This window comes from Cornus florida, unplaced genomic scaffold, assembly GCF_030987335.1.
Source record: "Cornus florida cultivar Cherokee Brave unplaced genomic scaffold, ASM3098733v1 CherokeeBrave_3.0.0_Hap2_Chr11, whole genome shotgun sequence".
Classification (NCBI taxonomy): domain Eukaryota; kingdom Viridiplantae; phylum Streptophyta; class Magnoliopsida; order Cornales; family Cornaceae; genus Cornus; species Cornus florida.
This window is the reverse complement of record NW_026775581.1, coordinates 83,171,196-83,240,552: the sequence shown is the minus strand read 5'-3', so window position 1 is coordinate 83,240,552 and position 69,357 is coordinate 83,171,196. Positions and strand designations below refer to the sequence as shown.

The 69,357-nt window shown below is 34.9% G+C and overlaps 4 protein-coding genes across 9 annotated transcripts; 2 read left to right on the top strand and 2 right to left on the bottom strand.

The window, feature by feature from the left end:
- Window positions 1-17,686: 17,686 nt before the first annotated feature.
- On the bottom strand, window positions 17,687-42,600 carry LOC132287074 (calcineurin-binding protein 1). 2 transcript variants are annotated; one of them, XM_059789551.1, is made up of 19 exons: window positions 42,352-42,597; window positions 42,165-42,234; window positions 40,834-40,958; window positions 40,705-40,745; window positions 35,607-35,818; window positions 33,516-35,392; window positions 27,446-27,661; window positions 26,656-27,330; window positions 26,249-26,484; window positions 25,913-26,123; window positions 25,631-25,786; window positions 24,986-25,143; window positions 24,707-24,899; window positions 23,271-23,665; window positions 22,312-22,492; window positions 20,901-21,133; window positions 19,169-19,826; window positions 18,620-18,698; window positions 17,687-18,242 (listed from the first exon to the last, which is right to left on the bottom strand). In XM_059789551.1, exons 1-19 carry the CDS (start codon window positions 42,352-42,354, stop codon window positions 17,923-17,925), a joined length of 6,039 nt encoding a protein of 2,012 aa, XP_059645534.1. In that variant the 5' UTR covers window positions 42,355-42,597; the 3' UTR covers window positions 17,687-17,922. The 2 variants fall into 2 exon arrangements, with proteins under 2 accessions (XP_059645534.1, XP_059645535.1); XM_059789552.1 differs by having other exon boundaries at window positions 18,079-18,242; window positions 19,717-19,826; window positions 42,352-42,600.
- Window positions 42,601-43,296: 696 nt separating this feature from the next.
- LOC132282699 (uncharacterized) lies at window positions 43,297-47,644 on the top strand. 3 transcript variants are annotated; one of them, XM_059784450.1, is made up of 6 exons: window positions 43,297-43,574; window positions 43,963-44,092; window positions 44,254-44,392; window positions 44,470-44,598; window positions 44,675-44,765; window positions 45,949-47,096. In XM_059784450.1, exons 2-6 carry the CDS (start codon window positions 44,004-44,006, stop codon window positions 45,993-45,995), a joined length of 495 nt encoding a protein of 164 aa, XP_059640433.1. In that variant the 5' UTR covers window positions 43,297-43,574; window positions 43,963-44,003; the 3' UTR covers window positions 45,996-47,096. The 3 variants fall into 3 exon arrangements, with proteins under 3 accessions (XP_059640433.1, XP_059640434.1, XP_059640432.1); XM_059784449.1 differs by lacking the exon at window positions 45,949-47,096 and adding an exon at window positions 47,103-47,644 and having other exon boundaries at window positions 43,299-43,574; XM_059784451.1 differs by lacking the exons at window positions 43,963-44,092; window positions 45,949-47,096 and adding an exon at window positions 47,103-47,644 and having other exon boundaries at window positions 43,298-43,574.
- Window positions 47,645-48,490: 846 nt separating this feature from the next.
- LOC132282700 (profilin-1) lies at window positions 48,491-52,481 on the top strand. Its single transcript, XM_059784452.1, has 3 exons — window positions 48,491-48,739; window positions 50,265-50,402; window positions 51,979-52,481. Exons 1-3 carry the CDS (start codon window positions 48,617-48,619, stop codon window positions 52,111-52,113), a joined length of 396 nt encoding a protein of 131 aa, XP_059640435.1. The 5' UTR covers window positions 48,491-48,616; the 3' UTR covers window positions 52,114-52,481.
- Window positions 52,482-56,543: 4,062 nt separating this feature from the next.
- Window positions 56,544-63,342, bottom strand: LOC132282311 (mitochondrial import inner membrane translocase subunit TIM17-2-like). Of its 3 annotated transcripts, none has more exons than XM_059783936.1 (3): window positions 63,223-63,304; window positions 58,173-58,355; window positions 56,544-57,696 (listed from the first exon to the last, which is right to left on the bottom strand). In XM_059783936.1, the coding sequence occupies exon 3, from the start codon at window positions 57,548-57,550 to the stop codon at window positions 56,846-56,848; it is 705 nt and encodes a 234-aa protein (XP_059639919.1). In that variant the 5' UTR covers window positions 57,551-57,696; window positions 58,173-58,355; window positions 63,223-63,304; the 3' UTR covers window positions 56,544-56,845. The 3 variants fall into 3 exon arrangements, with proteins under 3 accessions (XP_059639919.1, XP_059639918.1, XP_059639917.1); XM_059783935.1 differs by having other exon boundaries at window positions 58,173-58,359; window positions 63,223-63,303; XM_059783934.1 differs by lacking the exon at window positions 58,173-58,355 and having other exon boundaries at window positions 63,223-63,342.
- Window positions 63,343-69,357: the final 6,015 nt, after the last annotated feature.

Here is a 69,357-nt window from a genome sequence, read left to right as displayed (position 1 = left end):
GTCACTGGTATATCCATTCAATGAACATGCACCACTAAATTTGTTGAAAACTATTTTTTGGACAAATTGTTATATGTTCCCAGCAAATTAACATTGGATAATTAAGTAATTATGTATAAGCTTTTTTCAGTTTTTTGCTTACATGTGCAGGTGGGACCAATTTCATTGAATGACAAAATATTCATCTCGCTGCGCATACCAATGACATGCTAGCCCACCCAATATCTTCCCGTCCAACATAGTGATAGTATGGAAATTATTTTTACCATTTTCAGATAAAAGAAATATGAAAAATATTCAAAGAACGTGACATGGAGCCATGGACACAAATCACGAACCTAACCATCCAAGCTCAATTGTTTTCTTATGTGAAAAATGAGCTCAAACTCTCAATGAACAAGCTCTTAACAAGCAGAATCCACCAATCCATTCGCCCTAATCTTGTTTAAGCCAATGCTAGTCCAACTTACATGGGTGCTAGAAAAACGAGACTCAAAATAAACAGAGCCTAATACCACATGTAATTCACCAATTTCAAGATCAATAAAGCTCGAGATTTAAGGCATAAATTTGATATGAATAACATATTAGTTGTAACAAGTAGGCGCTTGTCTATTTATCAAAAAGCCTAAACTGTTGGGTAGTATTGCATACCCATCTATTTTTTCATCCGGATCTAATGTGGGACAAATAACCCTTTTTACATTCTCCCCTATTAGAGTGTTTCTCAAGTTCATCATAGTGCTTTATTTGAGGTGGAGTAATCTTCAGTTGAGGTGGAGTTATAAAGAAATCCTTGTTCAAGGTGGAGTTATGGAGAAGCACGTGAAGATTGAATTTTGAGCCAATGTAGAGATTGTTGGGTTTGTGGCTCAAAATTTGTGTGCAGAAAATTAGTTTCCTTTTTCGTTTTAGAAACTGCGAGAAATAGTTTCCTGATTCGTTTTGGAATCCAGAAGACTTGGGGAAAAAGGCTAAAGATTTGGGAAAAAAGTTATACCTACTATTTTAGAGTTGAAAATGGATATGGTAACTTCTTGTAGGTAAGTTGATCCTTGTCCAACAAGGAATTGGATTTGAGGAATACTTGTCCAACAAGGAATTGAGTTTTGAAGACTCTATAAATAGAGATATGTATGAGGGGTTTAGAGAGAGAGAAGAGAGAAAAGATGTAAGGGGTTTAAGTATGAGTGTTGTGAGGAGAGAGGAGCGTATATGTAATTCCCGAGTGTATACACGTAGCCTCAAAATAGATGAGGAGTGAGTGAGTGAGGTTGTGACATGTAGTTGTATATTATCTTCTTTGATTCGTAATAGTGAAATCTCTCTCTCCCATGGACGTAACCCTAGAGTTTGGTGAACCATGTAAAATATTGTGTTGTACGTGGATGTGTGTAATTATTATCTCCATATATGCTTGTTAATGTGATGTGATGATACTTCTACTGTGTGTGATGAAGAAGTGATTTAACTCTCAACAACAGCCGATCGTTGAGTGGGTTGGAGGGAGTTAATTATCCCCAACAACTGGTATCAGAGACAATGATGGGTCAGAGTCTGTGATTGGTCCTGAAGATCAGTGCAAAAAATTGGTATGAAGTTTATCAGAGCAAAGGATGATAGTGAGGTGTTTTGGAGATTCAATCAAAGTTGATGATGACATAAAGGTATGAAGAAGGTGATGGCGTGAAGCCCATAAGGAACAAGTCTTGTGACAAGCCAGAGGATGCTCGTTTTCAAGATGCGGCAAAGGTGATAGAGGTGAAGCCCACGAGGAACAAGTTTTGAGGACAAGTCAAGAGTGAATGCTAATTCTCAAGATGGGGCAAGGAGTGTGAAGAATGAAGGGGTTTGCTCTAAGCCCGATAAATAACAAAAGGGAATATGAAAAGTGAAGAGAAAAGGTTTGTTGCTTTAAGCTAGAAAAACAATTGATGAAGACGAGTTGAAGATTGGTGGGTTGCCATGCGTGAGCAATTGAACACCAATGAGATGGATAGAAAAGATAGAGAAAAAAAGAATGATGAAATTTGAGAAAAGGTGGAGATTGTTAGAGTGTTTCTCAAGTTCATCATAGTGCTTTATTTGAGGTGGAGAAATCTTCAGTTGAAGTGGAGTTATGAAGAAATCCTTGTTCAAGGTAGAGTTATGGAGAAGCACGTGAAGATTGAATTTTGAGCCAAGGTAGAGATTGTTGGGTTTGTGGCTCAAAATTTGTGTGCAGAAAATTAGTTTCCTTTTTCGTTTTAGAAACTACGAGAAATAGTTTCCTGATTGGTTTTGGAATCCAGAAGACTTGGAGAAAAAGGCTAAAGATTTGGGAAAGAAGTTATACATACTATTTTAGAGTTGAAGATGGATATGGTAACTTCTTATAGGTAAGTTGATCCTTATCCAACAAGGAATTGGATTTGACGAATACTTGTCCAATAAGGAATTGAGTTTTGAAAACTCTATAAATAGAGATGGGTATGAGGGGTTTAGAGAGAGAGAGAGAAAAGAGAGAAAAAATGTAAAGGGTTTAAGTGTGAGTGTTGTGAGGAGAGAGGAGCGTATATGTAATTCCCGAATGTATACATGTAGTCTCAAAATAGATGATGAGTGAGTGAGTGAGGTTTTGACATGTGGTTATATATTCTCTTCCTTGATTCGTAATAGTGAAATCTCTCTCTCCCATGGACATAACCCTAGAGTTGGGTGAATCATGTAAAATATTGTGTTGTGCGTGAATGTGTGTGATTGTTATCTTCATATATGCATGTTAATGTGATGTGATGATACTTCCGCTGTGTGTGATAAAGAAGGGATTTAACTCTCAACAACAGCCAACCGTTTAGTGGGTTGGAAGGAGTTAATTATCCCCAACATCCCCCACCTAAACTTGCAAAGCCCTCTAGGCCGGAAGTTAGGCGTGACACCGAATTAAGAATTGGGTCTGCCTCTTATACCAATTGTAACGGATAGACCATCCAAAAACTCAAGTTGTTAGGTAGTACTGCATACCCACCTAATTATATTAATAAATAATGTTCATTGAGGAGGAGGAGGAGGAGGAGAAAAAAAAAAAAAAAAACTTATAATTTTAAACTTGCAACTATAAAATTAATATTTGAGAAAACTATGTTCTTTAATTCAGTTAAGATCATAAAGTATTCTTATATACTAATTAATTATAAATTGCAATATATATATATATATATATATTGGAACTTTTTAAGTTAGAATATATATTGATATAAATATTTTTTGTTATTGAACATTTTTATTTACAAATCTAAAATATGTAATAGAAAGAGTGTTATTTGTTGATAGCACATAAATAAAGCTAATTCTGTAATCAGTGCCCAAAAAGTAATAATATTATAATAATATTTTATTTTATGTTTATTTTGTGGAGCAATGTGGACGTGGTACTCAAATTGTGTAAATGGTTGAGCTTAGAGGTTACCATTTATAGGGCTCATGTCTACTTTCGACATTAATATTTTATATCATTACCTCAAGACTATTTACTATTCCAAAACCTTCAACGGATATAGAATCACTCCAATATTCTAGAATAAAACACACGTGCACATGAGCAAATATATGATAAAAATAATAATTATGTAGTTATTAGAGTTTAGAATTTCATTAGTAAGTAGTTGATATAACAATTTTAACACAAATATAAGAATAAATATGCATGTACAATTTTTAGAAGTAGTTGATAGAGTTTAGAATTTTATTAATAATTGATATAATGTAATTTTTAGAAGTAAATAACTGTTTTTATATATTTATTGAAATAAATTATAATATAAAACTTAAATATAAGAATAATTTTGTAAATATATTTCTTAAGAGTAGTTGATAGAGTTTAGGATTTTATTAGAATTTGCCATGGATTTTTTTTTTTTTTTAATTTTATTTTATTAGTAAGAGAATTATTGTTATATAGTTATTGAAATAAATAATATCATAAAAAATTAGATATAAGAATAATTTTGTGTATAGAATTAGGAGTAACTGATAGAGTTTAGGATTTTATTAGTAGTTGATATGAAATTTTTTTAAATATGTTAATAAGAGAATTATTAGTTTTATATTTATTGATATAAATAATATTTTGGATGATATCTACATATCCGCGGTCATTCACCGATATATATGAACTAGAAATATGTGGTAAAAAGTAGTTAAAGTTGTCTCTTCCCGTCCAACTTACATAGATATTGTCTGTTTTGCACATTTTCTTATTTGTGCTCAAGAGTTTTTTTCAAAACGCGTCTACACAATTAAGAAATGTCCACATATATAAGTGTCATCAAACATTTCCGAGAACGTCACAAAAATAACTTCTCAAATGGATTAGTTGGGACATGTGAAAAACTGTACCTGATGGTAATTTTTTTGTCGATTTCGAACAAAACTCTACCTTCGTGAAGGTTGTAGCTCAGCTTCAGAGTTTGGGAGGTTATTAAAAAAAATGTTTGTAAAATGTAAGTGTATAAAAAGATTCAATTTTTTTTATGTTGCAATGTCTCCATGAAATGGCTCCAATTAATCAATCAGCAGCTTAAAGGATCTATTGATCACATTCTCTGCACTCGTCATTTTGCTAACATGGTGTGGAAGCTTGGTCCCTTGAGACTTGATTTTAGGGGGCAGAGACCTATCGCTTGGCAGAAGAGATGGTATGATTTCAATGAAATTTAGAAGTACTTTAGTGGTTCTTCTGTCAAATCTATTAATATTGTTTCCTTCATGTGCTGGACAATTTGGATATGTAGGAATGATTTTGTTTTTTCACAATAACATATGGGATCCTCATGAAACCAGTCTAGAAAGCCTTCAAGGGTTATCATGAATCCTGTGAGGTAAACAGACAAGAAAGTTCAAGTGGTATTTGTATATTGAAATTCTTTTCTGATATTTTTTCGAAGTAATAATTATTAAGTGATAAGTGAAATATGTTGAGATTCTTTATTACAACTTAATAACACAAGTAACAGGGTAATATCTAAATACAAAATGTAATGAAAAATGAATAATAATTTTCACAATGAGCTTTTTTCCCTTCCTAGGCTTCATGCTTGGAGATCCTTATTTATAGTCTCGGCTAGTTGCGTTGATTAGACCGGGGATCAGGTACCACTTTGCTAGAGTAGCCATTATGACTCTAGTAGTTTGATAGGGTCATTATAGTCTTTTCGCTTGACGAAGAGGTTTGTTGCATTAACTGCCCATCCTTTCGAAAGCGGCAGTAGGTGGGACCTTTAAATGTGATTATATGTTACAAATTTACAATCAACATAAGTAATTTCATGATTTTTCTTGATTAGACTATAGGCTAGGTGGACTCTAACCCTCATCCTTCGGCTCGAGCATGATGAGAGCTTGCGGGCTATGCTCAAGTACCGTGAGTACATTGGGAGGCATGTCATAGTGGGCTGTGGACTCGTAGGATAGATGTCTACAAAATTAATATCACTTAAAATTTTAACTCATTTTAAGTAAAACTAAATTTTTTTAGCTAATATTCCAATTGCATTATCAAACACAAATAATCTCGAGGGTATGGTTTTTAAAGAACCATTTGGGTCACATTATCTAAATTATATCTGTACTCATGTTGTTGCTGAGAGTTTTGTCGTTGGAGAATTTTTGAGATATTGGAATATGACAATGTTGCCGTTGAAGGAGATTCTCAACCTGTCATGAATTTGAAGCCTACTACTCAAGAAGCTCTCATAGACATTAATGCCCTTATGCAGGAATGTAAATTAAGGTTATTCACTTGCCTGGACTCCTCGTATAGGAAATACAGCAGCTCATTATTTTTTTTTTTCCATAAAAAAAAAAATAATAAATAAATAAATAAATCAATACAATTTTTAAAATATTTCAACCTATGCCAAACTCAAACAGTTAATCAAGAGTATGATTTGCGGTGCTATGACCCAAACCGAATATGAGAGGGGATGGTGGGAACCATCACCGTACTATGACCTAAACTATTGTTTATCTCTCTGACTAAAACTAATTATCTTCTAAAAAAGGCTAATGGTTGAAAAAAAAAAAAAGGAAAAGAAAAAAAGAAAAAAATAAATAAAAATAAAGAAAGAAAGGAACCAAAAAAAGAAAAAGAAAAATAGCTAATGGCGGCGATAATTGCAAAAAGAAAAAAGAAAAAAGAAAAAGGAAAAAGGAAAAAAGGAAAGAGAGAGAAAGGAAGGGAAAATTTAATTTAGGTAAGGTTAGTTGTTTATATATATATACACACGCATATGAATTGAGGGAGGTAAGAAACACAATAAAAAAAGGCTTAAACTAATAAATTTGTCTTAAAAAGGTTAGCGTATCTTAAAAAATATTATGTTTTTAATATTATTTGAAAATAAGAAGCACGTATTTAATGTTAGAGTAAGCTTGAGCACTGCCTTAGAGTAAGCTTAAGAGCATCTTATTTGGCACCAGCTGGGGAGTTTTCGGATGGGGGAGTAATTTCACGGCTAAGAAATGCCCTTTCTAATAGCATAAGGAAAGTCACAACAAGAGAGCCTACCCATCATCAAAGAAAGAAAAAGCCCAAGTCCATGCAAGAAGGCTCGAGGCAAAGTTCGACATCTCTCTCTTTTTCCAGCAAGTGAAGAAGGTCGAATAAGCAGCTCTTGCTCCACGACGAAGTCGAACACTCAAGAAATCCGTTGGACAAGCGGATTTTTCGCTATTTCCTTCTGTATTTTAAGAAGGTCCATTATCTTTAACAAGAAGGGCATTTAATGCATGATCTACGACCAACCTTCCGTCCTGAGACCATTACAAGAAAACAGACCTACTTCCTCGATCTTCTCATTAGAATAGAAGGTTTGGCTGGCCCATTCAGAGGGGTTGAGTATATTTTTTTTGGTATAAATTTGATGTGTCATGATGGATTTACACAATTTTGAATTATTTAATTTTAGCTATAATGGTTATTTTATACATTTTGTATAAAAATATCTCTCCCAATAACAATCAATCATGTGTTATACCACGATTCCATATAATTTTTACAAACTTACTTAATATATGGTTGATTCTTTAATGAAATGAGAAAAAGGGATGCGAAAGGAAATATGTTGATTTAACAGTGTAAAATGATTGTGTAAAATACACAACCCTTTTATACATTGGTGATGTGACAATGTATCTTAACAGACAGCTGAAGATGGAAAAAATTTACACATCACAGGTGACCATGTATATTTTACACAAAAGGATATTTTAACATACCGCTAAAGATGCTCTAAGCCTTTAAGCACTGCCCTTAGCACTTCTCAATTATGTTAGTCCGTAAAAAGTGTACGTGTGTGAAAGAAAACATATCCTTTACGAATTTAGAAGTGAAAAGAAGTCCATAAAAAGAAAATATTTCAACTAATTATATCTTACATTTTTTAAATGAATAAATTATATCACTACACGTCAACACTTAATTAATATTATATCATTAATATTTTAAGATTATTAAAGTATTTTTTTCGTCCAAAATTAATGTTCAAAAGAATACTTTCTATGCCATTTTGGCACGAGAGGAGATAAAAGAATCATTATTTTTATTATCATCATCATTATGATCTTAATCCTATATATATAAATAGGGCTAGCCACAAAGAATTATTTTTTATTGTTTTCTATTGCATGGTATCTATTCTCTAGTATTTAACTTATAAAAATTGTTTCTAATATTTAAGTCTTAACAAATACTTATAGTAAAGTCTGTATTTTAAGTTCTCCCAACATGCTGACTACAGATACTTGAAGTAAATTATCTTCTAGTCTTTTTATTTGCGTGAGAGGGGCATACAATTTAAGGTGGAAGTTTATTTTTGAATGAGGTTTCACAAGAAAAAAATACAACGGCCACAGGTATCAATCAATTATATTTTATTATATAAATAAAAATAAATTTACTTCATTGAATATCATTTAATAGTCTAAAATATTATTTAGGGTGAATTACAAAAAAATCCCCCTTTACTATTACCCAGTTGCGAAAAATTTCTGTTATGAATATTTTTGGCAAAAAATTCCCTTCAACTATCCCAAAGGGTGTTTTTAACTAATGTCCGTTTAAGTAAGAGAATTTTTTAGACAAAATTACTCCTTAACAAATTATTCTTCAAATAAATTTTTTTTTTTTTCTCTCTCTTCTCTCTTCTCTCTCCTCTCTTCTCTCCTCTCTCCACGTCAAGCAAGCATTTTCATTCTTCAAGTACAAATCTAACAGCAGATCCAGAAACCCAATTGTGGAATCAAAACAATTTTCAAGTAGTAGGTGGTGAAATCAAAACAATATATGATGAGACAATAAATGCATTTCTCTCAAACTAAATTACTTAAATATCCTTTATAATTAGATTCTTGTGAATTGAATAGAGGGCAACCATGTTCTTTTACATTAAAAACTTTCATATTTTTAGGTCTTTAACTTAAGTACATCAACTATAACAATTTCGTCTCAAAAAGTTTGGAGTATTTCGTGTTCTCAAAGTAAGTAAATTTTTTTTTTTTTATAAAAACTCACATTTGAAAAAGAAATTTTGTTACTTTTTAATTGTGAATTTTAGTCCAACTTATCTTGCAGTAACATAATTCAATTAAGTAAAAGAAAGAAATTGAACTAAGGAAACATGGCAATTTATTAATTATTTTTCCTTAAAATAATTAACTGTTATAATAATTGCTAAAGATCAAGTTTTTGAGCTACTCAATTTTTTCATCTTCTATTCTAAGGCCATGGTGGATCTTAGTTTTTGTACTCAATTTTATTTTATTAATTATACATAGCTTAAATATGATTTTAGAGGCTTTCCATTTTATTTTTTGGGAATTTTTCTTTGCTGCTTTACATATACATTGCTTGACTGAGAGAGAGAGAATAAATAAATTGTCTGAAGAATAATCTGTTAAGAGGGTAATTTCGTCCGAAATTTTTTCTCAAACAATCTTGGAATAGTTAAAAACACCATCTTGGAATAGTTGACGTGAGTTTTTTTGCCAAAAATATTCGCAAGAGAAATTTTTCGCAACTGACTAATAGTTAAGGAAGAAATTTTGCAATTCGCCCTGTTATATAATCAATATTTGAGAAACATTAAAGTATTTTTAGAATAGTAGTTAGTGTTCAAAGGAGTACGTTGCCATTGTGGCATGGATTGAGATAGAATGGTACACCTAAACAGCCAAAAATTGGGACATTAAAATTTAATTTTACCCGTATGTGGAAAGGTCTTTGTAATGAGGACAAAAAGGATTAGTAATATTTTAAGTTAGGGTGAAGTGCAAAAAAAACATACTTATAGTATGTTTGTAGTGCATATTGTACTCTTTCAGCTTAAAAAACACTCTTAAATTATGATATTTGTGCAAATAGATGCTATTTATAAAAATTAAACTAAAATACCTTCAGCAATACATTTTATAATATATATATATATATATATATATATATATAATATTTTGTGAAATGACTAAAATATCCCTCAGTTTATTGTAAATTGACAAATTATATATACACAGACATATATATATATATACACAGACACGGACATCGCTGGGGAGGGAGTGAGAGGTTGATGTCGATTACGGCGGCGCGTAGCTTGCGGTCGGAGATATGTGGGTCAGATTTCTCTCCCTCTAAGAAATCGATCTAACTCTTTCAGAAACCACACTCAACCTTTCCGTTTCTCTCTCTAAAATTTCAGCATTTCGAGTACCTGTTTATCATTTATCCTCGCAATAACATATATGTAATTGTAAAAATTTGTATATATATATGTATATATACATATCGATATATAACGAGAGACTAATTGATTGATTGATGATTCAAATGATTTATCTCATATTACTATTTGCTTTATCGTGAAGTTAACTTCTTGATTGTCAAATGCTCTGATTAGGAAATTCCTGCCTTTCCCTCACGCTCCTTTTGATTTGACTTTGGGTTGGGAAAAAGAGATCAAAAGAGTTTCAAAGAGAAAAGGAATTGAAAGCTAACTGAGCGATAGAAAGCACACTTTATTGGAGCAATTTGTTTATTGATCTCTCTCTATATTTTAATCCATATCTAGTTTGTTAGAAGATATCAAATTTACAAGATAATATTCTATTTTTTTTTTGGAAAATTTCTTTTGCTTTACTATGTTTTTGGTTATGATTTGATTTAAAGAATATCTGAAGGGTGTTTTTTTTTTTATTTATCAATTATAAGAATACTGGGTCTGTACAGTCGACGCACGGAGGTGCTCGGCGCTGATGGATCTGGAGGGCGGTGGTGACAAAGACGATTCGCGGCAGAGAGCGCGAAACGGCGGCCGGCGAGTAAGGGAGGGCTCGGCGGTGAGAGGAACGACAGGCAAAGAAGAAATGAATCGGCCGTGAGCTTGATGGGTCCGGTGAGGATGCGATTTCCGACAACATTGGTCGAAGCGACAGACTGAGACTTGTAAAAAAATGCGAGTCCGGTGGTGGTTGATTTGCAGATCTTAGGACCGGATTTTTGGGTTGATGGTGGTGATGGTTTGGGTTTGGGTTTGATTTTGCGAAACCCAACTTTGTGAACACATACCTCTCCGGCAGCCTCTTTCCGACTGGCCGCAACCTCCACCTCTCCCTCTGTGAAATGGGCATCAACAAGATAGGGGTATTTTTGGAAGAGTGAAAAGGGTAAAATGGGCATTATATTAATTGAAGGTGTTTTTTGCACAAATTAAAAAAAATAAGAGTGTTTTTCACACATCTTTTTAAATAAAAAGTAAAAATACTATAAAATGTATACTTAAAGCGTTTTTTACACTTACCCCTTTAAATTATAACCATCATTTCGACTCTCTTGTAGTGATCTGTTGGTTGTCCCTTGTCATGGAGTTCAAGCTTGTCAGTTACTACTACTTCTTCTTCTTCTTCTTCTTCTTCTTCTTCAATTTTTTTATTTTTATTTTTTATTTATTTTTATTTTTTAAATTTTTTTTTAGTTTTTTATTTTTTTCTAAAATTGGTCACTTACGTAGTAATTTGAAAAAATAATCTAAAAGATCTTCCAATTTCTGTACCACATAGTTGGTGTGTGTTGCTAAAAGTGTAAAAGTGATATGCATCTATGTGCCAAAATAATCTGTGAGGGGCAATTTAGTCCTCACACTTTCCTAATCCAAACTGAAATCAATCATGTTATTATCATGATTATAAACCTATGATAACTTTATTTTATTCCTTTAACAATGTTAAGTCGAATAAAAAAAATATACGTTCCATGTTGTTTCTGTTAATAAAATAAAAATGTTATACCATAAGGACATGTTTATCTCATACTCCTACTTGAAAAAAAAAAAAAAAAAAAATTTGATTGATTCAAAATTATACAATGACTTACAATTTTAGGGGGGAAAAAAAAATTCAACGACTTCATTACATGAATAGGTGTCAAAAAGGGAAAAGAAAAATATATTTATGAACCTTGTAAGAGTTTGAATGGAAGGAAAAGTAAACTGTTGAGAAAATAACATTTTATAGACACCTAATTTTTTCATTTTTTTTTAAATATTTGCAAATTTGCTTTCTACAAATTTTGATGTGAACTTACGATTTTGCCTTTTTTACATATTTTAAAAATAAAATATAATAATGATGATACTCTTTCTAACCCATAATGTCCTTTTTGGAGAGAATAATTTTTTTAAAAATATGCAATTAATGCACTGTCTCTTTTTTAAATTATCATATTATCTTTTTAAATGTGAATGAATTTTTTTAAAGCTTTAAAGGTGTTTATGGAATGATGTAAAATATTTTATTTTAATTTTAATGAGTAGACAATTATTTTGAAACCACTAAAAAGATAAGATGAACAATTAAATTGAGTTATTATTGAATATATCTCTCCCTATAGATGTCCTACTGTCCTACAAAACTATTTATTTATATTTTTATATTGCTTTTATTTTATCCAACATAAATTTATTTAGCCCTTATATTCCATTTCATAAAAATAATCTCTCTCTAGACACTTTCTCTCTCTACTCTTCTCCCTTCCCCCTCCCCTATTCTCTTTACAGGGAAGAAATTCCCACGAGGTTATAATATATCTACATACGCTCTATTTCCATACGCGTGATCTTGGATTGTTCTCGATCTCTCGTTCAATATATATATATATATATATTGGAAACTTTTTAAATAAGATATATACAGATAGGACTGTTCACCTATTTATTGGTGTGCAAAAAATTTATACACGAATTAAATCATTACCATTAGATCTAAAAACATAAACTATCTTTTTAATTGCCAAATAGAATCTGACAATTACTAATTTAAATGTGCATGCATTTTCTTGCACATCAGGGAGTAAGAAAACAATTTATATATATATATATATATATATATATATATTGGTATAAATATTTTTTTGTTATTGAACATTTTTATTTACAAATCCAAAATATGTAAGAGAAAGAGTGTCTTCTACCATTTATAAGGATATAGGATCACTCCAACATCCTTAGAATACAACACACGTGAACGCACGGACCGATCCATGTACAAGTCAGTGGGGGTAACTGTCCCACTCAATTTTTTTACTTTTAGTAACAGACCTTATTATTTTTTTTTATTTTGATATATTTACTTATAAAATTACACAAACACCTCTAATAAAATTACTAAAAAATTACACTATCGTCCCCCTCACATAATTTCTTGGCTCCCTGCGTGCAAGTGAACAAATATATAATAAAAATAATAATTATGTAGTTAATAGAGTTTAGAATTTCATTAGTACGTAATTGATATAAATTTTTTAACACAAATATAAGAATAAATATGCATATACAATATTTAGAAGTAGTTAATAGAGTTTAGGATTTTATTAATAATTGATATACAGTTATTTTTAGAAGTAAAGAACTGTTTTTATATATTTATTGAAATACAGTATAATTATAAAACTTAAAAATAAGAATAATTTTGTAAATAGATTTCTTAGTTGTTGATAGAGTTTAGGAATTTATTAGAATTTGCTACGGATTTTTTATTTTTATTTTATTTTATTAGTAAGAGAATTATTGTTATATAGTTATTGAAATAAATAATATAATAAAAAATTAGATATAAGAAAAATTTTGTATATAGAATTAGGAGTAGTTGATAGAGTTTAAGATTTTATTAGTAGTTGATATGGAATTCTTCAAGACTGTTAGTAAGAGAATTATTATTTTTATATTTATTGAAATAGATAATACTATAAAAATAATATTTTGGATTTTGGATGATATCTACATACATTGTCATTCATCCATATATATGGTGCAACTTTGGCGGCGAACCAATCCAACCACCAGAAATTTGGTTTTTAAAATTTAGAAATTGGGCTCAAATTGGGTTGAGTTTTCTCAAAATTCAGGCATGTTTGGGTTGGGCTCGGGCTCAACCCGAACCCAACCTAAAACTCAAAATAAAAAAATAAAAAACTTCAGAATTTTTTTATTTTATTTTATTTTATTTTAGTCTCCCTTCTCTCTCCTTTTTTTTTTATTTTATTTTTATTTTTTTTAGGCGAAGGTGGAGTAGGAGTAGTTGATAGAAAAACGCATGCTCTTGAATTTTTTTGTCTCCCTTCTCTCTCCTCTATCTACTTTTCTTTTTGCCCTTTAATTTTGTCTTAGTTCTTTAATAGTCGAAAGTAACATAAAACTTTTGTGATAGTTAAAACTTTTAATAAAAAGGTAAAAATACAGAGACACCCTCCGATGTTCTGAAGTTTGGAGTAAGGATAATCAGATAAAAGTTTTTTTATTTTTGGATGATTACACCCCTTGGTGAAATTTGTCATCTAAACATAGCTTTAAAACATGTGAAAAGTCCATTTTTCCCTTCACTATCTTATTAATTTTAATTATAAAATATCAAAATACTTAAAGGACCAAATTACCCTTTTTCATCTTAGAGTTTTTCAGTGTGATTGTTCTTGGCCGGTGTTCTTTGAAGATTTTATGATTGATGATGACGGGTTGGGTGATGAAAGGCTATCATAGATTCATAGAGATACAATTCATAAATCCTGTGTGTATACCAAACCAAAGCGGTTGAAGGGCTGTATACCAGTTACCAAATCACAAATATACAAATCCACACACACAGAGATTGTTCGAAACCCAAACCCAGTATTTTCTACCTCTAATTGACCCTTTATTCCATCCCAAATGGAAGTCAAACTATGGGTTTTTCATTCCAATCTTTTCAACAAAATCTTGAGGTCGTCGCCGTCGATTCGGTGTTTGAATTGCATCAAATGTTGGCCCCGAAGCAGTGTAATAGAGAAGGTGTTGTTGGCGGTGAAGGAGATGAAGCCGAAAACAGTGATGAACGTCAAGCAAGCAGCGACACCACCTCCACACCTTCCAACCACCGGCCTACGAGCGGTTCACCATCTTCACCAGCCGACGAGCAGTTCACCATCTCCAACTGGTGAAACACAGTCCTAACTTCCGCGAGCTTCACCGTTGTACCTTGTAAGCTTCATCGACCTTAAACAGAGAGCAGAACTTCATCTCCATTCAAGACCCAGAAGTTTCAACGTCAAACCCAAACGGTGGCGAGCAGCGAACAACCTAAAAGGCTTCATCAATCGGTCAAGATAGCTAACTTGAGTGCAGGTCAGTGAGCATGAAAAAGATACAGTGATCTTAAGTGTCTCCATTGGTACAAATACAAGGCCGGAACTACATTGATTCCGACGAACTCCGAGCAGCTAAGCTCCATTGATTCCGGCCAAGCTTCATTCACACCATATACATTCGGCAAGCTTTGGCAACTATGAACACCAATGAGTTTCCTTTAGGTAGAGACGTACTGTTGAGTTGCAGTCCTATGTGCCTCCGTTCGGTGACAAACAGTTCCGGCACTACAGTCTGCAAACGGCAGTAAGATCTTCCCCTCCGCGGTTCCGGTGAGCTTCCCGTTTCAAACTTGTGTGCTACGGTTCAGTTCGATCTGCTATAGTCTGCGAGCTTCATCTCTGGTGTACTCTATCCATGTAAACAAGTTCATCTGGGCAAGAGAAGGAAGAGAGAGAACGGAGAGAGAAGAGAGAAAGGGGTTGTGAATAAGGAGGAGAGAGACAATGGGGCATTTTATTTAGGGAAAATTACATATAAATGGAGTCAAAGTTTCATATTTACTTAAAGGCTGAATCAAAGTTCCATATTACTACTTTTTCTTCGAAGGTACTACTTTTTTGAACTGAAAGTACTACTTTTTGGCGTCCAGGTACCATGTTTTTTAAACACCCGCGAAGGTACTACTTTTTCTCCGAATGTACTACTTTTTTGAACTGAAGGTACTACTTTTTTGCACTGAAGGTACTACTTTTTTGTTAGGGAAGGGCATTTTAGGCACCACAATTTTCTAAACAGTAAAAAATCATGTGCCACCTCAGCAATCCATTTTAGAGAAATATGAAACTTTGACTCAGTCTCTAAGTAAATATGTAACTTTGATTCCATGTATATGTAATTTTCCCTTTTATTTAATGGTATTTGAGTCAATTACTTTTGTTAATTTTATATCAAAAGGTAACGAAGTCAATTCACTATTGTCGGAGTGCCTTTGTCTATTTTATCAAACTTGAGGGGTGTGATTGTCTAAATATTGAACAACTTTTAAGGACTATTTTAGATTTTTACACTCTCAACATTCGCTTATAAAATGATATTATTAAATGGTAAATTGTTCTATATCTATATCCGAGTCATCATTATAATCTTCACTTTTGATTGGGGACTTAACAGATATTATCAAGGCTTAGTCCCCTAAACCAATAATCCAAAAAAAATTATTCTTTATATATTGTTACTTTCTTAAAAATTTTATTTTCTTATTATTATTAGATCCCAAAAATATCAGAATCCGCAAAAAAAAAAAATTATTTTCTTATATTATCACATTTTAAAAGATTTATTTCCTTATATTATTATATCCCAATTTTTATTTTTCTTTTTATATTTTTTTTCCTTATACTATTACCTCCATTAAATTTGTACGTCCTTCCTAGATTCCAACCAAAATTTTATAGTGAGGCAAAAGAATTAACTCCTAGTTGCTTCAAATGATGTATAATATCCTCTTTGTTTAAGATTATTAACTCTTAAAATAAAATTTAAAAAAAAAAAATTGACCCGTGAAACACATTCAACCCGTTCAAAATATTCGGGCTGACCCAACCCAATCCAATTTTGAGTTGAGATCGGGTTTGGACTGGGCTGGGTTGGGCCAGCCCAACTTGCAGCCCTATAAAAGATCTGCTTAGCGTCATAGCGTGTGCTCTCTCCCTACATACGCTCTCTCCCTCACCATCTTCGGCGCCGGTAAGAACATCCCGCTGGAGCGCACCACCGCCGTTTCTTTTATTCTCCCAGTCGTCGCGCCGCCGTTTCTTTTATTCTCCCAGTCGTCGGGCATCGGCGGACTGGGGAGTCTACGCGTGATCAAGAATGGAATGCGACACACCATTTGATGAGTCGTGCATTGCTTGGTTGGGCGCCTCTTCAATCATTCCCATGGCCGACCCAAAACCTTACACACAATTCTACGTGGAATTACACGTACGGTTCACATATCCTCCGTCCGATTTCATGGACGACGATGATGATTCGGAGGACGATGATGATATTGATCGCTTAGAGTCCGAGGAGCGTTGTATGCAATTTTGGGTTCCGTGTGATGGATTGACGTGTCAAAACAATAATACATGGTCCACAATATCTGATATGCTCCGTGACCTAGGTGTCCCCTTACGTGTTCAGCCTTTTATGATTTCTCGTATCATTCCATCCGCCGAATTATTGGTGAAACAAAATCAAAACCTAATGGTTTTGCCCATGGTAGTGTCTATGGATGTTGTGGGCAGTCCAGAAGACAATGATGATGATGATGATGATGATGATGTTGTTGTGGGCCGTCAAGAAGAAGAAGAAGAAGAAGAAGAAGATGATGATGATGCAATGGTGCCAATGGAGTGGAGGCGAGTGCCGGCTAGCGAGGCATCAGTTGAGGCCTTAGAGAAGTTGAAAGTGGAAAATTCAGATAGTAAGATGATGCAGTGTGTGATATGTATGGAACAGCTTTTGGTTGGTTCGGAGGCAACCCGGATGCCTTGCTTGCATGATTTTCACGGAGATTGCCTCGTTCGTTGGCTCGGAGTTAGTAACTTGTGTCCACTGTGCCGGTTTCGGATGCCCACTTGAGCAGCACTACTTCAGGCAGAGTTTCAGTGGATGCCCACTTGAGCACTACTTCAGGCTTTGTATATTAGAGTTGTTTCAGGCTATTATGTACATTAGTACTAAAAGCGTTATCTGTATTAACCAATTCATTGGATTTTTGGTTTTTTTTTTTTTTGGGTTAAACCAATTCATTGTTCTTGTTTGAGAAATTCATAACATCTGTTCCTTCCTTTCATCTCTTGTGAATGAACTGTGATAATGAATGTCTCTTCTTAGGTCGTTACGCTTACAGAGAAACCAGGACTCGTAAAATTCAAATGACTAATAACCTGCCTAGGATATTATTCTGCAGCTTTACCACCAACCAACAAAAATTGGTTCAAAACTGGATTTGACAATCAAAATCTTGAAATAACTCTAGTCAAGTCCCAACACAATGCTATAAATGCTCTTGTAACATGTAAATATGAAAACTGAAATGATTCCAATTTTCAGCTATATCACCACAAACTATACAAAATGCGGGCTCTATGGTTTCAAAGAAGCTATTCCACCTAACAGATACAAGTACATTTTTTCCTTTTACAATACACAACAATACCCATATGGGGCAATTTTGCAGCAAATCGAGATTTATCGAATTAAAAGAAAATTTTACATGACAATGAAGAAGTCAAGTTTTATTAGGATCTGTCTCATCTTGCACGTCCACATTGCTCCTTTCTGCGGTAGTGTTACTACAATGAAGCAGCAGATGCTGAGTGGCTGATAAAATCCTTTGGCTATCACTGGAAGAAGTAATGCTGCGGCCATGCCTGCTCCTGCCTTCAGGTACAGAAGCAGATGCCGGAGTCCGTGCACGCTCACTTTCAGGCAAGGTAGTAGATGCCATAATGTGTGCATTCTCACTTTTAGGCACACCAGCAGATGCCATATTAGTGGATGGAGCAACGTCTGCTTCACTACATTTACTTGCTCCATCTTTCCCGCCAACTACAAGCATTTATAACAATAATCAGTAGCTGGGAGTGACAAATAACATGCAGAAGGGCAAAGGAAAATATAAAATAAAATGGTTGCTTCCACAACTAAGGACCGATTGTAAATGTACAAAAAATTAGTTGCTTCCATGACCAAGGACTCGGGAATTTTCTATAAAACCGGATTAGACAAAGGGATCTGGCAAAACTCCCATTTCAGATATCAAATAGTTAGCAGGGGAGGAAAAAGAAAAGTTACAATCTGTATGACAAAAAAAAAAAAATTCTGAATAAAACTAAGTCCAAGTCAACACTAATGATATGAAATAGAGGGGGATCTTGGGGGGTCAAATAGAAAAGAAACGAAGTCAGAATTGTGGTAAGAAAGACCTGTATGAGTAGTAGTAGCAGTGGGAGCACTTGTATTTGTGGGCGTGGTTGAACTTCCAGTTCCCTTTTTCATCTTCGACTGCAACACAGAACCAGAAACCATCATGCATTTGCTCCACATCTCAGAAATAAGCATTATTCCTTTTTATCACTATAGCAATTATGTTTTGAGGATGTTCACATATCAGAAAAGCACCCTTGCAAAAGTTGATTCGGCTACTTCCACATTTCAAGCAAATATTTGTTCAATTGCATAGAAACAGCCAAAGCCATCAACCTAATATGTCTGCCTGGCAACCTACCTAGTGAAACTGAATACTAGAGATATACTTCAGTGTCAATAACCCTTGGCTTCAATTGCAAAGAAAAAATAATTCGTTTTGGAGTTTTAGTGGTAAAAAATAAGAGACGGATAGCTTTACTAACACTTTTGGAAGGAAACTCTGTTCCTTAAAGAATGTGACACCACTTATAACACTTCTTTTTACATTTATTTGCACAATGCATCCCAACCCAATACCTCTACAAAGGGTAAGTTAGATCAAATACCTTTGCATTTTCTTCACAATACTTTACAGCGACTGAGATACTTGTGCAACGCCCATGCAATAATGTGTAGGCCCACAGGAGAAGCTTCCGTGGAATACTCAGATCAAGCATCCCATCGGTACCCAGCTGAAAAGGTGCTTCTTTTACTAACTGAGATGGCAACATATAGAGGTTGACACCTGATGGGAGCATTGAAGAAGAGGTGTCCCGATAGAAGTTGTGAGAACATCTGAGCAGTGAGGCGGCGGTCTCCAAATCTTGCTCTGAAGATTTCTTGATTATAGTATTCTTGATCTTAGACAACAAAGGGTTCCATTTTGTTTCAAGATTTTTTAGATGGGTTGGATCCTCCAATGATGAATTCCACAATTCACTTGTTTGCAGATCAACAAAGAGCACCTGGCTGTTTTCTGATTCACTATCTAACAGATTATGGACCTGGGCCTCATTTGAGATTTTGGAATGTAGTGGAGTAATTAAGGCCAAGTTAAATACAAGAGATCTACACAAAGCAACAGAAACATGCTTATAAATTTTAGCACTATTACTATTTGACAATTTTGGATTCTTGAAACGCTTCCGTATCTTCTCATTTATTGCTTCAAGTGTTTCCAGTCTGACATTTCTCTCTAACAACTGGATATATTGGTAAAGATATCTGCAACAAAGGAGTAAAAAATCAAAAAAGTTTGTAGAACCATGCGATTACATGTGAGTGGGCAGTGGGCAGTGGGCACTTAAACAATTAGACTTCAAACATGTAAACAGCCTCAGGAGTGCATTACATTCAGCTCAGTGATCAATTCAGAACCTAGAATGACCAAATGCTAGGAATAATCCAAAAGTTGGGAATGTAATAAAGTAGTATAGGGTAGCCAGAACTAAACCAACACAAGCAACAAAAAAAAAAAAAAAAAAAAAAAGGACCAGTTCAAGATAGCACAAAGGATTAAAAAAAATATGATAGGGTTATGGGCATAAAAGAGCCAAGCTAAGCCAAGTACCAAAGTGCAAGGTACAGCTGGTTGGCAAGGACAAGTTTTGATATTAGCTCAAACTCAGCTTAACTTTTGGTGTCCAAGATCAAAGTCAGCTTCTTATGCAAGACGTTCAACTCGGCTAGACTCTATTTATTGGCAATTACATGTCTGACATTAATTTCCAGTTTTGTTGGCATGGTACAATAGGTTCAGCATCTTTACACTATACAATAGAAAGTAAAAAATGGCAAAGAAAATTGAAAAGTCAAAAGCCCCACAATAGCCAGATAACCCTGTCACATTCTGTATTGTAACAAAATAATTACGGTACTAGTTCAAATGACATGAAATATGGCACAATTTTACATAAACAATGCAACTATCAAGCGACCCATGCTTGATGAGCACTCAAGCCTATCGAGTCAAGTGCACCTGTTAATTGAGATCGGCTTGTTGCAGTGACAAGCTAAGGGTTTACTCTCAAGCTCAGCTCAGCCGAGCTAGCGAACAAGCTCTTGACAAGTTGAGCTCAAGCTGAGCCAAGTAGCTTTGATTCAATTGACATGCTGAGGTGGGATGGGGCAACGCAATTTAAGGGGAGAAGAAGACGCATGTTAACATTAAGAGTAATATTAATGAAGAAAATTTTAGAAGTACCTCAGGAATGATTCATGGTACTGATATATTTGTGATATATTGAATAATTTGCAATTATTTCAGGTTCAAATAGAAATTTGCTCAGCATGACATACCCGTATAAGCTGCTCTCTGATAATTCCGGGCTCTTGATCTCAGGCAAACTGCATATCTCTGACCATAAGTTCATCTGTTCCATGAATAAAGAGAACATTTTTTCTAGAATATGCTCAGGAGGGTTGCTTGCAGGACCATAGCCAACAGTCTCAGTTCGATGGACGGATGAAATTAGGGCTTTAATGTACCTCCCAAGAGCTACTGGAACTAGATCTTCAAGGCACAAGGAGAACTGGATATACAATAGAGATCAAGTATTAATTGTTTTGACGGTGAACACTATCAAGAAACAGGATGTTTAGCTATAGCTGATTTCCATGTAACAGTAGAACGGTAATGACAGCCTCATTTTCTTGGTAAAAGTTTCAAAGACCAAAGTTCCATCCATAGTCACTGGCAGATGTGTTGGGAAAGGGCAAAACAAAAAAGCGCCATGGCCCTAAAAAAAGTCCCGTGACTTTGGATCTTGTAGATCCTTTCTAGTCTATCAACATTATTTATTTTTTTTTATTTTTATGACAGTCTTTGGGCACCTACGGCAGGATCAGTCATCTGCATATCTGCTACCGTGCCCCCCAATTCCCGCCCTCTTCCAATAACAACAACAACAACAAAAAATAATAATAATAATAAAATAAATAACAAAAACTGCAATCATTATAATATTGTAATATACCCCGTGCCTAACTATAGAAAATCCTACAACATAAGCTCCTTGGTTAAAGTTGCAAGGGAAACCATCATTTTTTTATATTCCCTTCTGACCGTGTGATTCTTTCAAAGTTTCTACCCATAATCCTTTTCAAACACCATTTCATCCCACATTTTCCACATTTCTTTTAGAACTTCAAAGTATGGTAAAACTTTTACATTTTTCCTAAGTTTCAAAAAACAATTTTTTATAATTAGACACTAAAATTAAGTCACCAGCAATAATTTTGTTCCACTTCATACTTTCTATAAGTAAATTTGGAGGGAGAGGGGGGACGAGATACATCATATTTTCTCTCTATTTTTTATATGAATTATTAAATTTATTCAAAGTTTTCCTTTTAAAAAATATAAAGTTTTTTTTTATCTTTTTAACTCTCAATGTAGAGAAGTTATAAGTAATTCCAAAAATATAAATCTGCTTCTTTGACAAAAGTTCCACTGAAACACCAATTCTCTGATAGAAATGAATCATGATTGGTAAAGTAATAAATGAACTGTAAAGAAAGCCATCTTTCTTTATTTGGGTGATTATAAAACTACATATTGCTTTTCTTCTGCTCCAAAGAGCAATGAGAACACTGAATCCACCTTTTGAAAGAAAAAGGCCCTAGATGTATTTTGCCTGGCAATATTATTAACAGTACTTGCAATAAAAATTAGAGTACTCAAATTTCAAAAGGATTGACAAGTTTGTACCCTCTTATCCGCCCTAATAGAGATATAAGCTCGGTCAAGGGTACAGATGTCTCCAGTCTCCTCCAACAGTTTCAAGTAGAGCAGAATGTACTTCCGAATACAAGTGATGAATTTACGAGAACTCTCGGCCAAGTTAACTTCGAGAACTTTTCGGTTCCCAGAAAGACCTGGTGTTTTGCGCCTGTAATCCAGATTAGGTAAAATAAGCTGGTTGCCTATTACATTATATTTCAGGAGCTAATTCGAGACAATCGCAAAGAAATATAAAAAGAAATATTACTAAGCACCTTTGTTCACTTGTGTAATTAAGCACCTTTTTTCATTTTTACTTTTGTAGACCATTGAGAATGAGTTTATGCACCAAAGAGAAATAAGAAAATAGTTCTCCTACAGCAGTAAGGTATACTAGAATCACTCTAATCACCGTGGAGTCTTCTAAAACAAAATTATGTCGATCAAGACTTGTTATAGTAATTAAAAGGATTGTCCCTTTTGTGATACAGCCAATAATGACCTCTATAATCTTCCCTAGACAAACTTTAGAATCCCCATTCAACGTTAGTAACACCTTCTCAATTACCTAACTAATCACTTAGTAAATTCCAAAGCTTAATTACTACTTTCTATTAAAAAAACAAGACACTTTCTAAGACATCACTAATTGCATCAGTTTAGATTATTCTAAAGCATTTGAAATGAGTTTATTTGTTGCAAGAAAAAAATTGTTTCTAGATTCCAAGAATGATGTAATCTTCTTTCCCGTGATAGTGAGTACAAATTTTTCCTTTCTAATTACGTCATATAAACAGAATAAATTGCTTCCCTATGCTTGTGGTGGTCAAACACAGTCATAATGGCTTCCTTAACTATTCCATCAAATCAAAATTAATTATATTCATTAACTTTTAATTGCCAAAAATACCTACATAAATAATTTGAGGGGGGAAAAAGCTTTGTACCTTCCTTTTTTGACCATATTTTCAATCTCCCACATGTTAATTGTGAAGGAAGAGCGAGTTGACTTAAAGCAAAAGGAAAGTTCATCCTTTGCTTTCTCCAGATCTTCAGTCTGACCCCTTCTGTACAGCCCTTGAGCAAGCATATATCTGGCCTTATGAAAATGTTTAAGGTCCCCTTCCACACAAATTTCAAGAGCAGAGAGGCAATCACTGTAAAGCATATTCCACGCGTCTTCCAAATGATGAGAACCCACTTGATTTCCATCCTCAGGATTTGCTTGAGTGCTTTTTTCCTCAACATCCATCAAGGAGTCTGAAATTTCAGAACCCATTCTACCTAAAATATTCATGACAGCCTCCTTTGTTGATTGATTAAAGGAATAGGCTGCAACAACCTGAAAAAGTCCAACAATAGTCAGGATGAATGGTATATATGGAGACATCTAGCAAAGTATACAATTGCGCAAGACGGAGAGAAGGTCAATCATAAATGCAAACATGAATTGTGATGAAGAAACAACTATATGTGTGTATGGTTATGTTTATATGTCTATAATTATGTGTAGAAGTGTGCTTGTGCATGTCAATGTCTATGTTTATATATTACATGTACATTCCCATGTAAATACATGTGGGTGCATTTGTACTAGAGTATTACTGTAACAACCCTCACCCTACCCAGACACAATATTGTCCGTTTTTTGCTCCCGCGGACCAGAGACTTCCCAGAGGGTCACCCATCCTGGTACTACTCAAGGTTAAGCACGCTTAACTCCAGAGTTCTGATGGGTATTGTGTCATAGAAGGGTTTAGAACCTACATATACTTCACCTTTCCCAAGCGATGTGGGATCATGACACCCTGTAGCCTGCTAGTGCTCGCCCACATCACATCCGCCCACAGAGATTGTCACAATCACCCCCCCCCCCCCTATGGGGCCCAACGTCCCTGTTGGCCACACTTCCGGCTGGGCTCCGGCTTTAATACCATTTGTAACAACCCTTACCCTACCTAGACACAATATTGTCCGTTTTTGGCTCCCCTGGACCAGAGACTTCCCAATGGGTCATCCATCCTGGTATTACTCCAGGTTAAACACGCTTAACTCCGGAGTTCTTATGGGTTCACGGTCATCACAGCTTTAAAACCCATTGTGTCATAGAAGGGTGTAGAACATACATATAGCACTTCACCTTTCCCAGGCGATGTGGGATCATGACACCCTATAGCCTGTCAGTGCTCGCCCACATCACACCTGCCCACAGAGGTCGTCACAATTACACATCTTGCATCTACTGATTGAAATGAAACATGCAAGAAATATTGAAAAAATAGCCAGAAAAAGAAAAGGAAAAAAAAAAAAAATACATAAAGAAAAAAAAACTAAAAGCTAAAGTTGATAAAATAAACCAAACAAAAAATGGCATAGGAAGAACCTTTAGAGCCTCTTCATTTTGTTTTCCACATGTACAAAGTAATTTCAGGCGTGAAGCATGCATTCTGTAGAAAGGATCCACAGCTGACTGATTCAAATCAATAGCTTTCTCATAATATGAGAATGATATATCATGTGAGTATCCTAGCTTTTCGGAAAGTTTGCCCATATAAAATGCATGAGACCAATCTTCCCTGCAAGTAGAAAGTATTAAATTTGTCGGTTCAGTCTATATTCTGAAATAAAAACATGTTCAACAGTACAGAAAGAGAAAGCATACTTAAGTGCAAGCGCCTTCTTGAAATGTCTCATTGAGTTTTGACAAAACATCACCCATGCTGCATCCCTTGAGGGTACAATGGATCTTTGATCATAAAATGGTACCACATTCTGAAGGCCATCATAGTATACTAAGGCCAACAGCTCATGTATCTCCCCCTGGAACCACACAAATTTTGTCAGCGGTTGGCTAACATCGCCATAAATAACAAAACCAGGGTGAACAAGAGAACAACTTGCATCTCAGCCTCAACGCGTTAATTCAAGGTTTCTAAGGCAACTTCATCGGGAACATGCTAGATATTTATTGATGCTAGTCTGCTAGATCCATGAAAAGATGCACCCGACTTTGGAATTTTGGAGTCAAAATCATCATAATTGTGCCTTTTTTAAGCATTTTATGATGACGGTAAAAATGAATAATGATCTAAATAATCTAGTAATATCAGATGACCTATATTTAACAAATTTAACATCCTAAATTTACACCAAGGCTACATCTTCATTGTGGAATCTGTACGTCATTGCATCCCCATGCTTTTATTTGAAAACCATGTAAAGATAAGGGGGAAAATGTCATATAAATTTGAAAAGAATATCCACAGATTTCTAGAAAAAGAATAAAGGTGTGACTTGTGAGTGATACCTGTTGAACTGATGTCTTTGCTAAAGCCAAAGTCATTAACAAACATCGCCTACTCCTCCTACGACTTGCCTCAACTCTCTGAGGTAAAGCGGCATTCCTCCTCCAAGCTTCAACGTTGATCTGCTTACTGCCATCATTTAGCAACAAATCCACCTCCTGTATACATAAACAAAACCAAATAATTTTGATCAAAGGGCCAACAATGAAATTAACCCCAGGTCTCTTCCCTCTCTTTGTTTTTCTCAACATCATTTGCAGATAAAAATTTACAAAGAATCATACCTCGTCATAGATATTTGCAAGCCTTTGCCAACTCTCAAAGCGTAAAGGGTTGTACAGTAAATCATATTTGAAGAGCTTTGCATTTTGGTCTACAAATTCTTCCCCTTCCTTGGTGAGTACAAAACCAGCCCATTTATCAGTTGCACTCATTTCCTCAGACTGAGCAAGGAGATAATACAAGTTGCAATAAACCTCCAAATATGGGTCAGAACTGCAATTATTACACCACAAACACAGTTCATTCCAAATTAAAAATATAGTGCAGATATTAGCTTTTAATTAAAAGAAACAAATAAATCAAACTGCACATATAAAGGTAACAACACACATGCATACCTCCCTACTGATGATATCTTTTGTTGTTTGAGATTTTCCTCATTGGGAAATATAATCTTCGTGATGGAATCAAGAAACCCATCAGACCCAGCCTCCTCTGAGAGTTTGTCTTCACACAAATCAAGGCCATCTAAGAACTTATCTATAGCATTTCCAGCCAATACATTGTCTGGTGGCTGTGGAAAGTGCTTGCGTATAGCTCTTAATACTCTCCGAAGCTTGATCAACCCAGTTCTCTGCGAAATAAAAAGTTTATGCAGCCAAATAAAGGTCCAGAAGCTAAGATCATCATATGAGATCTTTTTTATATATATATATAATTCACAAAAAAAAAAATTAAACTAAGAGCCTCTTTAGAAAGCCTCACAAAAAAACTGTGAAAAAAAATAAAATAAAATACTGCTCACAGTTGAAGCTTTTGCATAGGGCAATATATACTGGAAAACATCAGCACACTGTTCTTTTGTCTGATAATCACCGCGGCTCGTATTCTTGTGCGCCACAAGATCATCTTCATAGGATGAATCAGATCTAAGATTCAAGCCATATAAACAGAAAAAACATTGATCTAAAGCATTTTCAATTGCCAACTCAAGTTCCTCCCTTTCATCTTCAGTTAGTGCATTGCTACACTCAATAAATTGACTGCTTGCTTTTTCTACTTTATGTGATATACAATCAAGCCCATCACCACCATGCTTGCCACATTCTATTCCTGTATTCTCTTTCTCCACAGCTTCGTGAGATAAAAAGCCTTTAGAAGGCATTCTTCCCAGAGCATCCTTCTCAATGGAGCTGGCTTCATCTTTGTCATTCCGACCCACTACCACATTCAGAGTATCCGACTTTGATTCCATTAGAGATGTTTTGACATTATTATCATGGAAAGGTTGCTCGTCACATGGAGTTGTTCCCACTCCCTTGCTTAAAAATTGAAAGTTTGATTTAAGCTTCATATCCAAAGCCAATAGATGCTTTATTGAAAGTTTAAGAAATGTTCCGTCTTCCTCTTCACCATCTCCACCTGCACAGCAAAGCCCATACTCGGCAAGCAGGTCATGGGTTGCCACAATCAACTCAATCTGACAAAATAATCAGATAGAATGAAGTGTTATAAACTGAAGAGGAAGACTTGACTCACTGCATAGACCAAACCAAATATAAAATTTCATTTTCTGATTAGGAGTTATGACTCACTTGAGTTTTGACAGGGACATTGGGGTTCAGGTGCTGAAGTTTGCAGAATGTGATGGCTGCATCAGTAAAACAACATCTTTGGCTTTGTTCAGTTTGATCTGAACTTACAAGACCACAAGATTTCTTAGAGAAAGAAACACCGGCAATATTGTACATAAGTGCCAACAGCAAAGACTGAATATCACCAATGATTCCCATTGGAACAATAAAGCAATTCTGCAAGCATGAAAATAGTCAAATGTTAGCATAAACATAGCATTTCAACTTTATGAACAGCACGCAAGGCAAAGACAAAGATTTACCAAATCTTGTAAATTATAATACTAGATCTCCTAAAAGATAAAAATTTTAATGTCAACCAAATAAATATCAATTAATACAGCTTTGAATGTATTTTGTGGGGGGGGGGGGGGGGGGGGATTCAGAACCAGACAAAAAGGGCAGTTATGTCATATGTGGACTAAACAGTACCACCGGTGGCAGCTATGAGGTAAACACTAAGACTTGCCACTAGGTGTTACAGCCAGAAGACATTTCAAGCACATCAAATAGACATACCTTTCTTCAAACAGTAACCAATAGCAAGCCATAATGAATAGATTCCATGTTAACTATAGAACCAAAGTATCTCTTGTTTGATGAATATTACCTTAACAGAAGGAGAACAAAAGTTAAAAGAGGAGATGAAACTACACAGCTCGACAAAGCCTTATATTGAAACTACTTCCAGTCTCGTATGAATCTGGTTTTGTCATTCTGCTCTATCTATGTCATCACTTCAGTTAAACAACATGCTATTATATCTTTGTTTAAAATCTCAGCCCATATACTTTTTGCTCATCTCGTTCACTTAAGAGAGGAGAATTGAAATACTATACAACATTCAATTTCTTTTTTCTTTTTTGAATTTGTTTCCACAGATCGTTGGACTCATTACAAGATTATTTTGCTGATTGACATTCTGGGACCATAAAAATGCAGATTTCTTCCTTTTTTTGTCCGTGTTGTGTGTGTGTGTGCGAGCGCGTGCGCGTGCGTGTGTGGGAGGGGGAGGAAGCTTATGCAGAGCAGTGAGAAGTTTTCAAATTTTGGAAATAGTAGCAGGCACTGAGCGGTGCCAAAAATGGGACAAGCTAGTAAAAGCACATTGATATAGTGTGGAATCATATACTTACATGAGAGCAATCAATCTGGTAAACTTCAAAGATTCATTGAAAGATTTTTACTGTTACTTTGATGTCAAATGCACTAGAATAACTTGTCGAAGATGGGCAGCACACTAATGTTGCTTTTCTGAAATTACGATTGTTTAATTTAAAAATTACCATCATGAACTAGAACAATGCAAAAGAGATAAATCAAAAATTAAAATTGCCAAATCTAAACTTATATATAATACACTAAGGGCAAACTACATGGTTGTGTTTCAGTTTCATATTCAAAACCTAATCCTACTTTAATCTTCATTTTTGGTTTCGATTCATTTTATTCCAATTCTAGAATCAATGGAATCAAAACCAAGCCCAAAAATGCCTGCTATTCATCAAAATTAATATCATATCTCTTTCTTGGATAGTGCTGTTCACTTTCCTTGAGTAACTTCTAGTGCTCCATCCTTCTATTTTTTTTTTAAAAAAAAAAACCAATGATGAAATCAACCTCTTTACATGAAACATCCTGATCTGAAATTGTTCTAAAAAGCCATGTCCATCGCACGTCGCGCACTTTCCAAAGCATTTCAAATACTTAGCTAACTCCTTTGTTGGAATCTGGCCAGCATGTGATTGATAAGCCTCTTGGACAACGGTTATGACTTTGTTTTATAGTGGAAAAATATATAATTATCTATGTTACATGGATTCGGGTACAGGTATCGGACACGGGTATGTATCCATGCGTCGGACGTGTCAAATCTCCAAATAGGACACAGGGATATGGCTAAATATTCATTTTATTAATTATTTTATTTTATTTTCTAGAGTAGAGTAATGTTTTTATCTAATATAATGTTCAATATAGGAATTTAACTCATTTTAAAGTAATAATATAATGTAATTGAATGATGTATATGCTTTTTAAGTACATGTCCAACCAAAAGTGTCGGACACATATCCCATACCCATGTCCGAGGGATATGCATCCGACACGGGTACTTCACTACTTTTGAAGAGTCCATGTAACAGAGATAATGATAAAGAAAAATCAAATTAAAGATTAATATAATGTTTTCTTTAAAAAACAATTTTATATTAAAAATATTAAGCCAAGGGAAGGTTTTATCATAGGACTTTAAATGGGATGAAGACAGGAGTTAGTACGTAGATGTGATCACCCTATGTCTTTCACTATGCAACAGGTGATGATTAAATGTTGCAAGTCATAAATTACAGATTCTTTCAACCCCTAAAATAATTAATTTACTTATTGTTAACCCCTATCTACTCTAAAAGCTTAAGTTGTTAGAGAGGGAGTAACTTTAATATTTAAATCCTTCAACACACCCCTCACGTGTCACCCTTTTTTGGTCCAACATGTGTTTCACTTTTAATTATTGGGGAGACGGTGAGATTTGAACTCGGGACTTTGCTTGCTCTAATACCATGTTAACCACCATCTACTCTAAAAGCTTAATATATTATAGAGGGTGCAACTTTAATATTTAAATCCTTCAACTCTTATCATATTGTACTTTTCATCTTATATAATATAATTTTTATATGTAAAAAATATATTTCATTGTTGTTGTGTCCATGTCCTACTTTTTTGTGGGTCCATGTTATGTCATGTAATATCCATGTCTCATATCCATTTCCATACTTCAAAGGTAATCACTGAGAGAGTGTCAAACACATTGTATATTGTAAAGTTCATAGAAACCGTCTTTGACAATTTTTAGACTTCCAATTTCTTATTCACATTCAGCAATTATGTAAATTGGCTAATTAGATTTTAAGTTCAATGATATAAGAATTGGGTTCCTAAGTATCGCCTATGCCTTCTTGTAATTTAATACCAACAAAAGAGTGGGTGATGCTCTTTGTTGCTGAGGTCCTCAATGGGAATTGGCTCGTGGAAGAGCATTTGGGATGAATATTCCAAGCTGTCCATTTCAGGGTAAGGGACGGGCGCCTCATCAACTTCTGTGAGGATTCTTGGTGCGGAGAAAGGCCTCTTGTGGCAGACATTCCAAGACTGGCGGGGATTGTGGTCGACAGGCAGGCGATGGCTGATCACTGCTATCACCTTGATGGCGAGAGATTATCCTGGGAGGTGCAGTTTGAGAGACTTCATGATTGGGAGGTGGAAGAGATGGTTGAGTTCTTGGCTTTGCTGTATGGTCAGGTCGTGACTGGTGAGGGGTTGAATGAGTGGATTTGGGTGGGATCAGGTTCGCTCGTTTTATTGTCGTCTGTTGGAGGTTCAAGGGATGTCCTTTTCATGGAAAGACATTTGGTGTTTGGTTGGGATATGCTTTGTGCCATTTTTGGGATCCATTGGGTTATGCCAGAGTCCGCAATGAGCTTGATTGACGCATGGGGTGGTTGCCAAGTGCGCCCCAAGTTAGATATGTGTGAAGGCTGCTCCCATTTGCTTGTGGTGGGCATTATGGAAGGAGAGGAACAGGAGATCCTTTTACGAGGTGGAGTCACCTTGGTGTTTTTAGATATTCTGTTCTTAATTCTCTATTCTTTTAGGTTCAGGGCTCTAACAGTAAATCTATTGAGATTCGCTTGTCTTTTGCCGATAGCTTGAGACTATAGTTTTTATGTTGTTGTTCTGGGCCACGTCCCCCTTCTGGGTGCTTTTCAATACATACTTATCAAAAAATAAAAATAAGAAACTCAAGTGTCAGAAAATCAACTTGGATTTGTGCTAAGAAGGTCAACGATGGAGGCTATTTACTTACTAACTAGACTAAAAGAAGGATATAGAGTTAAGAAAATCTTCATACGATTTTTACTGATTTAGGGAAATTCTATGTTAAGCTAAGTTAAGAAAATCTTCATAGGATTTTTATTGACTTAGGGAAATTCTATGTTAAGGTACCTAAAAATCTAATATGGAGGGGTTTACAAAGCCTTATTATGGATAAACTGAGTAGACACATTCATTATAAGATTCCATGGTGTAAGTTATTTGTTGACAATATTGTTTTAATTGATGAAACTAGAGAATGAATAAGTGTTAAATTGAGGTTTGGAGGAAATCCCCAGAATTAAAAATGTTTAAGATAAGTAGGAATAAAACAAATTATATGAGTCTAACTTTAGTGTAGAAATCTAAATCGGAACATAATGAAGATGGAGGATCAAGTGATACCAAAAAGTGAATATTTTCAGTGATTAAGCTTAATTATTCACAGTGAAGGAAAATTGGAGATGAATCATATAATCAAGAAAAGATGGATTAAATGGAGGAGTGCATTTAGATTATTGTGTAATCTGTGTACCCTTCTAATATTGAGAGGTAAGTTTATTAGCCAATCAATCTTTGAGACAGAATGTTGGGTAGTTACATATTCATAGAATGCAGTGGATATGGTCAATGTTGAGATCGATGTGCAACAAGTAAAAAAATGAAAAGAATTACAAATAAGCACATTAGTGAAATGATTAAAGCAGCACTTATTAGAGGTAAAATGAGAAAAAACTAGTTAAGATGGTTTGGATATGTGCCAAGTATACCACTAAGTACACCAATTAGGAAGAATACCGTAGTCTACGTTAAGGATAATGCTAGGGGAAAGGATGACCAAAAATTAACATTGTAGAGGCAATAAGGAAAGATAGGATAACATTTGATCAACTGAGCCTATAGTGTTAGATAAAGCATAAATAGAAAAACAGGATACATGTAACCGACCACAAGTAGTTGCGAGAAGGCTTTCTTAAGTTGGGTAGAGTTGATGAAGATTAAGACGTTACCCAAACGCGTGAGCTGCACATGACACTCACATATGCTTGGAGAAGGGGCAACGAAAAATAGAATATAGTATTTTCCTGTATATTCTTTTTGGAACTAAAAGATACTATGAGTTTTTTTTTTTTGTTTTTGTTTTATTATCATTGAGATTTAACTTGTTTTTAGGATTGTTATTTTTGGTAATAGTGTTTGATTAGAGTTTTATTTTAGTACCTATATAGACGTGGTTTTATACATTGAATTGGACCCCTTTGATGAATACTGATTATTGAGATCATTGAAAACAGATATTTCTTTTCCCCTAATTATTTTTTCTTCTGTTCTGCTTCTTTTTTCTCACTTCTTTCTCTCCCATGGTTGCGCATTAATTTGGTATCAAAGCCAGGTTGGTCCTACATCATGAGTTGTGGATGTGGGTATGAGTGCAGGTGTGTGTGGGTGGGGTGGGGTGGGGGGTGGCAGCATCTTTGAATACTTGAAATTATAATATAGGCACTTGATACTTGTTTCAGACTAGGCACTGAGAATATTTGACTCTGAAAATCAATAAATATGTTGTGTTGAAAGGGCATAATCGACAGTGTCACATGCTCAGGCTAATTATCCTAAATCGAAGGCAACTATAACTGTAGTAGAACGTTTGTGCAAATGTATATAACTTAACAGTTCAGTGGACTTTATTCCAAAAGGAGGAGATGATTTTGATTGTAATGCATCTCAACTTAACAATTGCTGAGCAAGAAATCAACATGTGTTCAATGATAGTAACAAGGATTTTGATTGCTCAAGTTCAATGATGTTACAGTTCTGAAAAAGTTTGAAGATGGTTAAGTTTCTAGAGGCTAAAATTTGACAAACTTTCTCTTAAAACTTGAATAAAGTGCATGATCTTGAACGAAAAGAATGATCCGCAATTAAAAAATAAAATAAAAAAAAAATCTGCAAGATGTCACTTTTAATAAAGCGTAACTCATATCAGGCAACTTTCGAACTACAGGAAATTGAGAGCAATCTCTCATCATAATGGTGTTCCCTCACTTGTCTATCCAGTGAACTTGTTAAAGAGTATCACTAAAAAAATTAAAAAATAAATAAATACAAACGAAGGCCATAAATCCATCAATTTCTGAAGATGAAGTTGACTTACAGAATCTCTGTGTGGATCAACAAAGTTCTTCATCTGTGATGCATATCGAGAGATAGCCTTTACTTCTTCTGCAACCAAGTGGTTCCAGTTCTTGCCTAGGATTTCCTTTGATTCTGTCTCAAAAGTTGAAAGTGCTTTTAACCCTGACACCCTGTGAACAGATTTACACGAAGCAAGACATTCTTCCACTCCAGCAGCAACCATCAGTAATTGGAGCTTCCGCCTGTGACATTTCCAATACACCTCGGTGTCCATTGGTTTTGCCTTTTCACATGCTTGGATCAAAACATCCAGTGCCGATAGTTCAACTGAAGAAACCCCTTCACCTTCTTTACCAAAACCACAAAATAAATCAAGGTGAACATCTTTGGTAGAAAATAGAAGGGGAGAAAGCACACTTACACACTCAATATTCATTTCTTTCTCAATCATCTCACCCACATTCTTCTTCAACAAGAAATCAACCTCTAATAAATTAATTTCATGGAGAATCCAATCTGCAGTTAACTCTTGAATAACCTTGCAGTGTGGCAAGCGAACGGAACTAAGAGAATCATTCACATTTTCATTGTTTTTCAAAAGTGATAAAGAAATAGAAAATTCTTCTTGAGCTTTTGCCTTGTTGCCATCAAAAATTGATAATCGCCCACTTAACCAAAAAAAGCGAATCCAGAAGGAGCGGTTATTGGTCAACACATAAGTAGTTCCAGTTGACAAATCGCAATTATTTTCAGAGCTATACGTTAAAGAGAAATTTTTATAGCTTTTATCACTTGCATGGAAAGGATAATCCAAAGCCACAGATTCAATGATTTTACAAAGATGAAAAGATGCCTCTGACATGAAGTCAGACAGTCTGGACATGTCAGAAGAACGAGAACCGAAGTCATAATACAGCTCAGCAAGAAAAAGACCGCACTCAGGGGTCCTACCTCGTCCCCATTGCCTTGTCAACTTCTCCAACTCCAAAAATTTGAAAAAGGTATCCCGGTATAAAATACTTCTATTTGAAACATCCTCTAGAAGCAAGTGTCCCATGTGGTAAGCGCCATAATTTTTTGAAGTTTCGCCGACAAATTTAGTAACATCATCAAATTCACTACCCACTTGATTAGCCACAACCTCAGCACAAGAAACAGAAAAACTTGGAGCATTGGTACAATCTCTAGTTCCTGATCCACCCACAATAAAAGGTTCTAAATATTGAACTACTACTTTAGCCAGATCCTTACCAGTGTCAAAATCTAATTCTTCTTTTCCAGGTTTACGGCTCCTAAGCCTTTCTAGACGACTACTTCGCCGCTCTTGAGGCTGTTCTTCATAAGCACTTGCTTCTTTTTCTTTTAAAGAACTTGCTTTCTCAGAGTTACAATCACTGAGTGACATATTTTCACCAACTGAGGTGACAGTAGGTCCTTTCCTTTCCATGGGCCGCATATAATTTTCTGAACTATGAGGCAATTGTATACTTAATCCAATATCCCCGGATCTGCATAATTTGTCAGCCCCTTGGTCAGAACCACATCCATTCAATGGAAGTAAGATTTCCAGGAGTGCATTAACAAGAGCTGTCCATGAAGCTTCTGCAAGATGCAATTCTATCCTCTGGTTCAACTTTTTAGATGCAACGCCCTCATCTATATTCTCATCCGTTGCTTTTCTCTTGTCAAGGAATTTAAGACGGACGTGTTTTGGCTCCAGTTTGTCTATGCCTCTAGGAGCAAACAGAATTGGTTCCGACTCCTCAATGGTTTTTTTGACATGCAAAGCACGGGAGTGTGATGGCCAATGCCTCAAAATTAACTCTGCAACAGAAAGACAAGCAACCTCGTCGCTGATAGCAATTAGAACTTCCAAGAGTTTCTCCATGCAATTCCCTAGACACATTGTCCGCAATAAAAATAATAACCAATGTGCCACGCATTTTACGAAAACAAAAGGTGTTGTCATTTAAGATGATAAAAATAAACAAATAATATCTTGAGAAACTTGTCTAACTTGCAGAAGGTACCAATAGATAAGCACTTATTGGACTTGCTGTACATGATAACAAATATACTAAATCCAAAGAAAAACAATATAAATGCTTACAGTTATTGGGGCTGCAAAACAGCCCCTGCTCAAATGCCCAACGTGAGATGCTCAACAAGCCCATTGAGCAGGACAATGTTCCTAGCTGGTTCCAAACAACAGAATCTTTGGCATCAATCTCTACAGCTTGAAGATAGCAGTGCAGGGCATTCTCATAATGGTTAGAACCTTGTTGAAGAAAAACGGTGGCAAGGTTCTTCAGCGCCAAAAATCTGCCGAAATTACTAAATAATCATACAAGATACTTATGGGAAAGTACATCCATTTTTTCTTGAAAAATATTAATGTATGTTAGGACATAATATATATATAGATATATAGATAGATAACAAGTCTTTTGATAATATTAGCAGCACAAAATCACCTAATAATGACACAAGCTCATTCAATCTCCATATTAAGCCTAATACAATAATGATTCTCCGTTTATACTTCAAATTTTTATAAGTTTCTATTGTGACTCAATTTATATTTAAATTTTTTAGATACATGTCTGCTTCATCACCTACCCAAGATTCATGAATCTAAGATTATGGGGGACTGCTTATTATACATGAATATATATAATAATTCATAACTGTAATTTTTTAGTAGCTTCTATATCCTACACAAACCAAGCAACCAACAGTTTGAATCTTCCAAGATTAGCACTTTCCTGCCTGACCACTGGATCTGCAACCAGACCTGCTCTAGTTCATGCTTTAAACATATGGGAGTTTAATTATCATACTTAAACATCAACTATTCTTTATTAGATGCTGGAAATCGATATTTTGGCCCTAACAATGAGCTCTAAATTATACTTCAATAATAAACTAATAATTTTTCAAGTTGTATCAGTCACCCTTCTTTCTCAGAAAAATATGGGTTGAAAATACGAAAAACCCCAAATGTGATTTGGATGTTTAAATAATATTAAAAGGTGCACAAAGAACTCTCAATCAAACATGTTACCCCAATCACTTTTTCAATGCAAGTCCTTCAGGCTTCAGGTCAACCTTTTGAGTTATAAATTTAAAGACCATTATGCCTATGCCTAACAGATCTTGAAAACCATAAAGGAACAGTATCTAAGCCATATCTCAAAGGCCTAGTTACATGAATCTTGACAGCATTCTATGTTACATGGGCTCGGGAATGTGTTTTGGGTATGGGTGTAACTGATAAGCACTGGATGTGCACCTTTAAGATGCATATAATAGTTCTTTAGCAGTATTTATGTAGTAGTACTTATACCATTTTCTTGGTTTCAGTTATTTTCAGGTCTTCACCTTCAAAAGCGGTCAAATCTACCTATTTCGGGCCTTTGATGATGTTTCCAGGGATCAAGGAGTGCACCAGCTTTCTCGGGGTCAAGTTAGAACTCAAAGGAGGCCTGGAGTGATTTTTCGAGCGCCCACTAAAGACATAAAGAGTTTCAAATTTAGGCTCAAGGGATCGATCCCCCTCAAGGACGGCTCGAGCACCGCTTCAGGGATCAAGCGCCCATGCACCAGTCAGGAATCCTGCAAGTTGCAGGAATTCAGATTTTGGCCTTCTTCTAATCCTACATGGGCCAGACTTCCTCCAAAAGTGGTAGCACAAGTTTAGGGCCCGTTTTGGCTAATATACGGCATAATTAATGACTATTTGGAGAGGAGAAGAGAGGGAGAAGAGTTTTGGCGGCTTGGAGTTCTCACCATAGTTGTAGAGATTTTGAAGCTTGAAGAAGGTGAATCCGAGCAGAAATTCAAGTCCATGGAGATGGTGTATTCCTCATTCTTGAAGTCATCTAACTTCTCCATGAGTATCTAACTTCCTTCTTAGGGAATTGATGTAACATTAGTCAAGTAACATGGTTCAATTGTATTTATTTTTTGGGAATTTTCTGACTATGTATAAGAATTGCATGATTTGGAGAATTGTTTGATAATCTCAATTGCAATTGGATTTAAGGTTTATAATCAGTTTTAATGAAATCATTGTCTTGTCTTAGAAATTGATTTTGTTTTGATTTAAAGCAAATTGTTCTTATTTTCTGTACTCTGTCAAGCCTCCCAACGTACTTTCTTTTGCTTTTTCGGATTCCAGCCTCTATGTCTGGAAGACTTGAGATGCTTCAACGAAACTTCCTTTGGGGGGGTCGTGGGGAGAAGTTTAAGTATCATCTTGTCAGATGGGAGCAGGATTGCAAGCCTTTTCAGTTAGGAGGACTTCGAATTAGGAGATTGGCTCCTTTCAATAGTGCTCTCCTTGGCAAGTGGCTTTAGAGGTTCGGCAGTGAAAGACATAGATTTTGGAGAAAGGTCATTTCCTATTGCCTTTTTTTTTGGGGGGGGGCGGGGGGGCCAGTCAGGTCTGCTAGTGGAGTGGGGATGACTGGTCTGCTAGTGGAGTGGGGGTGTGGAGGTCCATTGCGAAGGGGTGGGATGAATTCTATAAACATATCAGATTCAGAGTTCGGGATGGAAGGAATGTCCGGTTTTGGGAGGATTCCTGGTGCGAGGATAGGCCATTGGCTCTTTTGTTCCCAAGGCTGTTTAGGATTGCTGTTGACAAACATGCTATGGTTGTTGACTGCTATCGCCTTGATAGCGGGAGGTTGTCTTAGGATGTGCGATTGCGGCGATCTTTTCAAGATTGGGAGTTAGATGATGTTACTAGTTTGTTGGCTCTGTTGTACAGACAGGAGGTGGAGGGCACTGGTGCGGATTCCCTGATTTGGGTGCCTTCTACACAGGGGATGTTCTAGGTCTGGTCCTTCTTTGTGCGCCTCTTTGGTTTTCATGGTACCACCTTCCCATGGAAGACGGTGTAAGGCGCCTCTTAGGGTGGCCTTTTTTGTGTGGACTGTAGCTTGGAGTAAAATTCTGACTTTGGATAATTTGAGGAAGAGAAGACATATCATTGGTAATCGGTGTTGTCTTTGTATGATTAATGGGGAGTCCATGGATCACCTCCTGCTGCATTGTCCTGTGGCCCATGATTGTTGGAGTCTTATTTTTGGTTTGTTTGGTATCCATTGGGTCATGCCTCGGACTTCTTGGGAGTTGCTGGATATCTGGAGGGGTCAATGGGTGGGGACTCAGGCTAAAGACTTCTGGAGGGTGACCCCTTTTTGCGTTTGGTGGAGTCTTTAGAAAAAGCGGAATAAAAGATCTTTTGATGGAAAGGAGTCCTCAATTGGGGCGCTGAAATTTTCTATTATTTGTACGCTTTTTTGTTGGGGTTGGGGGAGAGATTATTCTTCTCTTGAGGATGTTGTGGACTTTTTGGGCTCTTTCAGTTCATAGGTTCCGTTTTTTTTTTTTGTGTGTACAGTTTGAGACACGTTCCCCTTTTGAACGCTTTCTAATACATTTTACTTATCAAAAAAAATATAATTGACCGTGGTTATGAGGTTAGTGGTGAAGTCAATTCTCTAGTCCTTTTCTCTAGAATATCTCTTATCATTAAATTAGTTTATTTTCAGTTTTTAATTTCATTGCACTTATAATTAGAAAATACAAATCAACTATTTTTCTCGAATTAAACCGGAAATACTCTTGAGACTTAGCAAGTTAACCAGCGCAGTCCCTGTAGTTTAACACCCTCAAAATAGCCCTATCCTGCAAGGATTCGTTCTATTGCAAGTGGTTTTATTATTGGTAAAACATACGACACATCAATAACATCCCACATCACTTGGGGAGAGAAGTTGCTGAGATTTATATGTGTGGACTCTCCTTAACCATGTAGATGCGTTTTGAAAACCATAAGCACTGAGAGTGTGCAAACCGGACAATATATACACAGATTGGGCAGGTCATGACAAATGGTATTAGAGCCACCCACCCCAGCTGGAAATGGGGGGCATGCACAAGCCCATGCGGGTCAGGCAACGAGGACGTTGGGTATCAAGAGGGGATGATTGTGATGTCCCACATCACCCGGGGGTATAAGTTGCTGAGAGTTATATGAGTGGACTCCCCTTAATCATGTAGATGCATTTTGAAAAACATGAGCGCCGAGGGGGGAGTGTGCAAAGTAGACAATATCTACACGGGTTGGGCAGGTAGTGACAATGGGTATGTGTCTAAGCATCAAATTTATCAAAACCCAAGATCCAAGAACACGGTTACATGGCTGATTATTCTTATTTTCTTATCCGTCTTTTAATTTTCTAAAGTGCAATGGTGAGTTTACATAACCTAGATTCCTCAACATGGCACTTCACACTTTTGTAGCAATAATGTAACAAAAGAATTGTATTAAGAGAGTTTAAAATAATAAACTTGTCTAATCAAATAAAACATATATAAAGTTGAACTATGGGATTATTTTTGCTAGGTGCACATCTGGCAATTTATATAATACACGTATTCCAGTAACAACACCAAGTTGTGTTTCAGACATAGCTGCTTCTCTCATTTAGAAGAGTCCACATAACATCAATTCTAGGCAAAAGAAAGGAAAGGAATAAAACATATATATAGGTTTCAAAGCCAAATTAAAATGCACTCGTGGTCTTGGATCATTTCAATAAAACTTTTGATACATTTTTTGAATGAAATTAGCTTTGTTAATACTTAATACGGCCTCATAATATATAAAACCAACTACAGCCTTTAAATCTAGACCTGGTTTGACGGACAGCTTTTAACTGCCATACAAGTGAGATAGATTATGCATAACATCTAAATTAACCCTTTCAAGATTTAACTTATGACTTGCTCGTGATTAGGAAGATATAATAAAACCATTGATATAGAGTAAACTAATGGTTAGGGGAAATACAGCAGTAATCCATCAACTAAAAATAAATAAAGAAATAGAGAAGTATAACAGCTGGATTATGTGGGGCTATACTGATCAGTAAGGTTAAAAGGTGGGGCTATACTGATCAGTAAGGTTAAAAGGCGGGGCTATACCGATCAGTAAGGCTAAGAGAAACAAGTGTCACAGACATCAATATGATAGAAATAGAAAATGCAACGCTGACGACCATTCATAACTTCATCAACAAATTTAAGTTACCGAAGTTTGAAGGAAACCATACAGAATGCAAAGCAGAATATAAGACAATTTGATAATAGAACAAAACTAATATAAATAATATAGATGGTTGTTAAATTTAAACCTGAGTTGTAAAAGATGACCATCACTAGCACTGCTTTCCACCTAAAAAGACAGAAAATACCATTTAAAAAACTACTAAACAACAAAATGACCACTTAGGTATCTAGAAATTCTTTAGCGCACATGGTACCTGAGCACTTGATATAAGAGGGTCCTTTAAAACAGATTCTAAAAGTTCACGAGCCTTTTCGTATTCTTTGGCTTCTAGCTTCTTGAGTCCTTCTTGGTAAGTTTGTGAAAGATGAAATTCCTGAAGTGAACCAAATCCAATAGCACCATATGGGGCATGTGAAAGGAAATCAGACAAAATTGATTCTTTCAAAATTAACACGTAAGATAGAATAGAGAACAGCCCAAGTCCGCGGAAAATTGCAATTAAAGAAAGTATAAGACACACAAAGCTTGCTAAGAATAAAGAGGATGAGAATGTAGCAACAGTCAATGGTGACAAGATAATGCATGGCAAATAAGTCATTCAATATTTCAAGAAAAGTAACTTGCAAATGAAGGTAATAGAGAGAAAAAGGCAAAAGTACATTGTATAATTAGTTACATGTACGGTGAGACTATTTAAGGATGCTTAAATATTATGTTAAGTTCCCATGTATACACAACACGGACACAAAATATGTGTTGAACACATCTTATTGGACTTGCACCTGACAATCACATCCAATAATTCAAGTTCATCGTTTAATCATATATAAAGTTCGTATACGTTCATTCTGTTGCATATTACTTCAAAACAAGTGAAGGGTCTATGGTTATATAAAAACATTGTTATATTCCGAAAAATTTAGTAAGAACATTAATAAACATGAGTCCCCATGTCTTTGAAGTTAGAGATTTGATAACAATGTCACTCAAACACATACTTGCATCTGGCACATGTAAACGAGTCCATGCAACATAGCACTGTGATCAACTAGGGCTTTGCGCCCTATCATATGGCCAGCTAATATCATTGTCATCTACATGAATAAATCACTTACCAACTTATCAAACATATACAAGGGTCTTTTAACCATGACTGACAACTCTAAAACCTAAACTAGGGCTTGGTAATTAATCTTTTCGCAACTCATCACCATGGCCATTTGCTAAGCAATTTACTGGAACAAAGTTCAAATCACTGTAATATTGAGGCCCACTGGACCGAAGAAGATGCAAGACTTCGAGAACAATTCGGGTTTGACTCATTTCAACAAATAACATAAGTACATGGAAATTAACAATAATAGCATTATTGACATGATTACGAATTGGGCACTCCCGTTAGACTTGTACAATTCACCAGTATCCTAAACATTCATCACATTGTATAGTTAACATCAAAACGAAACCAATTCTTGAACACGTGAAAGATGAAACATATCTGCATAGTTATATACATGCATAAATACACACACACACACACACACACATATATATAAAGAGAGAGACAGAGAGAGAGTGCCTGAGCTTCTTTTGTTGGGGCTAAAGGTTCCCACTGGCCTTTTGAGTCTACGTCGTTAATGGCTGCAATTGAGAACTGAAAGAGGGGGAGAAAAAAAAAAAAAAAAAAAAGGGATAATAAAGCATGAATCGTAGTAAAATATGTTCACAAGAAAGTCGAAAATCGAAAAGAACCCCAAGAAATTGTATGTACCATTTTGTTCTTCTTCCAAATTGAGGTCCTACGAGTGTCGCTAGTTGTTTCTCTTGTCGGTTATGTTTTTAGGTGCTTTGGGTTTCAACGTCTTTCAGTTTTGGAAGTGGGGTTTTGCTGCAAATTCCCACCTTTTTTATCAGAGGATTTGGGTTTTGGGGGCAGGGTTGGTTTGGAGAGGGTTAAAGCTAACGGGTCCAATTGTCCTTATAATTTTAGGGTAGGTTGCAGTGACTTTGGAGATGAAAGTTTAGGCAGCAAACAAAAACGGGCAAGGCCACCTAATTTATTCAAACCTCCTGAGAGATTAGTAGAATTAATACTTAATACATATATAATTTTTTTTTATTACTATTATTATGAAGAATAAAGCATTAAAGTCAAATTTAGACTCAAGTGTTCTATTTTATCTTGAATTTCAAGAAACGAGTTAACTTTTTTCAAAAGAAAAGTTGTCCATACATTTGGTGCAAGGTCAAGTTTCATAAGAGTCTCTTATAAAATGTAGTAGAATTAGATGTGTTTCGAGTATTCTTTTATCATAATGTTATTATAATTTTGTCATCTTGATTAGGTGACTATTACAACTAATTGTGTCAACTTGAAAAACAGTATAAAAAGTATAGATGTATTTTGTTGAGTTGTTTTAAGGATGAAGTTAATCTCATTTATTACAGGATGGGTAAAACAAGAACAATAAGTTTGGGTGGTTGAGATACCAAAACTTTTGTAAAATTGTGGTGATGGTTAATTTAATTTTAAGATCATGGTTCTTTGTTAAAAAAATTTAAAATTGATACAAAAACATAAAACAAAAAACAAAAGAATTATTTTCCCTAACTTATTTCGCTTATATATATATATATATAATTAATATTGAGGTTAAAATTCACTCCTTTCTTTTTTATTTCTCTCCCTCTATATTTTTCCTTTATTTCGAGAACGGATCTTTTATTTGGAAAACGTTAGCAACTTTAACGGCGTTGACGGCGATTTTAATGGCAATTTCATCAAGGCGCTAAAAATTTCAGCTTTGGGGAAGAATCACTCCCCACGCGGCTCGCTTCATTCTCTCTTCCATTTCTCTCTCCACATCACTTTCTCTATCTACAGTGATCAATAATATATGGCAAGCTAGATTTCGAGTTTGCAAGATTTCTCATATTTGTCTGTGTCGAAACCCTAAATCAATATCTCTGGGTTGATCAAAACCTTCTCAAATTGTATGTATCCCTTGTATCTTTCACAGATTGCCTCTCTCACTGATACATTCAAGTTAGTTGATTTTTCACATGAAAATTCATTTATATTATAACTTTTGGCTGAACACTATTTTTTTTTTTCTTCGTGTGTAAGGTGGATTAAAACGTCGTTTCTTGAAAGAATTTTTTTATTTTCATTGAATAAATTTTGGTTTTGATGCATATTTGATCATCTCTTCTTTTTTTCCCAGATGTACACATTTATGGTCTGCTGCTATATGCGTTTCTTTGCAAAATTGTGATTTTTATTTGTTTGTTAGGAATTAACGAGAACACACTCCACAAACTTGTTCAGATGAAATCGATTGCTAACTGATTAAGAACCCCAATTGTTATTATGGTTTTTCAGGTTAAAATAGTTGAGGCAGAGTTGGTGTTTCATTGACCAGTATGATTAGTTCATATGCAGACAACTTGTGCATTTTGCTTTTCATTATCAGTTTCATTCTCAATGGCCTACCATTCAGTCATGGGGACACGTTAGTGAACTTTAAAACTTTGTGCATTTGATTTGCTTTGACAACATTTCCTTGGGGAAAAAGAAAGAAAGAGAATATTGGGGTGTGTGTGTGTGTGTGTGTGTGTGTGTGAGTGTGTATATACTGAATTGAAGGTAACTTTATGATGTGTGTTCTTACAGGATTGATAGCAAAGTTTTAAATGTTGGGGTGGAGCTATGGAAGGAAACACTGCCATTACAAATGGGTTCCCGGCTTTACCAACTGGAGGGGCTTAAACCACATACGTGGTATGAAGTGAAGATATCATATCCAGCTTCTGTATGTAAATTATATTTCTGTCTTGTTGCTTTTTCAAAATTTTCTTTGTGGGTCATGTCGTTAGTATTGAATAACAGATACCTTCTAGCTTTTCTCTACAACTGAGGAGAGGTAATTCAGACTCGGGACTGAAACAAAGAAGAAAACTACTCAATACTGAAAAGTTGATATTCAAATCTGACAGCATGGACTTGCTTAGGGACCAGGTTTGATTGTGCCTGAAGAATACCTGAATCATTATATCCTTCTCTTGAGAAGCTTTTGACAGACTGCTTTGCTCAGGATGGAACTTACGTACTGGTGACTGTGGAGCCTGAGGGATTTGTAGCAATGCCACATGTGCAGGAGCAGAAATATGTCATTTTTAACATAGGTACCTTCAAATTTCTTTTTATGTACTGGATGAGAGCAAATAATCAATTATTGACCTTATGAGTCATGACTTAGAGCAACTGGTTAAGGTTACTTTCAATTTTGTAATATTATCTTTCTAAGCATGGAAAACTATTTGTTAGTCCAACAAGCTAGATTTTTGTTGACTCCATGAGGTCTAGGATTGCTTATTGAAATTCATATTTTTCAGTTCACTACATGCAACCCACATTGAGAAGAGCGTGTTTGTGTGTTTTGTTTTGTTTCTTCTCTTTAAATTTCGGTTTTTTTATTTGTTGCTGCATCGAATTAAGGAAAGAATAATGTCCTGATTTTTTTTTTTTTTTTTTTTTAATTTTGGAATTTGACGGTGCAGAGGTGGCTTATTTGATGTCCATCATGGGTTAAAATTTTATTAGAATGCACGAGAAGAAATTGATATACCCAATCTAGTAGCTTCTTAATTGTGCAAGGGAATCTTAAATTTGTTTTAAGAAAAATGTTACGGGAACTATATTATTAGTTGAAGTGTGTTGCCACAGATCTAGGTGTCGACCTGATCTTTGGCACCTTTTTCGCCTGCTTGCTTAAAATAAAGTAAATGGAAAAGAAAGATAAACTTGCATGACAGGTGTTGGGGCATTAAAGCCCTCGATAGACTTGCTAAAGACAAATCGAGCAAAAAGAAAGATAAAATCAATTACAGGCTGATGCTGTTTCAATGTCATTAATGTTGTTTTCAATTGATTGCTAATAACTTTTGTATAACTTACGAATTGTTATATTTGTTTGTAACTTTTGAATTATTTTAACTGAGTGATGTAAATATTGGTGATAGGACTAACATCTTGGTGTGATCATGTTGAATCGTGAAAATTTCCGTTTTTCATGGATCTGCCTACGACTACTAACCTCTTTGAATTGCTGTGGTCCTTTGGAAGTTGGCGTATAGGCTATAACTGAAAACCTGATTTTTCTCTTTCAAGTTCAATCGGTTGTAAACTTGCAATTGGCAAAAGTATATGTAGTAGTTTTTGGTGATGGTGGCTGGTAGTTTTTGTCTTTATTGGCATGAGAGGAATTGAAATTACTTACAAAATCTGGACGTGAAGCAGCTAGATTTTTAATGCAGCATAAAGTGAGGGCCTAGGTGGGTTTTACTTATAGCTCTTCCTGATATGTAGGGGTATACTCAGTGATAAAAATTGATATTGGATTCCTGATCATCTGAGGATCCGAGGGCCACAAAGTTGCTTTCAATCTTATTTGTCTCCACACTTACAACAGGAGTGAGATAAGTGATTCTGTATGTGTATGTGGAATGCTTTACGAGCTGATAGCTAATTTAAAGAGTTTTAAGTATTCTCCTTTTTTATTTTACTGCTTATTCACTTTAGCGATAAACTGGAGTTGGGAAATCAATTTGTAATTTATATCTAATGAATAGCTCTCCATTCCTGCGTAACAATCTTTTCTCATGTTTTCCTTTTGCAATTTAGATTATGCTTTCTGACAGAGCTACGTAGAAAAAAAAGATTTAATGTAACCAACCTTAAGTCATTAGGATCTAGACTTTGTTGAATTGAACTGCATGGCTCTATCAAATTTAAATTCCAAGCAGACTAAATTATTTTGACTTTCACGTTTCATGGTGACAGAGGCTTGTTCAATTTAACTTCAATCCAAATTCATTAGCTTGAGATAGTTACTGCTCAAAAAGTGGGAATTATTTGATATTAATATCCGCCGAAAATGACTTTCCGGGAAAAAAATAGTTTGTTGTTTTGTGGCTTATTCGAGTTTCATGTTATGACATCTCAAATTTGGGCTATGACAGATGAGTGGAGTAGGACAATCAAAGTAAGTAAATTTCATCGCCACAACAGCCGTTGAATGATGAGGTCTAGATTTCTAAAGTAACCATTTTAACTTTCTGTTCTTGTTTGTGGTGATGGTTTCCATATTTCATCTATGGTCCTAATCCTATTCATGTTGATGGACTTGTATAAATTATTAAGTTATGAACAAAGCACTAATAGCATTTAATTTTTCATGGGTGCCTATGTGATTGAATGAATACTGTAGTTTATGACGTACCTGTTACTTGAAGATAGTATTCCTTGTTTTTTCTTTTTTTAACCAATCATTGTGTATTTTATGTCTGAGATGGAACATTTGAAGTGATATGAGGTGTTTCAACTAAATTGGCCGTCCTTTATATACAAATGACTCAGATTGCTCTGGGACTAGGTCCTTGTGAGAGTCCCATTGCTTATTCATTTTCTTATCTTCATGACAAATTAAATGATGTTCTAATACTTTCCCGTCTTCATGGCAGTTTGTGACGAACTATTATTGGGCATCCCCCATGAGGCATGGTGGGTTGTGATCTTAGCAGTTCTTTGCTTAGGATCAGCTTTCGTGATCCCTCGTTTCCTTCCATCATTTCTCTTACGAACAAAACGAAGCTCACAATCAGCTACTCAGATTGTTTCCGAGGATTCAGTTTCTAAGGATTCTTGAACTCTCTGGCATTTGCACATTTTACATCGAGTATCGAGCAGAGGATGTCCTAGCTTTAGTGCTAGAGGTTCTTCTAATCATCATATCATAATTGCGATTTTACTTGATAATGTTAATATGCCTTTCGAAACAACTTCTAGATATGTAATGACTGCCTCCTTTTCTGTGTGTTGGAAACGAGAGAAAAGAGACAAGTGCTTGATCATGTAATCCAGCTAATTGATGTGTTTCTTCTTTAGCTTATAGTTGTAAATTTTTTTTGTCATCTAATTGGTTTGTTTCTTCTAATCATCATACCATGTAATGCGACTAATTGATTATTTATTCTTCAGATTAAAGAAATTTTATTGCCAGAAATTGTTCCGAGTCTCCTATCTTGTGCCATTTGCCAGAATGAATCAGAATCTATAGAACATGTTATTTTCATATGTGATTGGGTATCTAATGAGTGACATTCAAATAGTGATGAATTTTGTAGATCCTTTCAAGATGCTTTGATCTCTCTTTTACTACTTCCTCAGCATCTACTCAAACTTCTAGTTGGGTAGTTGCATTAGGTGGTTTGACAGCCATGGTAAAAGTTTTGGCACGATAGATATGAATGCACTAACACATTTTTTACCCACATGCGGGCTTGAACCCCTTCCCGATGTTATTTTGAACGTGCTAAACATATGAAAATTGACTTTTATTTTGTTTGACGGTTTCTCCTCACAAGGGACAATCAACCTGCACTCCATTTTTTCTCAACAAAAAATTGAAGATTTCTTATTGAGTTGTATTCCACAGCACAATTTCTCTTCTCAGTATCCAAACAACAAATGCTATCCAAACCATCTTTTTAAAAGGTTTTAAAAGTTTAATTTACTCCACAGCCATATAGGGTATGCAGCCAGTTGTTGCATTGCTCTATATAATTTGAGTACAATCTTTGATTATTTAACCGCAATATTTATTTGTATATATACATTATTAAAATGGATATTTTGATTCTCTCCCTAAACCTGATTTTGAACTAAATCTGTTGAAAAGAGAATTACAACGGAAGGAGTTAAATTGATTTTTCTCCTATCATGTTTACATTTCAACACAATCACAAGACCAAGAAGTCCGTATTTTCACAAAAATAAATAAATAAATAATAATAATAATAAATAAATAATTATTATTATTATTAAATAAATAAAAATAAAAATATCGAAAAAAAAAAAAAAAAAAGCTCTCTGCTCTGTAAAAAAGTGTAGAGATCTGAAACAACCCGAACATCAAAACTTCGAATCGAAGAGAAGAAGAAGAGGGTATAATATTTGTAGATACAAAGAAGCTAAGATGTCTTGGCAAACATACGTAGATGAGCACTTGATGTGCGAAATCGAAGGCAATCACCTCACTTCCGCTGCTATCATCGGCCAAGAAGGCAGCGTTTGGGCTCAGAGCGCCTCCTTCCCTCAGGTCTTGATCTAACAATTCGTCTTTTAATGTTGATGGGTTTGATCAATTTTGGGTTTCTATGAAAAGGATGAAAACATTACATTGTTATACTTATTATCAGTTTATTTATTTGTTTTGGCTACTTGGCTTTATTCATTCTTTATTGTACATCCATGATTCATTTTTTGAAATTATATGTTGGGTTTTACATTTTGGTCAGCTAAAGTGTAAAGACTTGGATTTATATATACAGTTATATATTGGGTTTGACATTTTGATCCGTTGAAGTGTGTGTAAAGACATGGATTTATATATAAATATGCAAAACATAAATGGGGTTGTGTTGTAGTGAGATGGTGTGTTTTTTATACAATTTTATGGCTTCTCAACTATATCATGTTATTGGGATTATATAGTTTCTCTCTTGACAATGCAGTTTTAGTTTAGAATATATGCTCCGATTGACTTGTGCTGTTAGTCTGGTCTTTTGGTAAGACTTGATGACTGTTGTAGGAGGGAAGACGCTGATTGATTGACAGCCCACAAATGTGCATATGTGCGATCACATTTTGCTCGTTTACAACACACTTGAGTGGTGTTGGAATTTTATAAACCAGCTTTAGAAACTGAAACCCTTTTATTTACTCACTGTTAGTGATCATATTAGTATATTACTACCACTCATGCTAACAAACTTTGACCTGTCACATGATTTCGATATGAATGTCCCATGCCCTTACCTTCTCTCTCTCTCTCCAAGTGATTCTGTTCTCAATTCAGCCAGGTTGCCTTTTTGTCTAGTTGCATTCACCTCATAAGAACTATCAGAGACTTGTATCGACCTCGGTCTAAGGTGTACTAATTGAATTGTAGCTGAATAGGATGTTGGTTGGATGTAATGCATTTACGGATCGTGTGGTGCATGGTATATAAGTATAAATGGGTGACCGGACACTCTATCCATTAATTGTGGGGTAGGAGAGGGCCGCACCATTTTTTGAGGAACCACATATTGCATTGCGATGGTGATTATGAGTTATCATGAAAGTTCACGGCAACAAAGTTTTGAAGAGTTGTTAAATGATAAGTTATTATTACACTACAATGGCCCATTTAAGTTTTTTCAAGAGGATAGATTTGGCTACAATACTCATAAGAGCCTGGGGATTTGGAATCAGACAATTGCTATGTCTAGAAAGTTAATGTTTATTTGCTAATATTTCAGTATCTCCTCAAATCTGTTCGTCCGAAGCGGGAATCTCATCCTTGATTATGATTGGTTATTTGTCTCCAAGGGCTGTACTATTTAATTGTGTACGTGCACCCATCTTCTGTATATTAAATTATCGATGCATGTTTTGAAAATTATAATTGTTTTTATTCAATGAACAATTCTTCTAGTTTTAGCTTTCAAGGTGGATAATCAATTTGAACACCACTTGTCTCTTAGAAAGCAAGACATTGTTACATGTATGATGTGACCATCGCTTTTTATTTATTTCTGTGTAAATTTGACATAAATAAAATTTATTTGAATTTTTTTCAGTTTAAGCCTGAAGAAATAACTGCTATTATGAATGATTTTTCTGAACCTGGGTCACTTGCACCAACTGGGCTATACCTTGGTGGCACAAAGTATATGGTGATCCAAGGGGAAGCAGGGGCTGTCATACGTGGAAAGAAGGTGATGACCATTATTTCCCTCATATGCTCAATATCTTGTTTTTCAATTGTGATTGTTTCAAATGCTTGAACATGTTGGATTGGTCAAACCAAACTAACTCAATTGCGTTGACAGTTGAAAGTTTTTAAGGACAATAATTTTGGATGGTTAAGTTTGAGCGCCATTGGACACTCTTAATTTGAAAATTTTATCATCTTAAATGGAACTTTGTATTTGGAAAGTCACAGCCATCTCAGAGATGATTATGAATATTTGTAAATTGGTCATTTCAAAAAAAATAAAAAAACCACGTGATAAAGATATATTGTAAATCTCCCTATTTTCCATGAATGCCCTTATGTTGTGTGATGAATTTTCATTTTAAATACCATAGAATGTGCAATGCAACCATTTGAATTCAAGGGGATGTTGACTATGCCCTTGGATTTTTTCGCCTTCAGTGCACACCAGTTATGATTCTATCATATACAATTAAAATGGAGTTCTGGTTTTAGATGATGGCATGATGCAGTTGTTTCCATTATGACTTCATTGGTACTTGAATGTACTAATAATCTGTTTCCATTATAACTTAATACTTGAATGTTCTAATAATCTTTATTAAGTTGGTGGTGCATACACTAATTTCTATTTAATGCAAGAAAACCTTGTTACCATTATTTGGAATATGTAGTTGCTTGTGTAAATCCTTGTTTGTCATTATGCTGTGTACTATTAATGTTACTGTTCTATTATCTCCAGTTTTGTCCTCTCATTCAAATTAAATATTTTTATCTGCGGAGTTGTAATTGTATTTTATGGCATAAAATGAAATTTATTTGATATATAATTGATAACTGCAAAGTTAAACTAGTGAGTGAAGTTGTTTACTTTATAATATGTTTTTCATAACAAAACTTGATTAAGTATGTAATCTATTTCTGCTAAATAAATAATTTCAAAATAAAAAAATAAAAAATTTGAAATGGGATTGATCTCTATTTTGGAGGCAAATTTTACACTACCATAGTGAAATTTGTAAATTGCAAATTAGTGTCATATTTGTACCATTTATCAGAATTTGTACCTAATCACTTACTAACTTTTGTTTGTATTACTACTATGGTGGTAGAAGGCTCAATCTCTCCACTCCCTCATATACAAATGACTCTTATCCTATTTATAGATATCGTTCTCTCAAATGGACGGTTAGAAATGTATTACAATTAACCGCTATGATTAACTCTTTATAACACTCTTCTAAAATATCTTCAACTCTATATAAATCTCTACTTCTCTAAAATATTGATTTCTCTACATTTTACTCATAAGTTTCTAGAATCCTTCAACATTCTACACAAGTATAGAATACTTTAGAACTCACTCTCCACCTATGCCAAGCAGAATTCTCCATAACACTTGCATGTCACTTGCTTGACACAACATTCATTTCGAGGTGTGACATAAGTTGTACAAAGAGAATTTTTATATGTGATAGCATTATAGCCTCACACATTGTTATAAATGCAACATTTAAAAAAAAAAATTGGTTCCTTGTCTTATGTTCTTGTTGACTTCGACGTTACACTTATTTCAGGGCCCTGGTGGTGTTACCATCAAGAAGACAAATCAAGCCTTGATCATTGGAATATACGATGAGCCTATGACTCCTGGTCAGTGCAACATGATTGTTGAAAGGCTGGGCGATTATCTCATCGATCAGGGTCTCTAGTCGTGCACCAATATGCTGATTGCGTCCTTTCAGTGTATCCTTTTTTATTATATTTGGATTTTTCGAGCATCTACCTACCTGAAGCTGGAATTGTTGCAATGTAGTAGTATATTTACGTAACTTGAAGTGATGGAGAACCAAGTGCAAATTGGTACTTGGAAACTAGAATATAAGGTCTCTAGTAAGAAGCTATTTGTCGTTGTACTCGACCATAGATCTTTGGGCCTTTTTTAATGGAAATGTTTCTGTTAGATTGACATTTTAGTCATGCAAATATTTTATTTACCTACAAAAATTATTGTGGAAGCCATTGTTATCAAATTGACAAGTGAAATTTATGACTAGAGTGATGATTTTGCCCTCTTTCTCTCCGGCTCATTTTCTGTTTGCAGCCATCACCTGTTTAAAGCATGCCAAGCTACATTTATTGTGTGTGTGTGTGTGTGTGTGTGTGTGTGTTCTCTTGGAAGATTGTTGGCTTTAAAATTCTGACTATGGATGGAACTGCAATGTTGTGGCTCATGCAGATTTTGTAAAGGGTTTGGTTTTGCACCCTAAGATGATGAGCAAGCGGGTTCTATGGGGTGTGGATATGTGTTTGTTGGATCTCCTCGATTTGAGATGTCCAAAATTTGGATATTAGTACATGGACATGTCTTGCACACTTAATATTTGTTTAAAAATAGAACACTGCTATTCTAATCGAGCTCTTCAATGCATTAAGAAGACCGAACCATTCTCAACTATGAGATGCATGGGTCATGCATTCATTGTTGAAAATGGTACGATCTCTTTGTTTGGCATAATTGAAGTTAAATGGATACCATTAGAAAGGAGCAATTCCATCCATCTCAAAAATAGAAAAAATTTCTTTGCTATAAAATTTGAATTTTTTGACAAAGCAGTCATCACAGTTATGGATTTTGAGAAAATATTTCTTTGTTATAAAATTTGAGTTTTTTTGACAAAGCGACCCTCACAGTTATGAATGTTCACTAAAAACCGGGAGAATAACTTTAAATTCGTGTAAACTTTAGCCATTCGGTAAGTAAAATATATTCGAAACAAGGTTATTTTTTATTATATATTTTTTTGGTAAGTAATTAGTTAATTTTGGCCATTCAATTCCAGTTCAAAGTGGAGCAGAAACCCAATATATTGATAAATATATATAGATGGTTGATGTGTGTGTGTGTGTATATATATATATATGTGTGGTTAAAAGTCATTCAATCAAATTTTGTTTTGGTTGCTTGTGTGAACAAGTGGGATTATTTTGACCCGTCCATATCCCTAGGACAGTTTCAATTCTAAGCTAGAAGAATTAGGCCAACCACATGCAACATTTTCTTGTGTTTAGCTATTATGTGAAATCAATTTTATTTTATTTTATTTCACCTATTTTGTTACTTGTACAATTTTTTACTTTATGTAACTCTCTGCTAGGAACTGCTTGGAATTTCAATAAACTAAGAGAAGCAAAAATGGTGCTACCGGCTGAAAATCAGAAATCTGTGAATGCTCAAAAAGGTAATCTTTATATGTATGGCTCCTGAGAAAGCACCAAAAAAATAAAATAAAATAAAAAGAAAGAAAGAAAGAAAGAAAAAGAGGAAAAGAAAACATTTTGAGGGCCGTTTCTGAAAACTGTTTTTGAAAAAATTTCTTATATGTAATCTATTGTTAGAAGATTGTGCAGCATATTTTCCTACATTTTAAAAAGTTTTGGTTTATTCAAAATTCAAAACGATCATTACTGAAGTTTTTATTATTTTCAACACAGATTTAGGAAAATGAGTTTTTGGCTTAAAAAAAAAAATTTTTTTGAAGAAAACAGAAGAACTCAATTCAGTGAAGCTACAAATTGAATTAAGCTTTGGGTAAAGCAATTGGTGTTTCTAAAAGGTGGGCATATACTACACGTATAATGTAATTGTCATGATTTATATAGTCTGTTTCCTTTACCTACCAACATAAACTTATTATCACCGTGCAATTAGTTCAAGTGGTATAACTTCTCTTTCAAAAAGAAATGTGCGTTCGAGCCTTATAGCGGAAAATAAAACAATCTCAGATTCATTTACAATCAATTTTGATTTATAACATTATCCATCAACTTTGATTACTGGAATTCATTTTATCCAACTGTTTGGCTGCTAAGAAAATGCAAAAAAAATAAATAATTCGTGTCTAATGCAACTAAAGGTAATTACTTGACTTGAGTGGGTTTTCAGTTTCCAGTTAAAGGACAGAAGGAAATCAAATGTCAGACTGTGTTCGGTTGCATCGAATTGGAATTAATGGAATTGGAAAAAAGCAAGTGAACTAAATTTTTTTCTTATTTCACCAAAATTCCATGCAGCCGAACACTGTAGTTTCGTTTCCTTTTCTTCTGTTTCTTCAGCTACCCAAAGAATGTTTATAAATGTAGTAATATTTTTGGGTAATTTGTAGTCTAGTTTTCTTATGTTGTGATCACTATCATTCATGCATACTTCCACTGATGATCATTTTCTGATATTGCATAGTTTTGGATATTCTGCAGAAGGCATTTGGAAGGGGTTCAAGGCCGCAGCCATTGCATGTGTTGTCAGTGCCGTGCCTACAGTCAGTGATCTTCATTTGAGTTATTGTTTTTCATTTTCGATAGAACAATGCTACTCTAGCCGATAATTCAGACCTAAAATACTAACCGAATGAGTTTTATCCGTCATATATGTTTTAAGTGATAAACTTGGGTCTCACTTAAAACATATATAAAGATAAATAAGATTTTGGTTACTGTTTTAAGTCAAACTGAGCGGCTTAACATTATATCTATATATATGATGTTTTTCTGACCCACCATGTTTGTCAGTTGGCTGCTGTTCGCTGCATTCCTTGGGCAAAGGCAAACCTCAATTACACTGCTCAGGCACTCATCGTATCTGGAGGTATATACACTCAGTAATATTTAAGTCTTTCAACACTTCCTTCAAATGTGACATTCTTTTTGTTCAACACGGGTTTTTGATCTGATATCATGTTAACAATTATCTATTTTAAAAGCTATCTGCCTTCAACACCTATTTGACTACAAAATGTCACGTATAACTATGAATTGTGATACAACGTTCGGCATTTGACTACAATTATGAGCTAATTACCGGGGAAAAAAAAATATTTGTTTGAAGTAAATGTTTACTCTATAGCAAATTAAGGCTTGGGTTGATGTATGCTGTTTGTTCATTTCATATATATATATATATACACTCTTCATCTATGTGACAATATAGTTTATATCTGTCAATAGTTTTTGCTGAAAAAGAAGTGAACTAGTAGCTCTTTTCTAGATATCATTTACCAGCATAATTATTTAATTATGATTTCTAGGGTATTGAATGTAAATTTCTTCCCATGTTGGATTTATGATTAAACATCATGAAGTGAAACCTGAAATAACTTCTTGTCGATCTAACCACATGCTCACTGTAAATGCATGCAATGAAAATAAGGAAAATTTGACATTTTTCTTTACTTTTGGATGCACAGCGTCCATTGCTTCATACTTCATCACTGTTGACAAAGCTATATTAGGAGCTGCAAGAAAAAATGCCCGGTACGATAAAAGAGCTTGAAAATGCAAGAATCCGAGGCAGTGTTATGTAGTCAGTCAATTGTAATTTGTACAACTTACATGTTCCAAAGATACATGCAATGCATTGAGAAATACTGTTAAATCATTTTTCACCAGAGTTCTGTGGAGTCGTTTTGCAAGCAATTTTTGTACATGCATACAGGTATCATATTAGGGTTTCTTTTTCATTCTGCTCAATAACCATCTAGGCAGAGGAGGTTCATCGCACGGCAACAAGGGTGAAGTGGTGGGAACCGTGCCTGTCCTGCTCGTAACCCTACTAACAAGCCTTCAAACAACCACGGGATCCAACCGTGGCGAGTCAAGCAGACTCGTTTGCTGACAGCCAAGTTTTCATAGACCAAAAAACAAATAATGTGATGAATCATGTGGAAAATCATAATCACTATGCATTTGCTCATTAATGCAATGCACATTTTGTAAGTAGTCTGAAAAGATGATGGATAGCTACTACCATGCATGTTGAATATTTTGGTTGAGAAATCAGTGGTACTAAAGACTACGCAGGGCTCTCAAACTAAACAATCAAACTACCAATTCAATAAAGCCTTATTTGAACTAATCAAGGTCAGCCACACTAATCCTGCTACGCAATGCAACTCTATCAGGTCAGCAAAACACCGTGTCCAATAAATGTGAGAGAATTTCCAATTTCGTATGATGCATCTAAGCAGCTATTACTGTTCAGTATTCACAATTAAATAATTTATTATAAATGTATAATTCTTCAATATTTCGGAGCTACAGCAAATGTCAACAAATAACTGAACAAGAATATGAAAATGCAGTATCATAGGACAAAAGAAGTAAGCTACTATCCAGAAAGAAAACAAAATCAGAACCAATCAGCCAAGAACCTGTTGGTTTTTAGTTCGAATAGGAGAAAACATAGGAACTACATTTCCAACAACTGAACTGTATGATAGCGTTTAACCATGAAATGTGATAATAATAAAGGGACCTACATTTATGACAATGATAGATTCCAATCCATCCACATAGGGAAGTTCCAAAACCCCAAATTAAGATCACATTTTCAAATAACAAATAGTAGAGGACTTTTTGCTAACCACGTCAGGATATGGGCTACCAATCTTACTTGTACTCGAATGATGGAGGGCTTGGAGAATCAAAACTCTCCAGAACTTCCGTCTTGCTTCCACTGGTGGAACCTGTCTCCTGCTTCTTTCCACCACCAAAAAGCCCTCCAAACCATGAAGAAGAAGAAGATGATGACGGTGATGTTGATGACGATGACGGCATTCCATCTCCCAAGCCCCCACCAGTCACTGGAGCCTGACCAGGCAATTGTCCCATTGGAAATCCAGGCATACCGGGGGGCATATTAGGCACTGGCTCTTCCATTGGGGGCAAATTCTGTTGGGCACTCATAATTTTATTTAACATTATCCCAGCTCCTTCAATCAAAGCCAGTAAAACCCCACCAAACGCTGCTGATCTTGATGCAGCAGCAAGTCCCTGACGCATCTGAAGAAAACCTCCAGTGGCGGCACCAGCGATAATTGAATTCCATGGATCCTCTTTCTGGCGAATGTAGACCATCGTGCAGTCAAAGGTGGAGAAGAGGCCACCCCAAACAGCAAAACTACCTCCAACACGAGGTGCGTTCATGCGCACTGCTTGAGAGCCTCCGATCCAGCGCTCACCTTTAGGGGAGTTATAGATGCCTTTTATGAAGTGGAAGGCTGAACCTCCAACAGCACCCATGCCGAACGCACCACCAACATCATCAAGGATTCGGTCAGGGCAAGGCTCCCGGGAGGTCTCGGGGGTTCCCATAGATCACAAAAGGCAGAAAACTTTGGGGGAGGATTGTGGCTAACCAAAAAAGTAACACTGTTATTTTCTTAATTGTGGCTGTTGTGGCTTGTCTCCACGAATACAGGAACACAAATGTTCAGCTGTTGAAAGCCAAGCTACATTCCCTGCAATAACATCAGAAACAGACCTAAGAATATACAATAAATAAATTTAAATATCAACAAGCTTGTATCTGTTACGTTTTCCTCTTTATTTGACGAAGTTTAAGTTATCATGTGATTTACACTGGTGCACTTTCACACACTCATCTTTACTGCATCAGTATTATGAAGATGCCATTTGGTGTTTCAAATGTTTTGAGTCACAGAAAAAATTCATATATTGATGGAAAGAGTGATGAACAATAATGACGACTACAAACATTGAAAACTTAATTTGAAATTATACCGGGAGGGAAATAGTTAAGCTATTTACTTGCTAGCAGACTAGCTGAAAGATATGAATAGAAAAATAAAGATCTCCATATGTATTAAAAATTTGGAGCAAGTCGTTGATAATACGGCTCTAATATAGTGAATTTCAGAAAAGAAATGAACAAATAGATATATTGACATGTTAAAGGGTATAAGATGACACTTACTAATGTTAACAACTGGGGGAAAAACAAGTGAATCTGTCAATTACTTTAGACTTCCATTGAGAATCAGTATGAAGTGTCATGGATCTTCTTTTGGACTTTGTGGATAGTTTAAAATTATAGCTTTGCTGTGGGTGACTTTTGTATTCCTTTGGGAGGACTCCCCTCGAGCGCCTTAAATGAATTCTTACTTATCAAAAAAAGAGAGAGGGAATCAGCATCAAGTGTATGTCCTTTTGCCTAAGTTGTAGATGAAGTTTGATGACACTTTTTTTTTTTTAATAAGTAAATTTCGTTAAAGAGAGCTAAAGAGGGGAATGCAACCCAAATATAACTGTACAAAAACCAAAAAAGGCCCACTATACTCTCAAACTATCCACAAATTCATCCAAAAATTTACAATAATTTTTTTTTTTTTGATAAGTCATCCAAAAATTTACAATATTACAAATAGAGAACTTAAGCACCCGAATAGGAAACTCCTCACCATCAAAGGACCTATTTCTCTCCGGCCACAAGCCCCACCATAAGCAAAGGGGGCAACCTTCCAAGAATCTTGGGCTTGTTTTCCACTGTATACCCACTCCAAGCCTCGAGCATACTTTTCATGGGAACTGACATTACCCAATGAACACAAAAAAATAGAAAAAAAGCATGTCCCAAACGTCCCTAGTCACTGGGCAATGTAAAAGGAGATGATTTACCGACTTCTTATCGCTTCTACCCATGCAGCACCAATAAACTATTATCTAACGCCGCCGCCTCAAATTATTAATCATCAAGATCTGCCACAAAGTTGTCGTCCATCAGAAAAAAGCAACCTTTAGAGGGGCTTTAGTGCGCCAAACTAACTTCCAAGGGAAAGAGATCCCCGAAGTATCTAACAGCCTCCAGTAAAAGGACAACACCTCAAATCTCCCAAGACTGGAAGTCGTCCAAGACAACTAATGCAGCCCCTCCTCAACCACAGCTTGGTGATATAGCAACGCCAGGAAGTCACCAATGTCCTACATCTCCCAATCTTGACAATGCATCTCAAACTGCACATCCCAAATCATCCTCCCGCTATCATGCCGAGAACAGTCGGCAACCGAGATCTGCTTGTGCACAGAAATCCAGAAAAGTCTCAGTAAGGAGCACACTAGCGGTCTATCCCCGCATCAAACATCCACCAAAAACAAATATGCCTTCCACTCTTCACCCTGAATCAAATATGTATTGAAAATTCATCCAAACATTTCCGAATGAATTTCCAAACCACCACCCCTGCCGGGGACAACCTCCATGGAACCCCATTCATCCTTGGTTTCTCCAAACTTGCATTGGATAATCCTCCTCCATAACTTGCGCCTCTTCACCCCCAAACCCCCACAACCACTAGCCCACAGAGCTTTGTGGAGCAAATCCAACCATCTAACACCGGGCCCCTATCACCCACTTCACAAGTTGAAATAAAACTTAAATCCCTGCCATGCCACCCCACAAGAAATTCCGCTGAAACTTCTCAATCTTCCATCACCATAGAAGAGGGCACTTGGAATAGGAAAAGGATGTAAGTTGGAAGACTCAAAAGGGTGCTCTTCATAAGAGTACACTATTTGCTGATGACATTGTTTTGAATAATGCAATTAATGCAAATAAATGATAAAGTAGATGTCTATAAAGAAGATCTAAAATTAAAAGGGTTTCAGATAGTTAAAACTAACATTGAAAAAGTAAAATATAACCATATCAAAAACTAGAAATACAAGTGCAAAAGTAGTAGTAATGATCAAGTGTTAACTACTGAAAAGGAAAGAGATTTGTTGCCCAGGCTCCATTATTCACAGAGGGACAAATTAGTGCGTGTTAAACATAATATAAAGCAATGATGGGTTAAGTGAAAGAGTCCTTAAAATTAATAATATTAAACAATGATGGGTTAAGTGAAGGAGTACTTCTGATATATTTAGTGATCGACAATATTTCACTAAAAATAAAAGGTAAAATTTTAAGAAATAGCCATTAGATATGCCAACTTTTTATGGAATAAAATATTGGCTGCCAAGACATAACATGTTCATGAAATAAGTGTGACCCGAATTTGGAGTTATGATAGATGTGTGATGAGATGAGAGAAAAGGATAAACTAGAAATGAGTACATTTGTGGAACGGTAAAAGTAGAACCCAATAGAGATGAAATGAGAGAAACTTATAAACTGTCCCCAAAACCATCATCACACGGCTTTACTGAATCGAACTGATTTTGACATAGCTTTCTAACTAGCCTGATAATGCAGATAAAAAGAACATGTTTCGATCAGGAACAAATTTTAAATTTACCAAGAGGTGATGTATGAATCATTTCTTGTGCAAAGCCTGAAACATATAGTCCACTATTGTAGTCAAGCACTAGAACTTGACGCATGACATTTCTAACTCCAAAAATTTTACTAAAATATCACCATAGTTAGAAAATTATGATTTGTGCCCCCTCTTGTACAATGTAAATCAAAAGTCACCCCCTCTAGAGAATATTCCTGATGTCTTCACTGCATTTAGCTTAAATATTATAATAACTAATATAAGAAGAAAATTGCATTTAGCACGTCTGGCCTTTTTATGGAAGACTGTTCGCTCATCTTCAATTAAACTGCTGCTACCTTCATATGAATGCACCTTTGTTCTTCCAACCCTATGTCAAATCCATCTCAGCATCTTCACCTCAACCATTCATTGTTCTAACTCAAATCAATTCAATAACGCCGTCTTCCCAACTACTTGGGGTCAGCTACATGAATTATATTTCTCATTCTACTTACTTATCCAAAAATATATATTTCTCATTCTATTCTATGTAGGTCATGGCATCAGTTAAACCACGCTTTATTATATTCTTCCTTACTAACTCTACCCACATTAACTTTGATCTTCCCCTTCACTTTGCATTATCCTCAATGTGGACCATGTCACTCATTCTAACTGGCGCAACTTGGTGATCTTCTTTGCTCATGTCCAAATCATCTTAATCGATTTGCTGTCATTTTATCTCCAATTAGTGCTACTTCACCCATCTCACCAATGCGTTCAATTCTAATTCTATCATTTTCTTATCTTGCTGCACGTTCATCTCAAGATTCTCAGCATTAGCATTTCCGCCATTCACACTTCATGCAAATGTTGTTTGTTTGTTTGTTACCCAACATTCTATCCCATAAAGAACAACCAGTCTAATAGTTGTGTAATATTGCTCCACCTTCAATCTTAGCAAGATAAATCGATCATAATATACTAATGCATTCCTCCATTTAACCAATCCTGCCTAAATTCTATTAATAATATCAACCTCAATTTCTCCTTCATTGTGTATAACTGAGCCTAAATAACGTAAATGCTCTTTTTTTTTTTACCTGGTCTCCTCAATAAGTAAATAGCCTCTATTGTTGACCTCCCCAACATAAGTCCAAATTGATTTTCCGAGTCATTGTTTAACCACTCTCTCTTAAAGGTTCAGAGTATGACTCATTAATTCAATACCACGACAATTGGTACGGCTTGTCCCATTTACTTTAAGAATATAGGTATTAAAATACTTTTGTGCCACTCATCAAACATTCTCTTAGTTGTTATTATCTTATTAAACAATTTTGTTAGCCAAATCATGGTATCATCCCTTAAAGACATTCAAACCTCAATAGGGATATCATATGATCCCGAAGTCCTTCCTGATTTCATCTTCCTTAATACATTTTTAACCTAACACTCTTTGACCATATAGAAAAATATATTATCCCTAATGTTACTAAAATCTTCTAAACTTCCTAAATAATTTCATTTAACAATTCTCAAAGTAACTTTTCCATCTTCTTTAATTTCTTCATCTTTTACTAAAATCCTTAAATCTTCACTCTTGATAAATTTAATATGATCAAAATATCACCCCCCCCCCCCCCCCCCACCCCACCCCAAAGTTTAGCAAGTTTATATGCATTTTCTCTCTCCATCTGTTGTGTCAACTTATAATACTATATTTAGCTTCTCTCACAACTTATTTTAACTTTCTTATCATCATCGTTTGTTCCCCTCTTAAGTTCCACCACCTAGTTTTCGGGTTTATAATTTTCTCTCTCCTCCTAAATTTTCCATTTATATATGCATCAAAAACTAGTATAGTGTTTTATAAAGTTAAAAGCTCTCCTGAGATAACCAAACAATCTTTGCTTGTTAATCGATCTATCTTTTTAGTGATATGACTAATATTGGATCCACTCTTAAAAGTTATTTTAAAATAGGCATTCCCAAGTGTAAGATTACCACTACAAAGTCTAAGATAGACTCATTTCTATCACCAAATCCATGTCCACAATGTTCCATCACGTATACTCTACAATCTTTTCCTAAATGACCATTAAAGTCTCTTCATATGTATATTTTTTTCCTCCTTCGGGTATCCCTTGAATAAATTCATACATTTGTTTCTATAATTGTGCTTTAATGTGTAATCTAGTCCTACTAGGGTGCATAAGCATAACCATATTAACAATACTTCCAATACAAATTTTATTAATATCATCCTATCCCCTTTTTAAAAACAATTTTAACCTCTTTTAATTCTTATTAATCATTATCACTACTTATTTCTATGCCTATCTTTTCGGTATTATCAAAAATATATCCTACGTTCTCACTTTCTCCTACCATTTTTTTTTTTTAACGAGACCTATTGTGAATTCGAAGACCTGAATGTAAGAAACAACAAACATGTAACTAAACATAATTCTTTTAGGTTTCAAATCGCACGCAAAAACCCCAGATATGTATTGTCTTGTTACCGAGAATATACGAGAACACGAATTAATATTCTGGATCTCTATTTTGTTTTCAATGACTGAAAGTCCCAGAACATTAGGAAACGAAAAACAATGGGAATCAAAAGCTCTTAGAGATAGTAATTTTCTCAGCAAACAAACAGGCCGTAGATGATAAGCTCATATATTAAACCGAAGAATTTGATGCGTGTGTATGTGTGAAATAATATGAGAATTTAAAGCCCAGCGATGAGATTGAACTTACTTATTGATTCGCATACCAACAGTAGGGCACAGCCACAGAGAGAAATGACCAGAGAGAAATGATCGTGTTATGCATACTAGGGTTTTCCTACTTCTATTTTCCTTCCACCGATGCTACTTTGTGCACACGTGCTGTGCACGTGTTAACCTTTCCATTTTTACTTCACACTTCTATTAATTTATTTTTTTATTATTTTTTTTTTTTATCATCGGACAAAAACTCACACCCACCATGCTCACACGTTCATCACTGGGTCACAGGACCCCTAGTTTTGAGAAACAATTTACTGTATTTTTTGTATGAAACTTTTGTTTAAGTTGGTTTCAGTTATTTACCGCAGTATTAGATAAATGCATCACAAAAATAAGTGTAATACCTCGTATTTTTATAAAAATAATTAAATGGAGTTTAATTAATTATTGCTGGATTAATTTATTTTATTTATTTGCATGCGTGTAGTTAATTATTTTAATTATTTATAATATTTTAATTATTTTAAGTATATTTATTTTTATATTTTTGGTAATTAATTATGTGCATTGATTATGTCTGGTATTTGATGTGTAGTTAGATTTAATTTTGGATTTTTGTGTAATTAGATTGAGTTTTGGGGTGGTAATGGAATTAGATAGACCTTTTGGGGCAAGTTTGTAATTAATGAAAAGTTGATTAGAATTTTGGGACTTAGGGCCCGTTTGGGAAGTATTGTGTGATGTTGTGTAATGCTCTAGCATAGAACAGAACAAGTGTTTTGTGATGTAGTGTTCTGAAATGAGAACAAAACATATTTGGGGATGAAAATTTGGAGTGGGAATTTTGGAATAGGAATTATTTTTTCTGTTTTATGATTAAAATAAATTAATTACAGAGCTTGATTAGTTTGCAAAACAAGAATTACAGAGCTTGATTAGTTGATTTAGAAAAAAAAATTAAAACAAAACCCATGTACACAGAATTGTAGTTACAGAGGAGAGAGACTAGGGCAATTGGGAGGCTGAAATGATTTGCCCTAAAAATTGATTTGCAGAGTTGAGAACGAGAATAGAGATGGAGGCGTTTGGGAGGCTGAAATGATTTGCCCTAAAAAAAATTAAAACAAAACCCATACAAGTTTGCAGTTGCAAAGAGAGAGAGAGAGCAAGAATAGAGATGGAGGTGTCTGAGAGACTGAACTGATTTGCCCTAAAAAAATTAAAACAAAACCTATACACACAAACAAAACCCATACAAACAAGAATTACAAAGCTTGCGCACGGTGAACCAGAACTGGAACAGCGGACCCATACACATAATCTGAAAAAAAAAATTAAAACAAAATCCATACACACAATCTAAAACAAAACCCATATACACGATCAAGACCCATACAAACAAGAATTACAAAGCTTGCGAACGACGAATCGGAACTGGAACAGCAGCGATGGAAACTGAAAGATATGGGTTTTGATTTTTTGAACAATCTGAAATGATATGTCGATATGGGTTTTCAACTTCACAGATCTGAAGATTTTGTAGATTTTGAACTTCTGATTCTTGTAGATTTTGTAGTTTGCAATTGCAAAAAGAGAGAAAGAGAGAGGGGGGGAAGTTCCAGAGTTGAGAACGAGAATACAGATGGAGGCGGGTTTTGAACTTCTGATCCTTATAGATTTTGTGTTTGTAATTGGAGAGAGAGAGAGAGAGAGAGGGAGCAAGTTCCAGAGTTGAGAACGAGAATAGAGATGGAGGCGATTGGGAGGCAGAAATGATTCGCCCTAAAAAAAAATTATTACTATCTCCGCTACAGTAAAAAAAAAAAAATAGGCCTGGAACAACATAAAACACCAAATTGTTGTTCCAACTTTTGGGCCAAATATTGGATTTGTTCTGAAAGTGTTCCCCTACTGTTGAGAACACAACAAGGGGGCCAAACAACATGTGTTCTAAAAATGGGTACTATAGCACTGTAGGGAACAACACAGAACACTACACTACACAAACCAAACAGGGCCTTAGAATTCTTTTTCTTGGATGCCTTGGTGAATTATTTGAGGCACCGAACGGAATTGAGAAAGAAAAGAAAAGAAGAAAGAAAAGAAAAGGAAAGGAAAAGGGAAAGAAGAGAGACGATGAGGGAGGAATGATGGTGTTGATATTTTATTTTATTTATTTGGTTTTGTGTTTGTTTTGAATGAGGAGGAGAAGGTATTTGGGAGAGAGAGATAGAGAGAGAGCGATTAAGTGAGGTGTTGATGAAGACATAAATTATGAGAGAAGGAAGGCTGCAAAGAGCAGTAGCCAGAAGGTTGGCCGAAGTTGGAGATTTTATTGCCGACGAAATTTAAACTTCTAATTTTAAATCCTTGAGGCAAGTTTATACTCTACTCTACCCCTTTGAATTTATAAGCCTATCACCTTGATTTATCAAAATTATAGTTGTTAGTTTAACTTATCACTTTGATTTAAAATTAAATAATAGTTTTATTTTATTTTGTGGATTTAAAATAATTTATTAATCGGATTCTATAAGCATATTTATTCTTCGCAGATTTATAGATTTAATTATGCGTATATATATATATATATATATATATATATATATATATATATATATGTTGTTATGATGATTAAATTAGTATTTTTATGAAACTTGTATAGATATATTAAATTTTGTTGTGTACAATTATTTATATTAAATGAATGATTAGGTCATTATATATATTAATTATGATCCAATTTATTATTCTTGATCTAAAATATTAATTATAAGTTTTTGGGATTTTTTTGGTATTTTTGGGAAAAATTTTAGAATTATTTTATAATTTTTGGAGTTTAAATAAGTTACTGTGATCCGGTGTAACGCGGTGCATAGAGAGTTGATGTATAAGTGGATCTAAGCCATAGATGTGACTTGATCAAAAGAGATTGATCTGGTGTTACGTGAGACATGCTATCACGGTGCGCATGAAATCTGGGCCATTGGTTTATTTAATCCTAATTGGATTAATCCGATGTATCGCAGCGCATGAAAGTGTGGTGCGCACGTGAATCCAAACCATGGATTAGTTATGGTCAACAATAGTTTAATTCGGTGCAGCGCAGACCATGGAAGTTGGTGTGCCTATTGATCTGGAGCATATATAGAGGGGGAAATAATCCGATGCGGCAAAGTATATTGCAGTATTAGGTCTCAGCCAATGGTGAAGCGTATGCAAGCACGTGAGAGCGCGTGGCAGCGAGTGGATGCGCCTGTCAATGAGAATAGACGTGTGGAAGCGTGTGCAATGTGTGTAGGCGCGTGAGGCACGTGGAGATGCGTGCAAGGTCCCGAAAAGTTTATGTGAAGCCTAGTGATTTTTGAGAATTTATTCCCAGCACATTAGTGTTTAAATCGACCATTAATTAATGTATTTATGGTGTTTTGAGGGTCGTAGAATGGTATATCACTATTTTAAATGGTATTTTTGGAGACGGTTGATGTTCTAACTTGCGTTTAAGCTACGAGGCTTCGGTATACATATGTATGAGTATTTTATTATTAATTTATATGCTATTAAGCATATTATGATTATTTTGTGATGTGAATATAAATGGTAGTTATCATATTAAGGTTTTATATTAGTATAAGGAAACCACTGTGGAGTATTATATTAAAATTGTTTTAAGTTAATGATATTAATCATTAATGGTATTCTAATATATATACCTGATTTTAATTGAGGTGTTGATGAAGACATAAATTATGAGAGAAGGAAGGCTGCAACGAGGAGTAGCCAGAAGGTTGGCCGAAGTTGGAGATTTTATTGCCGACGAAATTTAAACTTCTAATTTTAAATCCTTGAGGCAAATTTATACTCTACTCTACCCCTTTGAATTTATAAGCCTATCACCTTGATTTATCAAAATTATAGTTGTTAGTTTAACTTATCACTTTGATTTAAAATTAAATAATAGTTTTATTTTATTTTGTGGATTTAAAATAATTTATTAATCGGATTCTATAAGCATATTTATTCTTCGCAGATTTATAGATTTAATTATGCGTATATATATATATATATATATATATATATATATATATATATATATGTTGTTATGATGATTAAATTAGTATTTTTATGAAACTTGTATAGATATATTAAATTTTGTTGTGTACAATTATTTATATTAAATGAATGATTAGGTCATTATATATATTAATTATGATCCAATTTATTATTCTTGATCTAAAATATTAATTATAAGTTTTTGGGATTTTTTTGGTATTTTTGGGAAAAATTTTAGAATTATTTTATAATTTTTGGAGTTTAAATAAGTTACTGTGATCCGGTGTAACGCGGTGCATAGAGAGTTGATGTATATGTGGATCTAAGCCATAGATGTGACTTGATCAAAAGAGATTGATCTGGTGTTACGTGAGACATGCTATCACGGTGCGCATGAAATCTGGGCCATTGGTTTATTTAATCCTAATTGGATTAATCCGATGTATCGCAGCGCATGAAAGTGTGGTGCGCACGTGAATCCAAACCATGGATTAGTTATGGTCAACAATAGTTTAATTCGGTGCAGCGCAGACCATGGGAGTTGGTGTGCCTATTGATCTGGAGCATATATAGAGGGGGAAATAATCCGATGCGGCAAAGTATATTGCAGTATTAGGTCTCAGCCAATGGTGAAGCGCATGCAAGCACGTGAGAGCGCGTGGCAGCGAGTGGATGCGCCTGTCAATGAGAATAGACGTGTGGAAGCGTGTGCAATGTGTGTAGGCGCGTGAGGCACGTGGAGATGCGTGCAAGGTCCCGAAAAGTTTATGTGAAGCCTAGTGATTTTTGAGAATTTATTCCCAGCACATTAGTGTTTAAATCGACCATTAATTAATGTATTTATGGTGTTTTGAGGGTCGTAGAATGGTATATCACTATTTTAAATGGTATTTTTGGAGACGGTAGATGTTCTAACTTGCGTTTAAGCTACGAGGCTTCGGTATACATATGTATGAGTATTTTATTATTAATTTATATGCTATTAAGCATATTATGATTATTTTGTGATGTGAATATAAATGGTAGTTATCATATTAAGGTTTTATATTAGTATAAGGAAACCACTGTGGAGTATTGTATTAAAATTGTTTTAAGTTAATGATATTAATCATTAATGGTATTCTAATATATATACCTGATTTTAATCATAATAGATATCCGGATTTTATTGTAGACGACGTTATTAAATTGATAAATTTCTGATGGTATTCCTAGTTGTTATTAAAAATATAACGGACTTTATTTGGAATTTAAATAACTTATAAGCTGTTAATGATATTAATCATTATTATATTTATACTGTGTGCATTTCGTGAACAATGATGTGATGACTAATAATTACGATCATTATAATATTATGTTGTATGGAAGTGCTGCCATAGTTGTTAATGATAGTAATCATTATTTTATATGTTGTGTGCATTATATGAAGATAATGGGCTGACTAATAAATGCAATCACACTTATATTATATAGATGTGTTGTCATATAATTTGTAGAACCACGTGAACTGACTAATAAGTTTAGACTAGCTTTATCGGGACAGATTTTATGGTTGTTGGGTATGTGGTTGATTATTTATATGCATGTGTTAAACTACATAAGTTGGCTAATAAGTTTAGATTCATTTTACTGGGACATATTTTATGACTGTTTGGCATGTGATTGATTATTATAGAGATTTTTGTCATTGTGTATTTACACTTATTATTTTGGGTTACGTTGCCTATTTATTTATATTTTATTTTGGAAGCATGGTTGATTGGCCTATTTATATTTATATTTACATGTATGAATAAATATACATGTGGAGGCATGGTTGAATTGCCAATGTATAAATGTACATACACGGAGGCATGGTTGAATTGCCAATGTATAAATAAATATACTTATGGAGGCATAGTTGAATTGCCAATATATAAATAAAAATATTTACAATGGCATGGTTGATTTGCCAAAGCATAATTACGTTGTTATGTGTTAGATGATTAAAATATCATCTATGGTTGTTGTATGTATGGATTGGATTAAGGTTAGATATTCTTAAATAAGAATAGTTTAGTACTTACTGGTTAGTGTATTATTTTACATTAATAAAATAATATTGGGG

Bases quoted from the DNA above. Each gene is read 5' to 3' on its own strand.
- LOC132287074 (XM_059789551.1), bottom strand. The intron at 25,787-25,912 runs GTATGATTCTTT...TTATGTATACAG, and splicing joins TTGCAAATATCTATGACGAG to GAGGTGGATTTGTTGCTAAA. The intron at 21,134-22,311 runs GTACAAACTTGT...TTGTATATCCAG, and splicing joins CTATTAGGGCGGATAAGAGG to TTCTCCTTGTGCCTTGAAGA.
- LOC132282699 (XM_059784449.1), top strand. From the start codon at position 44,004: ATGATTAGTTCATATGCAGACAACTTGTGCATTTTGCTTTTCATTATC. The intron at 44,393-44,469 runs GTATGTAAATTA...ATTGAATAACAG, and splicing joins AGATATCATATCCAGCTTCT to ATACCTTCTAGCTTTTCTCT. The intron at 44,599-44,674 runs GTTTGATTGTGC...TGCTTTGCTCAG, and splicing joins TGGACTTGCTTAGGGACCAG to GATGGAACTTACGTACTGGT.
- LOC132282700 (XM_059784452.1), top strand. From the start codon at position 48,617: ATGTCTTGGCAAACATACGTAGATGAGCACTTGATGTGCGAAATCGAA. The intron at 48,740-50,264 runs GTCTTGATCTAA...AATTTTTTTCAG, and splicing joins AGAGCGCCTCCTTCCCTCAG to TTTAAGCCTGAAGAAATAAC. The intron at 50,403-51,978 runs GTGATGACCATT...CACTTATTTCAG, and splicing joins CTGTCATACGTGGAAAGAAG to GGCCCTGGTGGTGTTACCAT.
- LOC132282311 (XM_059783934.1), bottom strand. From the start codon at position 57,550: ATGGGAACCCCCGAGACCTCCCGGGAGCCTTGCCCTGACCGAATCCTT.